We start from the raw sequence: 72,089 nt of genomic DNA, 5'->3' as shown, positions 1-72,089 counted from the left end.
CCAAGCAGCTCCGCGGCGGCAATCGTCATACCAGCGAAAGCTACAACAATCAAATTTAAGATGACCCACGCGATAACATCGACGGCAGCAGAGCACGCAGCGCTCTTTACTGCCCTTCATCACATTGATGATGAACCACCATGCAAGTGGACAATATTCTGCGATTCGAAGGCGGCACTGCAGTCTCTACTATCACCTTTACGACGCGGACCGCACGAACAACTAATTTTACATATTACAGAGACGTTACAACAAATAAGTGATGCACGCCATGAAATAACCTTTCAGTGGCTTCCAAGTCACTGCGGGGTTATCGGCAATGAACTGGCGGATCACGCTGCCCACTCAGCCCATACTGAGGAGTGCCACGTCCCAATTCCTCTTTCTAGAACTGACGCAGCACGGAAGCTCCGCCTACTTGCTCGGTAGTGCCCCGCGTCGCAATGGAATGAGCCACATTTAAGAAATACGCGACTGTACTCACTCGATCCCACACTAAGTCTTCGAGCGCCATCACAGCTTCGCCGTAGAGACGCCACGCTTTTATATCGACTTTGGTTGGGCGTTGCCTTTACCAAAGCCTATGCATTTCGCATAGGGATGACCGACAGCCCAACCTGTGACCACTGCGGCCATGAAGAATCAATTGGCCATATTCTGTGCGCCTGCCCGCAGTACAGTCCACAGAGGGCATGCCTTCGCCACGAACTTGACCAACTAGACGACCAACCGCTATCCGAAACAAGAATTCTACAACATCGAAAGGACCTACCGTCACAGAAGAAGGCCGTACAAGCGCTATTGCGCTTTTTGCGATCAACCGGCTTGTGTGAAGGACTTTAACTGGAAAGCCTTTTGTGTGTTTGTCTCCACGTATGCGTGTTTTTTTTCTTTCTTTTTTTTGCATTTTCCTCTCCTTCATTTTTCTAACCCCTATCCCCCATCCCCAGTGTAGGGTAGCAAACTGGAGACTCATATCTGGTTAACCTTCCTGCCCTTCCTCTTCATTCTCTCTTGGGTGGCCATATGTGGCTCTCGTGACATTAAACCCCATACATCAATCAAATCAATCAACCATGAAGAAACAAAATAGTTTGAAAACACCATGGTAGGGCTCAGCACGGGGCGATCCTCTCAAGGCACGTTCTTACTGATCAAAGAAGTTATAGCTAACATAGTTCGTGGAGAGGGAACACTATCGCTCACACTAGACCTCATGGGAGCATTTTATAACGTTTCTCACGAAACAAAATTGGAGGAACTTGAATTGACGGGATGCAGAGAACATTTTAACAACAGCGTGCGGGCTTTTCTCGCTAACCGCACCACCATTATGGGCATCGGCCAAATTGCTTCCCAAAAGTTCAAGATGCGTAGTAGAGGAACACCACAAGAGGCAATAATACCACCTTTGCTGTTCATTATAGCGATGTGTCGTCTGACGCAACAGCTGGATGAAATCCCTAATTTCGGTTGCACACTGTACACGGACGCATAACGCAGTGGGCAGCAAGGCGCCCTCTGGAACGCAAGGAACAAGTGCAACAGCAAGCAGCCGAGGAAGTGGACAAATTTTCGAGGAGCAGTGTCCTCAAATGTGCCCCCGAAAAATCTCAGGAAATTCGCATACACTTGAGAGGCTGTATATCCAACGGACTGCATATCCAACGGACCTGTCAACATCGTTGTGGAAGGACACACGGTGCAAGAAATTATGAGGTGCGGATACTAGGTTTCTGGCTGCAAAGTTGTGGCAAAGTGTCCCACACCAGCAAAACACTCAAAACTACCAAAAATAACATGGCACAAAGGATCCCCCTAATAATTTATCGCAAAGCGGGCATTAATGAACACAACACGCTCGCTAATGCTTGTGTAAGCACTATTGATGAGCCGAGTCACGTACCGCCAACCCTACCACTTGCCCTACCAGTCATGGGGAGCAGAAGCAGGTCAACATCATAATAGGATCAGCATACAATGTAGCCCTCAGACTACCCAAGGGGCCGTCCACAGAGTGCCTGCTAGCCTTAGGAGTACACAACACATTGGAATAGCTAAAACAAGGTGCACTAATCTCTCAGTGGGAGTGCCTGAGCTACACTCACGCATGACGGGTCCTACCCACAAGGACATGTATTTCTCGACAGCTACAATTTATCAGCTAACACGAATTACCACTACCGACCTCAACACGAGCTCTTATAGCAATGTCTTCGATACCCAAGAACATGCGCCCTGAATACAATAAGACAAGTCGAAAAGCACGCACCGAACATAGTGGAATACTGTATGAAAATAATCCCACGTACAACACAATATACACGGACACAGCCGCGTATACGAACGTACATGTGAACGCCAGCGAGGCACAAAAGAACATCATGAGGTACGCTGTGGCAATCGTCAACACGAAAGCCCAGCAACAATTTGAAGGCAGGTACTCTGGAGGCTGCCGATACTTTCACCGTGGCAATCACCCTTGCTCACGCGGAATGCTCGCAAAAGAGCGTCACCATGATAAGAAACTCACAAGAAGCATGTCGCCTGCTGCGCTTTCTCAGGGGTCACGTGACCCAAACAAGGCGCTCAATAATGCCGACGAAATTGGCCCATCATCACCGGATTGTATGGTGCCCAGGTCACACAGGCATTGTGGGGAACGAACTGGGCAATTCGCTTGCCCGACGCCTCATTAATCCGGGCTTGACTCGACTAGTACGGTCCCGCGAAGTCATTGTAATAATCCCAATCGCACGAATGCCCGAGATATTCTCGCTCATCAGTGTGCACGCAGAAATAATACCCTCCTCCTCTCCCACACCTCAGTGGAGAAGAAGCCGCTAGCTGCCGGAAAATTCAGACCGGGGTATTCCCCAACCTAAAATTATGAAATATCATGTTCCCCATTCGCTACAGGCCCGATTGCCCGTGGTGCGGAGCCATACCAACACTACAACACATTACATGGGATTGTGAATCGCACCTGTTTGATAAAACACACCACACAATTGAGCAATGCGAGGCACAGCTAACCAGCTCAGACCTGGGGGACAGCTGTACTTCATAATACTGGTCAAGCTGGCTGCAGATGCCAGTGGGGCCTTCTACTAAAAGGGCTCCGACAATTTGTACGTAAATCTGTCTAGAGAATAAAGTTTATCTTTCTCTGTCCGTGTTCACGCCGTGCTTTGAGGCGAACCATCTCTCCCGTATCATGTACGCATGCCTAGGGGCGTCCGCAAGCGTACGTGTAGTTGGGCCTCAGTAGTTAAACATTGGCGTTACGCACTCGTAACCGTCCTGGGAGTTTTTTAAACCGAAAATTCCTTGCCTCTCCCTTCGACTTTCCCACTGCTGCCGCTACTCTTGCTCTCTGGCACACCGCGTCGAGGGATGGTTCAATGCGTATGTATACATGACAGGAGCCCAGCAGAGAGGAAAGCAGACGCGAGAAACTCGCTCAGACCCTTGCGCCACGTTCAATGTGCACGATACCCTCTGTAGCTCAATGGCGTTGTCATCTTGGCCTCTTGACGGCTGTAATTATCCGTGATCCCCCGCAACAGCATTGCAGAAATTGCAGCGCTTACCTTTCTACTAATTTGCAATTCCAGAGCGAAGCGAGATAGATTGGTATACAGGAGGCGTGAGAGAAAGTAGAGAGTGGGTTGAAACTAGGGCAGTCGCGAAACGACTGAATAGCTCTCTTGGGGGAAGGGGGACGATAGGGAAAACGTAACGTGATAAGGCAAGGTAAAGCTACTACTACAAACAGGACAGTGGTTGCGACAAACGGGTTAAATTTAGGTGCCAGGCACTGTACGGTATGTTGCTGTTATTCATGTAAAATAAACACCAAGCAAATTTCCCGAGCGGACAACTTACTCAGGGCTTACAGAAGCAGAGCAGCATTAGGATGCACTGTAGGGTCTAAGCGACACGACGGAAATGGTCCCATGTCTAATCAACGCTTCTGTGCCCGCTGCGGCAGCTTTGCGTCTAGGACATTGCTTGAGGTCGCGGGTTTAATCCCGACTCACAGCCACGTTTCGACGCGGGCTAAAATACAAAACACACGTTCACTTAGATTTAGGGCCATTGTAAAGAACACAACGGCGTCTAAATTAATCAGGAGTCCACCACTACGGCGTGCCTCGTAAGCCGACTGTGGTTTTGGCACGTACAGCCCCATGATTCAATTAATGTTTGATCCGTATGCCACGGGGCAATGCGTCATGTGAGCCAAGTAATTTACTCAACCCTCTCAGCGGTAATGAAGTACGGAGCACAACAACGCATCAAGCAAACACCTCCCCCTGGGTGTTCTGTGTACTTCGCAGACAAACGCAATACAACGTTTAACGTCAACTCATCACTTTCGTGCTGGACTGAACGTTAAATAAATTAAACGCATGACGTCAACATGCCCGCTAATTATCGTCAATTAAAGCAAACAGGACGGAAATTTTCACTTACATCAATTCCCACAGTGCATGGCATCCGCCAAATCTTTTGTTTGATGCTACCAAAATGTCTGAGTTCTGAACGCTACCACCTGTTGGTTACGCGTATCGTTGGGCCCAGTATTTCAAAAGACGAATGTATTCGGCAAATAATTCTTGAAAAAATGATCACCTGCGTCTTATGTTTCACGATGATAGCACACTTATATTTAGTGTGGAAGAAAATCACATTCGAGTATAGCTCCATTCTTCGTGACGATTCGCAGCGTTTGTGATCCGTCATACAATGATCAAATTTCAAGCTTAGTACGGTATTTTTTCATCGAAACAAAAGAGTGTCAACGCAAGGAAATCCCCTCCTCAATGTTACAGTTGATTGTGTGAGAAAGGAAGAAGCCAGTCATATCATTTTTTGCCAGTCCAGAACAGGGAACGCAGCTGTTGTCAGCTCCAGTTGGCTTCCAGATTCGTGTTCTATACGGCATACGCTATGGAAAGTCCACTTATCTTTATTTATCTTAACGCTCATCTTAAAATTTACCGCAGCGTTAAATTTTAAGATGAATGTCTTAGAACACAAACGCTGTGGAATTTTAACATTTGGTGGGCAGGTCTTCTAATGCCCGCTTCGGGCCATAATGCCCGTTTCCCCGAATCTGCGTAAGAAATTCTCATGCATCGTAATTTTCGAATTTAAAATGAAACATGTTACCTTCATTGCACATCTCATGACTGCACTCGCCCCATCAAACATTTTGCCCACCGACACGTATAAACCACACCTGCAAGAGGCATCGAGGCCAAAGATAGTGCAGCTCTAATATACTTGTTGAAGCTTGGGAAAGTTGGTCTGACATTCTTTTCCAACAGTGGAAAGGACAAGGACAAGGCGTGTATCAGCGCTGGCTTGTGCGATCGTCTCGTTATTGTCCTTCGCGCTGTTTAAAAAGAACAAATAAACTTATTCATAGTTTTACTTTGAAGGCACTGTGAAGAAATCCCGACTGCTCTTTACTAGGTGTTTACTAGGTTTACTTAATACTAGGTGCTTACTTCCTCGTGGAGGATTTTTTCCGATAATGATGCAGTTGTCATTCGAGTGCAAAATATCATACTGCGACCTAGCGCCGTCAGGTAGGCTTCCACGACCTGCAAAGTTAAAGGGCTCATTTTAACGTATTGTATCAGTGAACAAGTGGCAATAAAGAGATCGTTGCCTCAAACTCCTCGATCAGAGCTGAATACCCCCTATACAATACGCTTCACCCATCCAAAATATCTCATAAATTACGGAGTGTGGGGCCTATAGAAACTCTCATTTCCGCAGGCTTTATGGGTCCTCTTGATGTTTGCACATACACTATTAGTGTATTACGGCATTAATGTTTTTACATTTTCGTTATGCACTTAATCATTGTTGGTCTTATATTGCAAAATGCTCCGTCGTCAGCAGATAATATAACCTACTACTTGAGTCACTCACTCACTTTGAATAACAAAGAATATTCCTCATGAGTTTAGCCTCCTCGTTGTATCGTACTCTTTTTCATTTGCAGATTTTAGTACGTAAGCATGTTAGGGCTACTTCGCTTGGAGATCTCTCCGTGCGTCCCTCTGTGAGTACTGCATGACATGGCGTGCTCCATAGGTACACATGTACCTATGGAGTACACATGTACCTATGGAGCCCTGTGGGCGCTATATATGGGAATCCTTTGTGGCATGCGTACGACTACTGAGATTTACCATGATGACTATATATAGATCTATAAGTGGAGGGGCAGTGAGGGGGGCTGAATGGCGGTCAGCCCAGGGAGATGGAAAGCAGCCGCAGCAGTTGACACCTGGTTAGGCCAAGTAAAGGTGGTGATCCATGCTTGTAAGAGTCAATGTATTGTATTGTATTGTATTGGGTTTTATGGCGCATAAGCAACTGAGGCTATCATGCGCCAAACACATGGTATAATTTATTTCTAAAATTGGGTATCCTCAGCGAAAGTCCTTGTCCGGACAAGGACTCTGAGGAGCCCAACAGACCAAGTGAAGACCTCAGCCTTCTTCTCAGGACTGAGAAAATGGGTGAGGTGCATCATAAGATGCGTGAAAAAACTAGGTAATAATTTTTAGAATTAGTAGTTCTGTGATATATTATATTTCGTTTAGGATCGCTGCGTCTTTCAAAAAACTAAAAAGAGATGAAGTTCCTACAAGTGGGTTATCTCCTAAAAGCAGACTGGGATGAAAGGGAATGCATTCATTGTAAAATACAGTAAAATATCTTTTCCTTAGCCGTTCGAGTTGTGTGCACGAGAATAAAATGTGATTTACAGTGAGTTCATCTCCACATTTCTCACATAAGGGTTTCTCTTGTTTTGTCAGTAGAAAGTTATGTGTTAGGTGTGTGTGTCCGATGCGCAGGCGGCATAAAATTACTTCTATAAAACGTTCCTGATGCCTGCATGATCGCCATTCTCCTAGAATAGGTTTTACTAAATGTAGTTTGTCATTTTCTTCGCTATTCCATGTACACTGCCATTTTTCTTTCAGCTTGTTTTTCACTAACTTCATGCAATCTGTATAGGGTATATTTACAGTACTGACAACCTTATAGCAGGCTTGAGCGGCGCACGCGTCAGCTCTCTCGTTGCCTCTAATTCCGTGATGGCTTGGTATCCAACAGAGCTTAATTTCGTGTCCTTGTGTTTGAGCGGTTATTATGTTATGAATTATATTTCCTATTAAAGGTTCCCTTACGTTTCTGGCTTTCAGTGCTGTTATTGCACTCAGCGAGTCCGTGTATATAACGCTGTTTTGAATGTTCATCTCGACTATTTTTGATACAGCCACCGAAATGGCATGACATTCGGCTGAGAAAATTGACGTGCACTGAGGCAACCTGACTACCTTTTCCCATTTATCTTGCACTACAGCACTTCCGACGTAATGTGATGTTTTAGAACCGTCAGTATAAAATGCTGTGTGTCCTTTGTACTTTTCGTCTAGCGCCAAAAATTCTTGTATTATATGTTCACGTGGAGTTTGCTTTTTATGAAAATGTGTCAGTGTGTAGTCACCTACACTGGAAAAGGTGTGCCAAGGTGGCAGTGGTTCGGGTCTCTGGGCAACATCAGGCAGTGTGTCTAGAATACCTAATTCCTGGCAAATTTCTTCAAATCGGAGAATAAGGGGTCTCGTCGCATTCGGTTTGTTGTTAAAAAGCTGCTTAGACGGGCACTTCGTAACTATGGAGTAGCAGAGATGTTTTGGTAGTGAACGGGTTTTTAGGACATATGTGCATGTGAGCATGGCTCTTCTATCTGCGAGGGCTGGTTCGTTACATTCGACATATAGGCTATTTATGGGTGATGTCCTGTATGCCCCACTTGCAAGGCGCAGGCCTGAGTTATGAACTGGATCTAATTGCTTCAGGTAGGACTGTCGAGCTGAGTTGTATACTATGCAACCATAATCGAGGCAAGAGCGAACTATACTGCTGTATATGTGTAAAAGGCAGGTCCTATCAGCCCCCCAGCGTTTATGTGAAAGCACCTTTAATATGTTTAATGATTGGGAGGTTTTCTTCTTCAGGTTCTTTATGTGTGGCAAGAAGGTCAGTTTTCTGTCAAAAGTTATGCCCAGAAATTTGTGTTCATTTTTTACCGGCAATTCTGCTTCGTTCAGGTGTAGTATAGGATCTGTCTGTAGGCCACGTTTTAGTGAGAAAAGGATGACCACTGTTTTCTGTGGGGAGAACCGGAAACCATTTTGGTCAGCCCACTTTGAAAGTTTATTTATTGTTAACTGCACTTGTCTTTCGCATGTTGCTATGTTTGAGGACGTGCAAGCTATCTGAAGATCGTCGACATAGATTGAATACATAATTGACCTTGGAATTATTTTACCGATTGAATTCATTTTAACAACAAAGAGGGTCGTGCTTAAAACACTCCCTTGGGGCACTCCATTTTCTTGAATGAAAATTCTCGACAGGGTTGAACCGAGGCGTACATGGAATGAACGGTTTGACAGGAAGTCTTTTAGGCAGTTCAGCATCCTGCCCCGAATACCAAGTTCAGCCAAATCGTGAAGAATTCCGTACCTCCAGGTTGTGTCATAAGCTTTCTCTAAATCGAAAAATACAGCAAGACATTGTTGTTTGTGTATAAAGGCTTCACGAATAGTATTTTCAAGACGAACCAGGTGGTCTGTTGTGGAGCATGCCTTTTTGAAACCGCACTGATGGACATCGAGAAGCTCACGGGCTTCTAGCACAAAGGTTAATCTCATATTCACGATACTTTCAAAGGATTTTGCGAGGCAGCTGGTGAGCGCTATGGGCCTGTAACTACTGGGAGAGGTTGGTGGTTTTTCGGACTTTAAAAATGGAACGATGATGGCCTTCTTCCAGGCTTTGGGTAGTTTACCCGATACCCAAACCTTATTAAAAAAACTTAAGAGTGCCTCTACGGCAGGTTCAGAGAGGTGGGACAGCATTTGATAGTGTATTCCGTCAGGGCCGGGTGCAGTCTGTTTACCAGCGGATAAGACTGTGTTGATTTCTTGAACTGCGAATAATTTATTATATGGTTCATTTGTATATCCACTTGTAGGGAGTCTTTGTTTCTCGGCTCTGTTTTTGTACGTAAGAAATGATTCTGTGTAGTTTGATGAGCTGGTAACTGCCGAAAAATATTCACCTAAAATGTCTGCCTGTTCTTCGATATTTGTCTGTGCACCAGGGGCTGTTAGAAGGGGAAGTGTGAAAGGGGAGTATTTACCATCTAGCTTACGTACCTTCTCCCACATTTCTTTTGATGTGGTTGAGCTATTTATGGAAGTCACGTAATTTTGCCACGAAGTCTTTTCGGTTCTACGGCGGATATATCGGGCTTGTGCTCTTGCCTTTTTAAAGTCTATGAGATTTTTCTGCGTGGGGTACCTTCGAAAGTTTCCCCATGCTTTGTTCTGTTTCTTTTTTGCAAACCTACATTCTTTTGTATACCAGGTTTTGTGGTTTTGTTTCACCACTCCAGAAGATTGAGGTCGGGCCAGGAGCGCGGCAGAAATAATGCAGTTTGTGACAATTTCGTTAAGTTCATCTATACCTAAATGATGTGGATCTATTTTTTCTAAGCTGGCACTTTCTCGAAACAGCACCCAGTCGGCGAAATGGAGCATCCAACGTCGTGGTTTTGTAGGAATGATTTGCGGAGATGATGTTGGGTTGATAAAAACAGGTAAATGATCGCTACCATACGGGTTGTCCAAGACATCCCATTTAAAAGCATTAAAAACAGAAGGCGATGTAAGAGACAAATCTATGCAGCTCCATTTTCCGGAGCTTGGAGAGCAGTATGTGTGTTTGCCCCTGTTGAGCAGGCATATATTATTGCAGAGAATAAAATCTTCTAAAATACGGCCTCTAGTGTCCGTTTGTTCGCTTCCCCACAAATTGGAGTGAGCATTAAAATCGCCGACTAACAGATATGGCTCTGGTAATTGTTTTAAAAGGTCTTCTAAGTCATGGAGCGTTACTATCAGGTTTGGTTGGATATATACGGAGCATACTGTAATTGTTTTAAAGTGTACTACAGATACTGCAACGGCTTCAAGTGCAGTCTGAAGCTTGACTTCACGAGTAGCCACACTACTTTGAACAACTATGGCAGTACCTCCAGAGAGCCTATTTGCTTGCTCTCGGTCGTGACGAAAGACTTTGTATTTGCTTAAAATATTTTTATGTTTTGATCCCAAGTTTGTCTCCTGGAGACACAAAACAACCGGGGAATATACAGCAAGGATATCTTTTATGTCGCCGTAGTTTTTTAATATGCCTCGACAGTTCCAGTGAATTAGGAACGCCATACCTAATAAATTTGACGAAAGTATTTCAAAAACCTATGCTACCGGTTTTGTGGGGCCCGTTATTGGAGTATTTCCTCCCTTTTTGTGATCAAGGGAGTTGCGCCGCCGCTGCTGCGGAGGCGGGCTACTGCTTATATCCATCGCCTCCAGCGAGGTGATGGGTTTCCGCGGGGAACCCGCGGGGGTACGGATTTGTGGCTTCTCCCTATGGGGGGAAGCCCTGCGGCCTACCGGCTCAGGGGCCAGCGAGCCTTTTCTCTGTGATAGTATGGCAGCCTTGGCTGCACCTGTCAGAGTTGTGGATGGCCCTGCCTGGGCAGTGGCCTGAAGTTGGAGTGGTGTGTCGCCACTCCCACTAACTTTGGTTGTGCCAGAGGCCGCCGTCAGGTGAACCTCCGGGATGTCAATGGTGTCGACACCGGAGTGCCGTTCGGGTGGGGGACGGGGCAGGCACACATCAACAATGGTGTACTGTGTGCCCACTGTCACCAGACGCCGCTCGGCCCCCCGGCGCACGGCGTCAACATATGACCTGGATGTCTCTTGACTGAACTTTTTCCTTGCCTCAGGGTAAGATATGTTTTCTCGTACTTTCAGATTGATTATTTGTTTTTCTTTTTTGAATACTTCACAGGTTCGTGAGTACGCTGCATGTGGACCGTTGCAATTTGCACACTTTGTTTCACTTGCTTGGCAGTTGTCAGTATTGTGTTCGGTTTCGGCGCATTTCGCACAGGTCTCCTTGCCTCTACATGTGTTGCTGCCATGGCCATACCTTTGGCATTTGAAACATCTCCTAGGGTTAGGGATGTATGGGCGCACTGGGCACCTGATGAATGCAACCCGGACAGACTCGGGCAAGCGAGTGCTGCCGAATGTTAGCACGATGTGAGGTGTTGTTTTTTCTTCGCCATTGCGCTTTATATTTATGCGGCGCAGGGACGTTACTCCTTGGTCTCGCAAATTCTCGAGGAGCTCATTTTCGTGTTCTGTCATTAGCAGCCGCTCAGAAATTACTCCCTGAACGCTGTTGAGGCTTCTGTGAGGTGTTACAGTAATGTTAACGTCAGCAAGCTTCTTTTGTGCGATTAACGCATCACTCTGCTTTTTGGATTTGACTTCTACAAGCAGATCTCCTGAGGACAGTTTTTTTGCTTCATATTCTTCGCCTATGTTAGCTACTAGCCACTTTTGTAGTACAAACACTGATAGAGTGGCCACTGGAACCTTTTGCTCAACAGCGTGAACTACCAGGAACTGTGGAAAATTTTCTGCACATTTCTGAGTTGGAAATTTGATTCCTTCGGTGCGGTACCGTTTCCGGTTCCGATCATTTTTTTTAGAGGGGGAAATTGAGAATCCATGCGGCATGTATGGATTAAGGGTTCCTATTGTGTCACCTGTGTTTCGCCCTTATAGACACAAGAAGGTCCCGGAGCCCCCCACCTGGTAAACAGACGGGGAGCCCGTCGGCCTGGGCTTGACCATGGACCCGACCGCCACCGTTCATGGTTTCTACCCTTCACCTTACAACCTCTCGCCACGGTGTGGATTACAGCTTCGGTATGGGGGCTAAGGGTCCGTGGTGGCGCCAAGCACCATCACCTTGAGTCTCAAGGTGCCCTTGCGGGAGGAGTCAATGTGAACTCAGGGCCATTTCTTCAGAGAGACGCGGCCAGTTGAGGCTCTCAGACACCGACACAGGTAGACAAGGATGGAGCACCACATTTACTTGCCCGTATCCATGTACCAACTGCCGCGGCTGCTTTCTAACTCCATGGGCAACCGCCGCCACATGCCCCGAAGCGGGCATCATGATGGTGATGGCCGCTGTTGATGGTAGCGCCGCACAATATATATGTTGACTAGACAGAGTCCTTACGCACTGTGTGACATATCCGACTAGGGAATTTATTTTATTTACAGTAGATTGCACGAATTATTCACTTAATATGATATATGCGGCGGTTGCAAAGATCAAGCCACAGTTTCTCTGCAACAAAGCAAAATTAGCAGCTTTGATTCGAAACACAGCCCGGATAGGGTGTTATTGCCCATGCTGCTGAGCACGTCTCTGCGCATGGATCATTTATAAAAAAAATGATACTGAAGATGCCTAAAATTGTACATTTAGTCATTGTAGATTTTAAATCTGTGAAAAAAAGCACCGTCTCTATAGACCGTAGCACCATTTCTGCAGGCAACTATCTTGTCTTCACAAAAATTTACAGTTTAAGCAGAAATGCGAACCATTGCCTGTGATAGCGAAATATTAGACAGCTATACGCTGTAAGATTACTAGTTTATTAGCCCTATAAATTACTCTAAGCATACGTTTATTAAATTACCCAGCATGGTGTCACGCGCGCACAGGCGAAAATGAGCACTTCTCCCTAGATGACCACGTACATGAACGCTGGCGTGATGAAGAGCAGCATCAGCAGCGAAGAAATTCGCCATGCGTCATGCTGCATCTCGCTTCAAGGCGAACAAGACGCGGGCAAACGCAGCCATCCCCTATCTTGGGTAGCTTAGCCTTCGAACCCAGTGCAGATTATCTCCAAGAGGCGCGCGATGGCGCATAAGGGAAGTTGGCGTGACGGGTTCAATTACGCAGTTCTCGAGAGACGCGGATTTGATGACTAAATTAAGCCTTTTGTACATGGGGAGCAGTGGTAGTGGTTACATCTTTATTGAAAATCACACTGAGGTTTAAGGGTTGCCGCTGTAGGCGGCGACTCCCTCGGCCCAAGTGACGATACACACATTCCTTAAGCACAGTCGCTTAACTGGAACTGAAGCTGACATCTGGCAGCACTCTCTTTTGTAAATTGCGAAAAAGTGATCTGGTGACCCACGCTTGCCACATGGACGCGAAAATAGGCAAGATTTTCCGGCTCATTCCTCTATAGTGAATCAAATGTGCGCCTAAACTGCCGTGACACCATCTTAAAATCGTGTGACAGCTCTCCTGAAAACAGTATAGGAGCAGCGTGCACATTACGAAATATCACTGCCAGTGTGAGGCTCAACTTTCTCACGTGTCTTCGCACCTTGGAATCCACGGCCATGCTGGTGATGGTGACCAATACTCACGTGCCTATGCTTGCATCTTCCTTTAGCCGTTGTATTTTTTGCCGTGTTAAAAGAGTTTGTGTTCCAAAGACAGTGTTGAACGAGTTCTGCAAATCCTACTTGGGTAATTTCATTAGATTGGCAGGCTGGCCATCCATAATATAACGTTACACTTTCACGCCTAGCTTACACATCTACACACCTTTGTCAATAGCAAAGATTGTAAAAAGTTATGTCATTTTTTCATTGACAGGATGCCCCTAAAATCACGCTGGAGGAATAGGCTTACGACCGCGACTCTTTATCTTCTGAATTGCTGACTGCCTATGGTGTACTCCTTCTGTGCATTTTGTGCTGATCACATCAAGGAACGCTTTGATATAACTGCGCTTAGAGCTGACAGTCTGTGAAGTGCTAAATAAATTATGCAGACTCAACATACTGTGGGAATCCATGGGCGCTATAACGTAAAACTATTCCAAACTTTTCTATTCCAATCCTGCAATCAGCACTCCACGATTGGTCAAAAACGTTTTTTAACTACCCTCACTTCACCTGTCTCTCACGCGACGTCACGAAAACCGTGCAGCTCCCCATCTGTTATGACGTGTACAAACTGATTATGCATAATTTGACCGAACAAAACCAAAATTGTTATTTCTGATTCGACGCCTTCTAGCCAGTAAACCTCGGTTAGTTTTCGGGCCGCACCCACTTCCCCTCACGCGTCATCATAAGACCGCGAAAACTCAGCGCGTCCAAGTGACGTGTGCACGTTAAAGACGCATTATTGTGCCGAACAAAACAGATTCTTTTTTTTCTGAATAGCCGCAGGCTGCCCCGTTCCGAAAGGAGTAAAAGATGGCGGCCGCCGATCGCTGAGGCACTGGCTACTCGCGCCTGCCGGAGAGCATGGATTTGTTTGTGTATAATAAACATTTTGCGTGGTCGTGTAACGTTTTCGAGAACTTTCGGCACGTTTACGACCTAATTCTGCCTACTCTTCTTTGCTGAGGATCCGTTTGAGCGTCATTCTTGAGCTTTCGTTTCATGCCACCGTGATTGTGGGCGAGCCACCGCAGGCTAAGTAAGAGAAAGCGGACCAATTGCAGACGCCGGTACCCCCGTCTTCATCTGTTTATCGATATTACGTGCTGTGGTTCGGCCTCACCGAATCCCTCTCCGCTTCAGCATGCTGCTCGCCTCTTGTTGGCCAAGTAGATAAGACAAGTCACTCAGTGCAGGCAATGTTGTTCGTTTTTCAACAAACACAAGTGACCTCCTATGAACTAAAGCCCCTCCATACACGTTTCCGCCGACCAGGGGCCCTGTAAGGTAGAACTACTCCAAAATGTTTTCATTCCAATCTCCTGACGTCAAATTTGCGTAACCGTCGACGCAAGCATCGGGCGGTCATCCGCAGGGTTGTCTGAACAGACCAATCAAACGCTCTCCTCGTTCATAGGAGGTCATTTTTGTTTGCTTGAAAAACCAATAACATTGCCCACACTGAGCTGCTTGTCTTATCTAATTGGCTGACAAAAGGCGAGGAACACGCTCAAGTGGAGAGGGATCCGAGGGGGCAGAGCCACTGCGCTGAAAATCGATAACCGGATGAAGAGGGTGATGCCGGCGTCTGCGATTGGTCCCCTTTCCTTTACTTAGCTTGAGGTGGCTGGTCGAAAATCGCGGCGGCATGCAACGGAAGGTTAAGAATTCCGCTAAAACGGATCCTCAGGAAAGAAAAGTTGACAGGGCGAGGTCGTAAACGAGGCGAAAGTGCTCGAAAACGTTACACGGCCACGCAGAAAGATTTATTGTACAAAAATAAACTCACGTTCTCCCGCAGGTGGGAGTAGCCAGTGCCTGAGTGATAGGCGGCAGCCATCTTTTGTTCCTTTTGGAACGGGGCAACCTGCGGCTATTCAGAAGAAAATTAAGTTTTGTTCGGCATATTAATGCATCTTTAACGCGTACACGTCACTTTGACGCGGTGAGTTTTCGCGGTTTTGTGACGTCGCGTGACAGGCAGGTGAAGTAGGTGCGAGCTGAAAAGCCTTGACCAATAGCCGAGGGCTAATGGCGAAAAGGCGTCGAATAAGAAATGGGTATTTTTCTTTTGTTCGGTCAAATCATGCATAATCAGCGTGTACACGTCATATCGTACGGGGAGCGATCGCGGTTTTGGTGACGTCGCGTGATAGACAGGTGAATTGCGGGTGGTCCAAAAAAGTTTTTGGCCAATCGCGGAGGGCCGACTGCAGAAATGGAATAGAAAAGTTTGGAATTGTTTTATGTTATAGCGCCCCAGGTTAAGTACCGCCAACCTGCCCTCCTCTTCCACGCTCCTCTTCCACTCACCGCCTTAGCTTTCTGCGTCAAGCGGAACTTACGTAGCTGCAGCTTCCTGTTCCGAGTGGCAGTGACGCTATGTTTTTTAGCGTTGTTTACTTTCGCGTCGATGGAGAGGCTTTAATTGCACCAGCTGCGGTTTAAACTGTGAATGCGATTCCATCCAAGAACAACCGCCTATTGTAATCAGCGACCTGCTCGTATTCGCTGCTTCGCGTCAACCTGCGACGCGTTGTGCCACGAGCGACAACGTACACTGGAATGTAGTGCCCGGGCGCTTGGAGACCAGTGCCGTTTTTCGTGCATTTGGAAAACAGCAACCGCGAACCAGTACTTCAGCGGAATACAACAGCTTGTCCCCTTTGCATTCTTCTTATGGTGACTGCCACAGCTTTGCTAAGCACGCGCGGGCGTCTCACCATCGCCTAACAGCCGTCAAAGCAGAAATTCCCGCAGCGCAACTCCCGGAAGCGGAAACGCCGGAACCGGAAATTTTTAAACCGGAAATGCCGGAACCGGAAATGCCGGGACCGCATTTGGTGTGGGGGAAAAGGCGGCGCACAACAAAGGTTGTCGCTACTTAAGAAAGCGGCGGGGGTGCGTGGATGCAGGGGTTTACTATGAACGAGGAGAGCATTTGATTGGTTTACTCAGACAGCCCTGCGATTGACCGCCTGATGTTTGCGCCGGAGGTTACGCAAATTTGACATCACAAGATTGGAATAAAAATATATTTGAATAGTTTTACGTTGTACGGCCCCATATAGTGCAAAACATCTTGCAGGTAGCTTGCTATCCAGCGCCATCACGCGTACTTAGAAGAGTTAACAAATGGATCAACATGGTTGAATAAACCAAGCAGTTGTGCGTGACGCGAGTCTGTGCATGACCGCAGATGCAACATGATGGCGACGATAGTGCGACAGCTACAGCGTGACTACAAGAACGTAACGAAACTTTTTTATTAGAAAAGAATTGGTTCAATCCGACCTCTTATGCCTTGAACCGATCCCGAAGGTAGTGCAAGTAGTTCTGCGAGTACAAGATCGACCTGGTCAAAGTTATCAGCAGTTTACCTGCACAACCGCCTTCTTCCAGATTCGAATTGTTTTCGTACATTCATTAGGACGGAAAGCTAGCTTTACGCCCCCAAAAGTGTTTTTGTTTTCTCGCTTTTTCTCACAAATAGGTGCCATTCTCATGTTTGATTGCAATACACCGCAATAATGGATAATTAAAAAGCGTTCTGCTGTATAAAACAGCGAAGTATTATTTGCGGGAACTTCTCTCAGATGTGCCCGGTTGGAAGCGCTGACAGCCTATGCGTTAAGTCCACAAAACGAGACAGTTTACCAACGTCAGTGTAGCACTAGTGCGGCGTACAGTCATGGGGCAGTATTATGAAAAATGGCCTGCTATGGTAACGTGATCAGGTTGTTTTGGGCTAGTGATTTGATAAATAATGGAGGAAATGAGCCCGAACTCAATAATACTCGGAGCGTTGTGAACTAGGAAAGTCGCGCCTGAGGGAAAACCGTATTGAGAGCACCCAAATACTGAAGTTGTGCGGAGGCGCCTCGTTGACATAAACCTGGAACAATGCGTTATGCTTTAGGAACGAGGTGAAAGTGACGAAGCGTATGTATACAAAGTTTAAGGCGCTGGGAAATCGTGTTATGTGTAAATGGATGTGCAGAACAATGAATGCAATTTTGCGTGGGCATTGCAGACTGTCTCTATACGGAAGAGCAAAACGAGAACCTAGTAAACGCGGTAGCCAACGTTTTGACAAGTGGCTTTGTTTAAACGTTGGCTCCTGCTTTCACCATGTGCACGTTTCAGTTTCAGTTTCAGTTTATTTCTTTAAGAAGTGGATACATGCTTACATAAGTATACAGAGGGAGGTCCCAGAGCATATGGCTGGAAGGGGACCTTCTGTCAGAAAATATATACATTTGCACAAATATACAGCAGAAAACAGCAATATTGTAGTCACTAAGCGGACGATTAGGCAATATATATGTAGTACAAAGTGGAAATCACTTAAAGTCAATAACTAGTCGTAGAATTAGAACAGTAGTTAAGGCATTCACAACAGAACAAACAAGATATATTTATAAACGCTACAAACGAAAGAAAAAAAAAACTAGAAAAAGGAAATCGTCTTGAATTTCAATCCTCCGTCTTCCTCATGTTTTCCCTTTATACCGGAGGGTGACTCAAGGGGTGCTTGAGCGAGTGGCGTTTGCTGCAGTCGGTGGTCCTAACTGAGAATACTAAAGAAACACATATAATTACTGGACACTTCAAATGAATTAGGTAGGACAAACACAAAAGAAAAGTCGAGGGTAACATGGAGAGACCAGAACAGAGTGTTTGTACGTTGTCGATACCGCTCGCTCAAACGTGGCCCAAACAGCCCTTCAGATTTCCCTTTTCGAAATCTTAACTCTATGCCATTACAGGGGTCAGTAGGGTAAGGAGCATGGACCACAAGTTAGTGAGATCAGAGGCCATGTTTCATTAGATAAGATTTTTGACCTTGCGGGGTTTCCGCATGCGTTTGTATAGGGTGACATGTATCGAACAAAGTATTTGAAGGATTGATACCAGATATATTTGGACGCGTCAGTTGAAATCGCCGCACCCTAGTGCACACGCTCATCTCATGGGTTCGGATCCCCATATGGCGTAGTGGTTCGACGCTCAGACACCGGGACATGGCCTAACAGTTTAATTGCGCAGCAATAAGCCGTGCATCATTAGGATAGGCCACACAATGCCACTTAGGGGAATGCGTTGCTTCGGCAACTGTATCGGAATGCGCACTTCCAATTGGGGTGTAACATGGCGGGATTCAATGAAACTCTGGCGGCCGACGCATGGTGGAGGAGGTGACACGCAAGGAGGTACGCCAAAGCATTACAAAAGGGCACAAGTGATGTTACACTGTCTATGCATCAGATGCATTCTTGAATTTTTCGACGCCACGACATCTTTCGACACCTGCGTACACACCTGCAAATAACTATATTATGCGGCTTGGTCCTGACTTATTAGAGCAAAGCTGTATATGGCAAGAGTTACATGCAATTTCGTTCTCTATGAATGATAACTATAGTTATCGATGGCTCATACCCGCGCAAGCATTCATGCTGCCGTAAGCAAGCAAAAAATTGAATGGCTCATAGCCACGTAAGGCAGAGGCTACTAGCACTCAGCAAAGTGAAGCGAACATTGCTTAAATTCTTTCTAATAACGGACACAACAAACACAACAAAATGTCAAAAACTGTCATCGTCAATGGCTCATACCCCTGTGAGCAATGACCCACAAGGAGAGTCTTGGTTCATTGATATGTGAGAGATAACAAAGACACTGAAGGGAGCGCCAAACAGCAGAACATGTCCAACGTGTATGTCGATCAAACGATTTGCGAGTTTTTATGCGTGCGCATCGATATTATTCAGCACGTGTCAGGCTATCATGTGACCCACGTGAAGCAGCAGAAGGTTGTCTCGCCCCCCTCCCCTTATAAAAACGAAAAAAAAGGGCTAGCTGAGAAATGAATCACTACGGTTGTCCAAGCGCCATATTTATGAAATTGAGCTGCTTTAGATGCCGACTTTATGAGGGAACTCTGTTAATTCCCGTCGTGTGCTGAAAAACAACACGAAATCTCGGACTATTCACTTGAGGTTTTGCAAATCTGGGACAGACATAAGGAATACTTCGATGTTATAAAGCAATCTTTACAACAAACAACTTGTCTTGCAGAAGAGAAAACATCAAGGTGCTCTAGAATAAGAAATCAAACTTGCCAAAGTAGCTATAGCACTTGCGCAGCTGCTGTCTCGCATTTATTGACACATGATAGGGCTACGCACACTCTCTCCGATCAAATGGCACATCAATACGGAAATCACAATAGTTGTTCCATATGAAATCACACTCAGAATTGGTCTTAGTAACCTTGCTTTCGGGGGCCCAGAAAAAGCACTCTGCCATTCCTGCAAAATGAATGCATAATTATTAAATCTTCATAGAGATAAACGTCAAAATGAAGAAGCAAAACTTACTCCTTGTATTTGACCGTAGCACAGAGAAGCGAAAAATTCGAGAGTGGAGTGAACAATTTGAAATCGTGTGGGTTTCATGCTATCTATAATAAAGGTATTCAAGTAAAACGATGTGAACACCAATAACTTCCTTGTGCGCATGCGAAAAGCAGAAAACGAGAGTGAAACAATTATGAACGTCGTAGACGCTACTACCCGAGCACTGGCTAGATATGAGGCATCTCTTAGGATAGGCAGCTATTGTTTGTTTACTTTTCGCCCGCCTTTCTGCCAATCAAATGCCCCTATTTCACTGGAGTCGTCTAAGCTACAATAATTCTCCACACGTACAGATCAGTGATGTGACGATAAACATGGCCAATTTCGACGCATAGGAAATCCGCATAGGAAACCAAGTGAGATGGCTAGCGCAGGGGATAGGGACGTTGGTGACTGTTCTAGCGAGCATAGTATGGCTATCTATGTCAGGAAAATGCGCTCATCAAATTTAGCAGAAGAAACGACTTGAAGCTTCACTATGAGCTTGCCCTACTTTAATTCGGAATACTCGGCATAATGCGTGACACGTAAGGCAACACCTGATTTCCGAGGAGGTATAATGGCTCTCCAACCTTTCTGGAAGCACTTTTAAGGGCAATGCCAAAAGTTTGCATCAAACGACGAGGTTGTCATGCAGTTCGGTTACGTGGAGAGCTCACTAGAACCTCACGCAGGATCTACTGGGGGCAAATGCTTTTGTCACTAATCACTTATCTCATGGCTTTATTATGCACTCGGCCCAATGTGAAGCAATACGAGTGCTCGTGCCGAAAACAGGCGTTCTCTTAGAGCCCGAGCGGTATCAAACGTGGTTTTCTAACGCCAAGAATGGGAGACGCGAAAAACATTCGCGACATGTGTTGATGACTACCAAAACTTATTAGAGGAGGCGCACTGGAAACTCGGGAGACTGAAATTCACGACGATGAGCAATACGAGAAAAACGTAAACGCAGGAGGTAATGTTCCTACAAATCGACTTGTATTTTTCAAATGGACATATGCTTTCTTTCGCACAGTATATAAAGGTAGGGTTATTCTAAAGGAGATAGGGGGTAAGCCGGGTGGGCGAGGCAACGACCGAAGGTGTGTTAGCCGCGATGGTGTAGAATTGCAAACACAGGTGGGCTATTCGACGTCGGCGGAGGAATGTGAGCTAACGCCGTGTGTCATCCCTTTGACGTGTTATTGCAGGCTCTTTTATTCGTGACAGAAGCCTGCACGACTGGGGTGGGGGGCGTATTATTTGCGCCGCTTGAGGCCAGTAAACTATCGTCTCTCGGTGAAAGAGAATAGAAGAAGCGGTACAAGATGGTGCTCGTGGAAAAAAATGGATATAAAAGTAAACAATATAGAAAGGGGCAATAGCAAGAGGAAAAGAAAGACTAAACAACCCAACGAAAGATAATTGAGTGCTGTTGCCTATAGTTTGAAATTTAGCATAGGGAATAGACTCTGAAATATCATTTGAAACGTTTATGTCTGATGGTTGCAATGCCTTGAACTTATGGGTGTAATAGGATTCTCAGTACTTTCTGTCTCGCGGAGACCGGAAATTTGACAGTAGGGTGTAGGGTTTAAGGTCATAAAAGTTATGACATGGTTGGTTGAGATGCTCGGCGACGGCTTTAGGAAGCTCCTAAGGTGTATCCGTGCGATGTCCGTTTCCCGTGACGTCCACTAAGTGTGCTGTTTCACCGACATACTCTTTCTGACAAATGGAACATTTAAGCATGCAGATTACATCGGAGCAAGTGCAAGTAAAGTGAGTTTCTACTTCGCGTGCATAGTTATTTGCGGCGTTTGTTCAATGTAATCTTAAGGTGCCTGCAGGTTTTGCACCTAGGGCAAGAACATGGTTTCATTGCGGGGGAATGACGTTGGCTCACTTTTGCCTGCACTAACACGTATGTAAAGTTTCTGTTGCAGCGACAGGTCACCGTTGGCCCCACTGGGAAGGCTTTTCTCTGAGGCTGGCTAATTGAAAAAATTGGATGGTATTGTCGTAGGATGTTTATGTTTGGGAGGGCATTAATATAGTTTGTTATAAAGGCTGGTAGTCTCTCTGATTCTGGTGTAAGGCGTTTCTGAGCTAGTTCCGACTGCCTCTCCAATCTTGACGCGACGTCATAAGCCTTCAGGACAGAAACTTGTGAATAGTTTCTTTCTGATAGCGTTGCTTTAAGGTCAATGAAGTGGTAGATAAAGTCGTCTTCGCTACAGATGTTTCTTATTCGCTTCGCTTGTCCGACAAATTTAATCCCTTGCAGTGTCGCGTGTGATGACTGGTGTATTCTAAATAAGGCATCCTCCAGCTAAATGTTCTGACCAATTCAATGCCGCAATAGCGGAATATTTATTTAAATTTGTTTGCTTACGAGCGGGCAAAGGAGCTCTTTATTGCAGTCTTATGGGGGCGCCTCGGGCGAGGGGATTGCGCACGGCTTGGTAATAACCATGAGGCGAAGGGACCTGAAGGCGGCAAAAAGCAAAGCACTCACTGTGCTGACTGAATTCTTCAACGAGTAGTCGCACACGAGAAAAAAAGGTCAACGGAAGGTGCCTGAGGAAGTAATGCGAAGGTCTCGATGTTGCTTTTACTTGGTAAGCTATACGCGTGCTTTTCAATGCCCTTATCCTCGTGAAAAAAGATGGTAACAAAGCAGATCACGGAGAAAGACCATAAGCGCTTTTTACAGCACACCTTAAACGCTCCGTTTTTAAAGCTTTTGGAAGTTAATAAGTTGCCATGAAAAAGTGATATGCCCGATCATCGCAACCAGCGCTAATATCGCATTAGTGTGCAAAAGCATTGTTCGGGCGGATATAATAGTATCCTACGGAACGAAACATTTTGTGTCAGCATGCGGGGATAAGGTGGAGGCAAAGTTTGCCTTAAAACCGGATGCGTGGCGTCGTGAAGCATCTTTCATCAAAGACCTACAGGCCATGACTTTATACTCGGCGTTCTTATCAATAAGTCGGTTATTAATGACTGGCTCATTAGGCAGAAGCATATGACCAGCTCCGCCAACGTAAAAGCTTAGAGGAGGAGACTGGCACCCGGGTGACATCAGTGCGAGCACTCGGAGGTGAGAATGAATCAATGCCCCTCCGTATGAACCTGTCCCCAAATCAGGCAAACTGCAGATGTCGCATTAGATGACCGAAAAGGAAAGTCTAGAAACATTGAATTATGCTTAAAATCAGAAGGGCGCCTATTTCAGTAGAAATAACGTAATGTAGAGTAACTGTCAGCCGCATGGCTCAATGCAAAAACAGGGATGGAAAGCGTGCCAGTGATTTAACCAAACAGCTAATACATCTAGAAACCCCTGTCGCAAACACACTTCATGGGCAACAAAATGTTGAGCTCAATACGTTGACCGAGCGACGCGGAAAGCGCATTTAATTTGCTCAAACAAAAACTTGATGAGACTCCTATCCTTGTAACACCTGATCCTACAAAGCCAGACTTTCTCTTCATGGACATTTCGACGCTCGCTGCCGGTGCCTGTCTTGCACTGGTTTCCCATAATGGCTCAGAGTTCCAGTTCCCTTTTCGAGTAATTGTCATGTACCAAATTATGCTAGGTAGGCCACAGCAAACAGGCTTAATCCGCACTGATCTATAGTATAAATAAGTTCGATAAGTGGTTCTTTGAGCCTGCGGCAAGTGTGATCACTGACCATAACCCATTTTCTTATCTCACCAGCAGCGTGGTTTAGGGCTCTCTAGGCCTTTCCAGCGGCGTGATGTGGCACTCCGCCACCACAATCAAAGCGATCCATTAATGTAGGTGCATTTTTTAGACTGTCTTATGATTCTGGGATAAAATAGCCTGCCCAGGCACAATAGCGCATGTTTAATATCATGAATTTCGAAGTTAAGTGACAGCTTGAATTAGCTTTACAATCTCAAATCAAAACACATTCTATTTGCCTTCTTTGTTCACATTGATTCATGGTGGCTTTATTTACCCTCGGGATTTGTAAGCGCGTTGCATTATGCTATATGTGAGTGCACTTGCCGTATGGCGAATTAATGCATATACGGCAAAATTTTTGTTCATGTAAATTATTTATCCTTTCTGTCCTGATGAATGTTGAAATATGGTGTAATATTTGAAGCCAACTCCATTGTCGATTCATTTTTCGTTCAGCTCTATACTGCTAAAATCCGCGTACCTCACGGAACCGCGTCTCTTACAGTATCCCTTAATGGGGTGCAGCAGTGATTGAACAATTGACCAGCCCAATGTCGAGGTTGATGCCTGAAATTAGGTACAGGAAATGATGCCACTGGCAATCTCAAGCGAAAAAATATTGTCGCTCTGGGAGTCTGCCAGATCGCAATTTCAGTTTTGTATAACTGCAGCCACTGGACTAAATTGTGGTTCTTCCCTGCCGTAAAAGGCACAAGGGAACCTCAGATGCTGTAACCGAGGACTAGCTCCAAGGCAGATGACTTCGCCATTTTTGTCATTAGGCCAATTTCACATCACCTTCTCTTGTATCGACATCTGCCCCAATGAGAGTATCTGGAAAAGCACCACCTGCTAACCCTCCTTCACATGGGATTGGTGCTGGATGTGTGCTAGAAGAAGTAACTTCGTTTAAATATCTAAAAGATCATATAAACGCTAATCTTTCCTGGCAAACTTCCTAGTATTATGTAGTCAACGACGCTGATAGAATTTTAGGTTGCTTAAGTCGCTGCTTTTAGAGAGCACCATCACGGCTCAAGCTAATACTGTAGAAAACATTTGTGCGCACTCAGTATCTCAATATTATATTTAAATCTGCGAAGCAACTTACTGCGTACTCTACTCTATTTATTACTTACGCCCTTCAAGCGCACCTAAACTTCGGTAGGCCAGCAAAATGTCTCGTTTATTGGCACTTTAAAAACATTTATTTCATATTGCATGATTAAGAGAAGAACTACTTAGGTAACCGCCATATGTTTTGTTGCGTACAGAGCTAAAACAATGCAGGTATGACTTATTGTAACATCTACTTTTTTTACTGTTGCATAGCGAAAACAGTGACTGATGAGAGCTGCCTGCCCACCTCCAATGTACACGTGGCAATGCTAGGCAGCATCGAAGATAGATGTATGATAATATTTGATGTTTTATGGCGCAAGGGCCAGGTATGGCCAAAGAGCGCCATGTCTGTGGTAGTGGGTGTGCAGTGTAACTATGATTGCTATGAAATTGGTGTGACGTGGCTGTAAAGGGGCCTTAAAATATACGCTCTAAAGTGCGTAAAATATGTGTAATAAAATTATGGCGATGACGTATGACTTGTACTATGAACATATAGATGCATATAAAAAGAATGATGCGATAGGTAAAATATATCAGATTATAAGAAATGCCAGAGCACTACTACCTCCTTAGAGCCCTTGAAGCACAAGGGCCTGGAGGCATGTGCTATTCAAAACAGTTATCGCAGTGGCATCCTCTCGAGAGAGGAGGCGCTACGAATTCATGGGACTAATAACATGTAAGACCACATCTCTAATATAATGTAGCACTGTGTCTGTATTAAAAAGCGGTTCTGGACCAAGGAGCATTGCAGGATGAAGAGGAATGTGCTGTCGGTATGCTAATGAAAAATGTCTCTTTCTCTCAGATTCGGCTTCCCGACACTCCAGGAGGACGTGGAGTACGGTCAGCCTCTGCCCGCATCTACCACAGGTTGGAGGCTCACTTCCGGTGAGTAGAAAATTATGGGTGCCAAACCTGTGTCCTATTCTGAGACGACAGAATAGGACATCTGTTCGGCGCGATTTTGTAGTAGGGGGCCAGAATCCTAACTGCGGTTTTATCAGGTGGAGCTTATTATCCGTTTCCGCGTCCCACATGCGTTGCCAGTGGTCTCGCAATCTCCTTCGCAAGAAAGGTCTCAGATCTGTGACAGGCACCGCAGCGGTAGGGTTAACAGCTTGCGATGCGATTGACGTGGCCATCTCGTCCGCCAGAACGTTACCCTCGATGCTCCTATGGCCAGGCACCCAGCATATAATGATATGCTGGTTAGATCTGTACGCTTTACACAAGACGGAATATAGTTCATTAAGTACTGGATTTTTGTGTGTATAAAGTGACATCAGGCCCTTCACGACACTTAGGGAGTCTGTGTATATCGCTGACTTTTGGAGTTTTGATTTTCTTATATGTTTCACGGCAGACAGTAATGCGTAAGCCTCGGCAGTAAATATACTTGTTTCCGGGTGTAGTACATCGGATTCTGAGAAGGATGGGCCGACAGCAGCATACGACACCCCGGCATTAGACTTCGAAGCGTCTGTGTAGAACTCTGCGCAGGAGTGCTTGTGCTGGAGTTCTAGGAAATGAGTTCGTATTTCGATCTCTGGTGCGTGTTTTGTTATTTCTAAAAAGGATATGTCACATTCTACGACCTGCCACTCCCAAGGCGGTAACACCTTGGTTGGATGCATTAGGCGAAGCTCGAGGAGTGGGACATGTATCTGATCACTAAGCTCCTTCACTCGAAGTGAGAAAGGCTTTCTTACAGAAGGACGATTATGGAATAGTGTAGAGCAGGTCATATCGTTAACAGTGTTAAAACATGGATGTTGACGATTGGAGTGTATCTTTAGGAAATATGTAAGGCTGATGTAAGTTCTCTGTAGATGGAGCGACCATTCATTTGATTCCGCGTATAAGCTTTCAATCGGGCTTGTTCTGAAAGCACCAGTGGCTAAGCGGATACCTAGATGGTGGATAGGATCTAGGATCTTTAGTGCGCTCGGAGCGGCAGAGTTGTATACGACGGCACCATAGTCCAATCGTGATCGAATTAGGCTCTTATAAACATTCATCAGACACTTCCTGTCGCTACCCCATGTTGAGTGGGATAGAATTTTAAGTAAGTTCATTGTCCTTAGACATTTTTCTTTAAGATATTTAATGTGCTGTATAAAAGTAAGCTTGCAGTCTAGTATAATACCTAAAAATTTGTGTTCTTTGTTTATGGGTATTTGATGTCCACACAGTTGAACACAAGGATCGGGAACCAGGCCTCTCTTTCTAGTAAAAAGAACACAAGAGCTTTTGTGGGGGTTGATCTTAAATCCGTTTTCGTCAGCCCACTTGGAAACCTTGTTCAGGCCCTGCTGTACCTGTCTCTCGCATACTGCGAGGTTGCAGGATTTAAAGCCTATTTGTAAATCGTCGACGTATACGGAATAAAAAATGGCCGGTGGCAGTGAAGCACGTAGTGTGTTCATCTTAACAATAAAAAGAGTGCAGCTGAGCACACCTCCCTGGGGTACACCGGTTTCCTGCGTAAAAGGACGTGACAGTGCATTACCGACTTTTACTCGGAAGGTGCGGTTGGACAAATAACTTTCTATTAGGGCGAGCATATTGCCACGGATGCCCATGCCCGACAAGTCTCTCAAGATTCCGTAGCGCCAAGTTGTGTCGTACGCCTTCTCCATATCGAGGAACACGGATAGGAAATATTGCTTATGTAGAAAGGCGTCGCGAATGTTTCCCTCAATGCGCACGAGGTGATCAATTGTGGACCGCCCTTCCCTGAAGCCACACTGAAAGGGATCAAGCATTTGGTTTAATTCCAGGAAATGTATGAGTCGCCGATTGATCATTTTCTCAAACAGCTTACAAATGCAACTTGTGAGGGCTATCGGGCGGTAACTTGACGCTAACGAAGGATCTTTACCTTGCTTCAGAATGGGAATCACAATCGCTTCTCTCCATGCAAGTGGAAGATATCCAGCAGCCCAAATAGTGTTAAAAAGTGCAAGTAAAGTCAGTTGTGTATCAGTGTGTACGTTCTTAATTATGTCGTACATAATTCTGTCAGGTCCTGGTGCAGAGCTCTTGCATGTGATCAAGGCAGCTCTTAGCTCGGCAATGCTAAAGGGACGGTTGTAAGGCTCATTCTCTCGACCTTTTCTTGTTAATGGCTTACGTTCTTCTGTTTCTTTGTATTTGAGAAAGGATTGTGTATAATTTGTTGGGCTTGACACGTTCTCAAAATGCTCCCCAAGTGAGTCTGCCTGGTCTTGTAGTGTATCACCCTGTGTGTTTACTAGAGGGAGTGAGTATGTTTGCCGCCCTCTAATCCTATTTACTCTGTTCCAGGCTTTGGCCTCATCCCTAAACGAGTTAATACTTGATAAAAACTTGTGCCAGCTTTCTCTTCTGGCCTGTCGGCGGGTTCGCCTGCCTTGTGACTTTACTTTTTTAAAGTTGATAAGATTTTCTGCAGTGGGAGAAGCACGTAGCAGCCCCCACGCCTTGTTCTGATTCCTACGCGCGATCCTACATTCGCTGTTCCACCACGGTACACGTGGTTTGCATGCCAAACCACTTACTTCGGATATGCATTTTGACGCGGCATCTATTATAAATGTTGTAAGATACTCCACCGCAGCATCAATTTCTAAACAAGAGATGTCAGCCCATGAGATGCTGGTGAGAGTTCGAAATTTCTCCCAGTCGGCTGTGTCTATGTTCCACCTAGGAGCTTGTGGAGGATATTCGTTTTCTTTAGATGTTTTTATTAGTACCGGGAAGTGGTCGCTCCCGTAAGGATTGTTTGTAACTGTCCATTCGAGTTCGGGCAGTATACACGGGGAAACTAGGCTGAGGTCAATTGATGAAAATGTTCTGTTGGCGAGAGAATAATATGTGGGTGCCTTCTTATTCAGCAGGCATGCACCAGAAGAGAAGAGGAATTGTTCAACAAGACGACCTCGCGCATCTATACGAGAGTCGCCCCACAGGCTGTTGTGCGCATTGAAATCTCCAAGTACAACGTAAGGTTCTGGCAATTCATCTATGAAGGACTGAAATTCATGTTTGCTTAGTTTGTGCTGTGGGGGTATATAAATCGAACAAATAGTGATAAGTTTGTTTAGCAAAACAATTCGAACCGCCACTGCTTCAAGGGCCGTTCGTAGCTGTAAATGTTGACATGCTATGCTCTTTTGGATTACTATTGCAACACCTCCCGATGATGCGATGGCATCATCGCGATCTTTGCGAAAAGTAACATGCTGTCGGAGAAAGTTTGTGTGTTTGGATTTTAAATGTGTTTCTTGTAAACACAGCACTTTTGGATTGTGTTGGTGGATCAGTTCTTGTACATCATCGAGGTTTCTAAGTAGACCTCTGACGTTCCATTGTATGATTTGTGTGTCCATATTTAATGTAAATTAGTGCTGTGTTTACGGAAACGGAAGGGATGCCTTAGATTACAGAGCCCTTTCGAGGCCCTGTAATAGGGGTTTTGTTCTTTCTGGAGCGTTCGAGGGAGCCTCGCCGCTCCTTAGGCGCTTGGTGCGCCTTGAGGATGGGTGTAGTGTCCATTGCCTCTTGTGAGGCGCCGGACACGTGCTCTTGCGAGCGAGCGGTTTTCAGGGGGAGTCCCGCCTTGGAGGGCAAGACCCCTGCGCCCACCAGCCCGGAGGTCGATGGGGCTCCCTGAGGGATTTGGCTGCGCTGGCCGTTGCCAGCGCTGGAGGGGGCCTCGGAGGTTGGGGCAGCCTCGGCTGCGCCCACCTTCGGGGTCGATGGCTCCACCTGCTCGGTTGGCGGAGCAGCGCTAGCTGCAACCACCGTGGGGGCAGATGGCGTGACTGCCGACTCACTGACTGTGGGTCGGACAGCCGCCGGAGGCCGTTGTGACGCTGCCCCCTGACGCGTCACATCGGCAAAGGTTTTCTTTGGCAGGTATACTACCCGCCTTCGTGCCTCTTTGAACGATATATTCTCTTTTACTTTTATAGTCACAATTTCTTTTTCCTTCTTCCAGGAGGGGCACGACCGCGAGTACGCGGCGTGGTCCCCGTCACAGTTTACACAGTGTAGAGAGTTCTTACATGCTTCAGTGGCGTGTTCAAGGGCACTGCATTTGGCGCATGTTTGGCGGCCACGGCAGCTCTGCGAGCTGTGGCCAAAACGTTGGCATTTGAAACATCTCAAGGGATTCGGCACATACGGCCTTATACGAAGCTTAATGTACCCGGCCTCGATTGACTCGGGCAGGACACTGGAGTTGAAGGTGAGTATTAGGTGTTTAGTCGCAATTTCTTTTCCGTCTCGCCTCATCTTGATTCTTCTGACATTTATGACATTCTGTTCGCTGAAGCCCTCCAAGAGCTCAGCCTCAGTCAGCTCCAATAAATCATCATCGGAGACTACGCCACGCGTGGTATTCATGGTACGATGAGGAGTTACTGTTACTTTGGCGTCACCAAATGAAACTAGATTGGGTAGATTTTCATATTGTTTCTGGTTGCGGAGCTCCAAGAGGAGATCGCCGCTTGCCATCCTGGATGCTTTATAACCTGTACCAAAAACTTGGGTAAGAGACTTGGACACGAGGAATGGAGAGATTGTTCGCACGGGTTTGCCTGGTGTTTCAGAGTGCACTACATGGAAACGAGGAAAGGTTTATTTTTGGCGGGCAAAAAATTCAAAGACATCATCGGTGCGCCCCCTCTTAAGGGAGCGATCAGGTAATGTGGGGAAAGAAGAAGCCATAAGAGATTGTAATTTCGGCAGTAACGCCAGCCACCCACCGTGGAGTCCTACAAGGGGACGCTGCAGGATCCGTAAAACACGGCCTGCAAACGCCAGCAGTACGTTACCACTATAACCAAATACGAAATAACCTAGGTTGGCTATTCACACAAGGTTAACCCTTGCTGCCTGGAAAAATTGGAAGTAAGTGGAAGCTAGGAGAAGACAGGAAAGATAAAAAGTGAGAGAAAGACGAAGATTAGAGGAAGAGAGAGACAGGAAAAGGCAACTACCGATTTCCCCCGGGTGGGTCAGTCCGGGGGTGCCGTCTACGTGAAGCCGAGGCCAAAGGGGTGTGTTGCCGCCGCCGAGGGGCCGTAAAGGTCCAAACACCCGGCATTGGCTCAACCCCCAGGATCCTCTTTTCCCCGGACACGGCTAAGCCGCGCACGGCTACACGCGGGAGGGTCCAACCCTCGTGTGCTCGGGTCCGTGGTGTCGCAACACGCCAAACGCCTGCTTGCGCAGACGCCCCTGCGGGGGAAGATAGATGTATCTTACAGACTATCATCTATACTATTTGGGTATATTGCATCTGTGTCAATATACATCGGTATATCTTTTATCTTTACACATCTGAATATATTGTATCTGTATCACTATACGTCCGGCAAGATGTGTATCCCTATCAGAACTTCCGTTACATGAAAGAATGTATCGTGTATCTTAGGATACAAAATACTGGGGCTATCGGTACATCACCCTGCGAAAGTACAAGCGTTGGCTGAACTCAACTCTTCAAGCTGATACGGCTGCCACTAAGCCACATGAATACACCTAAAGGCAGCGACATTCCTTTATCTTTCCGCCAGAGCCCTCCAGTGAGGGCAGGCGATCAGGTCGTTATGAGATAAGTGGAATATGAAAGGTCTCTGCAACTATTTGTGCTCTCTGTATGCACGATGCTTCACAACAAATGCCACCACCATCGTTGTCACTGCTGTACACCAGTCAGGTGATCTGGCATTGAGTAAATGGTAATATGCTTGCGGACAAGGTTAAACTGCACGGTGGTATTTGCGCCATCGTGGAGAAGCCCTTATGGAATTCTTCTAGTTAGATGGCGACCCGCTACCTGGTCGCCAAGCAGAACTGCGATTCTCATAAATTACAAAAGCTACAAGCAAAAACCGCTGACAGCGCAGCGCATAAAGAACTTCCATGTTAAGCAGCATAGGCAACCCAAATATGCTTCAGAATGAAATAATATACTTTCAGCAAGAAAGAAAAAAATTTTCATATACTAACAGACATTTGATTCAAAGAAACAAGCTTGGTACGAGTTGAGAAATTTTCAAGAACACATTTTTCTGCTTAGGTGCTTGCTGCTACATTACATACATCTACAATAAGACATTTTCGAATGTATCCAAGTGTCTTAAGATACAAATGGAAAGTGTCGTATCTTATGCAAGAATTGCGATAGTTCTTGTATGTGGTATCTGAAATGCTTATTACCCTGGTATCTTGAATCGTGTCATGATACACTTGCGAAGTATCTTTGCCCACCTCTTAAACGTAATTACTATTTCTGTGTTGACAGCTGCCATCGATGACGACATTGCGCTGTAACTTCCTCATGTAACTGTGTTCGTTTGACCGTTATCACCCCAGACTTCCGTAACACATTCGGCCACTGAATGTGTTAAAATTATAAATGAATAAATAGCTAACGTTTTTTATTCATTGCTTAATGTAGACAAACATAGCTTAGTATACTTGTGTAACGCGCCCTTGAACACTTTATTATAACATTGAAACGTTAGAATAGCAGCTTGGGCTTGTTGGTTTTCCATTCTGGTGTTAACAGCGCAAAACATAGACGAAACACGAGCGCTTGTGGTGTCGTCTTGTCGTCTCGTATCACGTCTATGGTTTGCGCTCTTAACACCAGGATTGAAACGCATCGTTCTACATTATCTTGTTCACTGGCACATTCTACCATGTCATGCTAATTTCCGTAGCACATTCTGTAGACAGAGAGTAAACACACTCGTAGCAAGAATTCCCCAAATTACATTTGATGTATTCATCATGTTTTACGTTTATATTGATATTTATATACAACCACCATCGAAGACGACTCTTTTTAAAGCTTAAGCCTTTTTTAGCTCGCCGCTCACTTTCGCGCCCGTTGGCCCCGTTAACCGCGAGGGAGGTACGTGATAGAAATGACAGATGTGAGAGAGACGCCAGAAGGCACTTTTGCTTTGTTGGGGAAAGTGGGCGCTTGGCTCCCAGTAACATCAATAGATGAGTCTGCCCTGTACGTGCTATGTGTACGTGCTATGTGTAGCTCAAGAGCGTCACCATAAGGTCAAGATTTTGCCTGAGCCGCAAAACCTGAGGAAAAGGTCAAGGAAGTTCGCAAACATGGCAATTGAAAGTGCAAATAAACAACCATCAGTCATCAAAAGGAAAGTGGGAGAAAGTCAGAATGTAAATTGTATGCAAAGAATGTTAACAGAAAGGGCCATGGACATTTAAAAGTGCCGCAAAGAATATATCAGGAGCGAAAATTTGCACAATACAACAAAGGGCCCTGTCTATCTGAGAGACGAGCTGGCTGCTTGAGGACGAAAAAATATCAGAGAAATTATTCGCCACATGAGCAGGCATATATTTGCTGCAGCAAAAGCCCAGAAACGAGTCATTACTATTTATTACTATGCCCACATCCCATAAAGACCGGTAGAAGCAGTCTACGTTCCAGACAGGCTGAAATTGATAGTGGGCGGAAGCTTTATCAGAACGGCAAGTTGGGCCAGTTGGCTGGGATTCATTCATTCAGCTTTAACTGGCAAGTAGTCAAGATACGTCATATGCGTTGAGAGTACCGGTGACAAAAAAGGCAAAGAAGTGACTAGTAGGAACGGAATCGTCACACGCCTACGTAACTATATAATATATAGATATAGGCTTTATTCAAAAAAGAAAACGCCAAGGAGAGATAAGCAACGTGCCAGACTGTCATCACGGTAATAGAACCTGATTACTTTTAGCAGGCTAGGTTACTTTTTGTCCCCACCCTCTTTCAAGCAGCAAACCAACAAAAATAATCACATCATCGCCATCATCATCAAGGGTGCCGAAATCCTGATGATGATGGCGTTGATCTGATAATTTTTATTGGCTGTTTATTGAGCGTTTTATTCGCAGTTATGTTGCACCGGCGGCATTTCTTGTTTTCTCTTCGTGAGTAGGTGGCGGGCGTTTGCTGCCGCGTCACGCTTGCAAGACTGTTCACATGACGGAGCCTGAAGCACCGGAAGTTGTGCCTCGCGATGTGCAACTCTCTGCCCATCAGGGCCATCGTACGCTTAGAATGCCGGCGAGTGCTGGAGAATGAAAGAAAAGTACCGTAGTTTAAGCAGGAACGCTACAGAACAATATTTACGCCTAAACAACATGGATGAAGCAAGTCCTTCAAACTCCCAGGCGATTCGACGCGCTCTAAATGGTGAGCGAAAGCGCCACCCCGCAATATGAATAAACGCCAAACTAGACGTACTCTTGCCAGCACGCCAGACCCCGATATCTGTCTGGCGCAGATATCTGTGATCGCGCCGCGCTTTGAGGCATACTATCTGTCCCCCACCATGTGCGCATGCATGTGCGCGCGGGCAAGTGTGCGTGTAGTTTGGCCTGAACCGTTAAACACTGGTGTTACACACTGGTAACACTCCTGTGAGATTTTTTTTTTGACGATTCTGAAATATTCTGCAATACTATATATATATATATATATATATAGATATATATATATATATATGTGTGTGTATATATATATATATATATATATATATATATATATATATATATATATATGATTTTTCACTGCTCACCTCCACTCGGAAAGTCTCCGCTCGTCATTAGAAAAATTGTGTCAACTTAAACGTATAAGCCACTTTTGCAAGTGGCATCAGGACCACTAATCTCGCGGCCCTAGTAAACATACCGTTACATTACATTTTAAGGTATTGCAAAGGAATCATCAGAAATGTTGAAACACTCGGTACTTACTTCCTGGTGGCGGGTATTCCCCGATAATGACGCAGTGGTCACTGCCGTGCAAAACTGGGTACTCTGACTTAACATCGGGAGGTAGGGTTTTAGGATCTGCAAAGGTAAAGTTACTTGGTATAACATATAGTCTCAGTGCAGACGTCGTAATAAAGACAGTTGCGTAAAACTCCTCCAGCAGAGCTCAATTTTGCCCCCTGTGTAATACGCTTTACCCTTGAACTACACATTATAAAAGACGGAGAGTGTGGTGTGCAGTAACTATCCTTTCAGTAAGCTTTAGGGGGCTCTTGCTTGCACATTCTCCGAGTAACACGACATTGTAATTTTAACGTTGGCGTTATGGCCCTTATAATTGTTCGCGTTAGGTTGATCTTAGTGTGCAGCTTGAGCGTTTGCATCACTTGGAATAATAGACGATGTTACTCATGAATTTACTCTCCACGTTGTGCCCCGTTCTATTTCATATGTAGAGTTTTAGTGCGTGAGCATGCTAGGCCTACATCACTCGTAAATTTGTCAGCCGTCTCTCTGTAGCGCACGTCATGGTGCGCTTCATATGTATACATGGAGTCATGGGGGGTATTTATGGCAATGCCTTCTGGCCTATGTACGACTACTGAGATTTACGATTACGGCTATATATTCACATGCACGGGCAGGGGCCATGTGAGGCGCTGTCATCAACAGCGGTTATTCCCATCTTCTTCATTCCCACTCATTTCCAATCTCACTCACTCATTCTCACTCTGGGGCGTGCGCCCGTGGATCGAGGCCGGTGCTTCTGGGAGAGCTGGAAAGCATCCGCGCCATTAGGTACCTGGGGCCCTATAACGTAAAACTATTCCAATATGTTTTTATTCCTATATTCTGACGTCAAAGTTGCGTAACCACCGACGCTAGCATCAGGCGGTCAACCGCAGGGTTGTCAGACCAATCAAACGTTCTCCTCGTAGATAGGGGGTCACGTTTTTAGCTTGAAAAACGAATAACATTGCCTACACTGAGCGGCTTTCTTATTTAATTGGCTTGCAAGAGGCGAGGAGCACGCTCAAGTGGAGAGGGATTCGACGGGGCTTAACCACTGCACTGAAAATTGATAACCGGATGAGGAGGGTGGTGCCGCCGCATGTGATTGGCCCGCTTTCCCTTACTTAGCTTATGGTGGCTCGTCGGCAATCGCGGCGGCATGCAACAGAAGCTTAAGAATGCCACTAAAACGTATCCTGAGCAAAGAATAATTGGCAGAACGACGTCGTAAACGTGCCGAAAAGCCTCGAAAACGTTACGCGGCCACACAAAAAGCTATAATACACGCAAATAAACCCATGCCATCCGACGGGTGCGAGCAGCCAGTGCTTGAGCGATCGGCGAAAGCCATATTTTATTCCTTTCGGAACGGGGCAGCCTGCGGCTGTTCAGAAGAAAATTCAGTTTTGTTCGATATAATAATGCATCTTTACAGCGTAAATGTCACGTTGATCCGGTGAGTTTTTGCGGTTTTGTGACGTCGCGTGACAGGCACGTGAAGTGGGTGCTGCCCGAAAACTTTTGACCAATAGCCGAGGGCTAATGGAGAAAGGCGTCGAATCAGAAATAACTATTTTTATTGTGTTCGGTCAAATCATGCATAATCAGTGTGTACACGTCATATCAGGTGGGGAGCTATCGTGGTTTTCGTGCCGTCGCCTGACAGACAGGTGAAGCGGGGGTGGCCGAAAAAGTTTTTCACCAGTCGTGGAGGACTGATTGCAGAATTGTAATAGAAAAGCTTGGAATAGTTTTACGTTATAGCACCCCTGGTTACGGCCGAGTAAAGGTGGTGGTCCAAGCTTGTCTGCCTATTTGAGTCTCTGAGATCCTGAACTGGTCCCACGGTGGGAGTCAATGTGGACTGAGGCCCGTGGCTGCTCAGGCACGCGGCCAGTTGAGACCCCCAGAGAGCGACTCAGGCAGACAAGCATAGAACGCCACCTTCACTTGACCGTATGCACGTGCCAACCACCGCGGCTACTTTTGAGATCTCTTGGAAAGCCCGGCCGCGTGCCACAGGTGCGTGCCGTGCAACGGGCGACATGATTCGGATGGCTTGTGTTGATGGCAGCAACCAACAATATATATATCTTTCAAATACATATATTGGACGGGGCAGAATTCTTACGCGCAGTGTGACATGTCCTACTAGGTGTTTACCTCATTTATATTAGAGTGTCAAAATTATTGGCTTCAACAATATGATAGCTGCGAAAGTTCCAAAGATTAAGACATATTTTCTCTGCAACCAAGCAAACTTTGAATCAGCAGCTCTGATTCGAAACACGGCCAATTAGGGGGCTACATCTAATGTTGCTGAGCACGTACCTGCGCATAATTTTTTCAATGTTATATCGATTGTACGGACATGCGAGGCGCGTTTCTGCCGTTTGCGTCGCCGTGTAGTTCGGTATAAGTTACACCCGCCCATAAAATATTACGGAACATTAAACCTGAGAAACAACTTAATATCTGCGAACTTCATAACGCAGCCTGATATTTGCATTTCGTGCCACGATTATAATATGCTAACAACGTTGTCGTGAACAGTTTTACTGTGTACCGCCAGAGACAGCTCGGGAATTCAACGTTTTATGAGCGCCCATGGTCCGCAAACTTTTGTCACCGGACGTGCAAGGGTAATAAAATCGTCGCCGCACAAGCCGTATGCGATATGTGCCAGTGAAAGCGTGCGAGAGGGAGCCGGCGAGCACGGCTCAATGTCAAACCCGCAGCGGACGAAAGCGCGAAGGAAGCCTTCCATCGCACGCAAGGTTGCGTGAGGAGGGTAGGGCAGGATAGCCCGTCCTACTCCGGGCGGCCCGGGCGGCCGCACGTGCCTGACCGGGCCGCTGTGTCTTGAAAGCCATCTGCGCTGTGCAGAGTCCGCGCTGTGCTGTGTTTCCGCGACTTAGTTCACGTCGATGTGTGCGGCAGCATGAAAGTTAATTCGCTCGCTGCTGCTAACGCGTTTCCCCACTGCAGAGTTTTCAAAGCGAGTTTCTGCGGTAATCGAGTGAGATATGTTCATGTTTGCTTCTGCGCGCGTGGCACGATGCTTGTTAATTTATTTAGTGTGCCGGTGTTTACAAGCTTATACGACTCATAAAACTACTATCGTTTCTTTGTATAGCTAGCTGTCCTCAAATTAGCTATCGCTATCGATGATTTGTTTTTCATGTAAAACTCTGACCGTTTATAAAATGAAAAAGTTATTATTATTGTAGTGAATTTTCCCGGAATTGTAAATTGATTCATCATAAATTCGAGAATCACTTTAGCACCAGCGCTATAGGCCACTTGTTTGTCTTCACAAAAGGTAGCAGTTTTGCCCTAAATACAAAGCATTCATTCCGGTAGGAAATTTTTACGCAGCTATACGATCTAAGATAAGTAGTTTTATTAGCCGCATTAAGTTCTCTAAGCGTTCGTATTCAAAATTAGCAAGTATGAAATAAACGGCAAAACATGAGCATGTCTGCCTCGATGACCGCGGACACAGACTTTCAGGACGCTCCCGTGACGAAAAGTGGCAGCAGCGGTGAGCGAATTGCCTTCACGCTGCCTCTCGCTTCAAGGCGTACCAGACACGGGCAAACACAGCGTACGTGAAGCCATCACGTAATTTGCGTCGGCTAACCTTCGAACTTAACACAGATTTCCTTCAATGTACGACGGAAGCGGTTGTGCTCAGCCATGCCATGCTCAAGCTGCGGTTGGAGTAAAAGCGGAGACGCTACGGTGGCTAGGTGGGTAGGTATGCCGTCCGCTTCATTCTCCGTCTCATGACAATAAACGTGGCGCGGTGGTCGAATGCGTTTTAGAAGTGGCGTGCGTCTTGTGCTGCTGCGGCCGTATTATTTTGGAACTGCGGCACATTTGCCATCGTATTTAAACTGATGACCGCCTTGACCGTGACATAGACAGTTATGAATTTCCGAATGAGCAGAGCTTGATTACATGCCAAGGTAATGTACTTGCATTTTACACCACCTGTTTCTTTCCCCGTTTGAGGTGCATAAATATAAACCTTTAACGCTGTTTAATTCGGTGAACACGTTAAACTGGAAACTATGATGAGATGCACAAGCAATGCACGATCGAAGTAGCCCTTCATAAGTTCGTCTAAAGCGACAAAGGCGAAAGTTTGCTCTGCGGAACAGTTAGTATGTAGGAGCTGTATGCGAAGAACACTTCGTGCAGGGTGTGTTCTTTTAGCATGGAATACGTAAAGGAAATGATTTGGCTTGAAGGGATGTCAAGTACAATGGTATAAATATAGATATTTGTAAAATTGTTTGGTTCAATTTCCTTCCCGCATTCGGCTGTTATAAAGAAGACACGTTTGCAATATAATTTGACAGTGTTTTCTATCAAAACAAATAAAATTAGTTTTGATGAAAAAAAAAAACAAAGCAATTTGTTACGTTGTTTGAGGATGTATGATTAGAAGAGCAGCTTGTAGCATGCGAAATAATAGTTTGGGCTCGTGATGGTCGTATATACTGTAAGACAAGGTTTAAGCAGTCAGTCTCTTCTTTATTCTTCCGAATGAGAGCCCCACCACAAGGCCCCAAAACAGTGATGATGAGTATGTACAGGTGAGAATATGAAGCGTATGAATAAGGCTAACACTAATTTCCCCCCGCGCACAAGCGGCCAGCCAGGCCGTGACTTAGCCAGGAGGGAAACGCCGAACGAATCGTTTGAGGCGCGAAACCTCAACGATTTCTGAACCACATAATGATGGTCCGAAGAAACGCCTACGGGAGTAGCGCAATAGTTCACAGGCAATGTTTGTTCGTAAATAATGTAGGGTCCAAGGAAGTGGGATTCAAACACCTCGCATAAACCTGGTGTACGAATGGGCGTTCAAAAGAGCACTTCCTCTCGAGGACGCAAGGAGATATCGCGACGAGAGATGTCGTAACGTTGCTTGCGATCTAGCTGACTGACTTCTGTGTTGAAGCGAGCACGTTGACGGCACTCCTCAAGTCTCGAGACGAATTGTTCGTGTATACTGGCCGAGGCGTTAGTTGGGCCATTAAAGAAGGCGGCGTTGATGGTGAATGTCGGTGAACGGCCGTAAACTAGGTATAAAGGTGAGTAGCCCGTAGTTCGTTGGATACCGGTATTGTGAGCAAACGTCACAAAAGGTAAAAGCTTGTCCCAGTTGTCGTGGTTTCCCCCGATATACATTGATATCATATCTGTCATTGTCGATGAAATCGCTTTGTTAAGCCATTCGTTTGAGGCTGATATACGGATGTTGTCTTACGAACTGTGTTACAAGCTCCGAGTACTTCTTTCATCATTGTTGACATGAAAGTCTTGCAGCGGTCACGTAACAGTACGCGAGGTGCACCACGACGCAGCACAATGGCTTCCAGAAAGAAGCTGGCAACGTCTGAGGCCGAACTAGAGCGTAGAGGAGCGGTCTCTGCGTAACTTGTGAGCTGGTCAACAGCTGTCACGTTCCATCCATGACCTAATGGCGTTATGGGCAGAGGGCCGACTGGGTCTATCCAAACGCTGGCAAAGGGTGTCTCGGGACATGGGATGGGCTATAAAAGCCTAGCAGGAGGCGAAATCAGTCGTTTCCGCCGTCGACACTGGACGCAAGAAGCGACGTACTTGGCCACAAAAGTAGACATGCCTGGCCAAAAGAAACGGCTCCTAAAGCGGTGGTCTGTTTTGTGGAAGCCCAAATGGCCAGTAGATGGGTCATCGTGAAGGGATTGTGAGGTCATCCTGAAGGAGTTGTAAATGCAGCGGTGCCGCACATCGTTATCAAGTTTAAAAAGTCGCAGTTGTCGACGTAATCTGGCCCTTGGTGCAGAAGTAGTTCCGCACAGGCGTTGGATAATGCTGTTGCAGTCGGGTCAGTGCGTTGACACGATGCGCCAGTAACCGCTAGAGTTAATAAAAGGAGTGGAGACTTAGTCTCATCATCAATGGCGTGCCATGGAGAGATGTACTCGAAGATAATAGTGGCTGGGGGCAGCCAAAGAGAGCGTCGGCATCTTGATGCTTTTTCGCAGACTTGTAGACAACGTCAAAATGGTACTCTTGTAAGCGGTTACCAAGCAACCAATGCGCCCAGACAAATTTTTGATTGACGACAACCAGCATAAGGCGTTGTGGTCGGTTACGACGGTGAAGTGACGTCCATAAAGATATGGTTGGAATATTTGTATCGCCCAAATTACTGCGAGACAATCGTGTTCTCTGATCAAGTATTTCTTTCCGGCAGCCGTTAAATATGGACTTTCACAAATAAACAGTCATCACGTACAACAATCATGTGTATTTACCTGTGTTCGGGCCGCGTTACACATTCGTAACACTCACTGGGGATAAGCAAGCTGCACCTGTACGTAGTGCTTCATAACGGTGGTGTTTACGTAGCGCATGAGGGTAGGAAAAGAAGGACAGAGACGAGTAAAGAGCGATATGAAGCACGACCAACTCGCCCAAGCATCTACCCTTGTACGTATTACACTAAGTGTTTGCAAGTCTTCTTGAGAACGTCGACCTAAGGGGCCAGACGTGCAATTCGCACTGCGGTTCGTCATGTCTTGCAAGCAGTCTGACCCACCAGATAACACATCTTAATGGATTACCAAGTGCACTGCAACCTTTCGACTTTATGTGTTACAGGAGTGTAACATGCTGTCGAAATTTATACAGCGAAGATGTGAAGGGGCAGTTCCCGCAGGATCGTGTCCGTGTGTTAACAAAAAACAATCGTCATCAGGAGTTACTCCAGCATCGTCGTCTTCTTCCACAGCTGGCTCGCGGCGGAAGTGAAGCAGGCGTTAAACAATCCCCATACGTGGGCCTATTTCGAAGATAGTGGAATGCCGGGCCGACCCACGGTGGAGGTGACGAAGGTGTTAAATGGCCCCTGAGGCGGTTAGGGCAAATATTGTGGACTTGTAAAGTACATCTAAAGTTAATCATCCGCACCACAATTTGTGTGAGGAGTCTCATATTAGGATGATTACGAGTTACCCACCTCCATAGCCACGCATTTTCTTCTCAACTCCTACGCTGAGTGATAAGGCTAAGCTACGCCTTCACTGGCTCTGCGTCATGATAACATACGTGATAACATAGCTACGTTATATTTTTTAACTACGTATTATTTTTTGCAATGGAGCTACGCCAACTCCTACGCCTCTTGCCTGCTTGAAACAGGCAAGAGACGCAAGGTAGCGCTCGTCTATACGGTGGCTAGATGGGTAGATGTGCCGTCCCTGAAACTGCAACAATGAAGGCATATAAAGTGTAATATTCAATGCCACAAGAACGTCTGAATCCACAAGCACATCGTGTACTGTAAGCAAATCCATGTACTTCCCATCATTCCCATGGTGGGTCATCGACTGCAGCACCACAGTTCTCTCTAGTATATTGTAGGAAACTACGTCTCCAACCTACAGCTAAAGTTAATCATTCGCACCACAATTTGTGTGAGGAGTCTCATATTAGGATGATTACTAGTTACCCACCTCCATAGCCACGCATTTTCTTCTCAACTCCTACGCCGAGTGATAGGGGCTAAGCTACGTTTTCACTGGCTCTGCGTCGTGATAACACATCATGTCGTCTATTTCCGGTTCTCTAGGAGCGAGCGCGCTGAGCCTCTCCAATCATTGAGTTTCATACCGCAACTACTTGAGGGAACTCTGGCGCTGGTGTCTATGGGAGTTGCAATGGGAGTGATTGCACAAGCATGGGAATTAGGAGGTGCACATGGATTTGCCCAAACTTCGTCATTCTGACTTCATACGGCTTTGTGACTTTGCAAACTCGTCATTTTCAACAATGTACTACGTAATAATGAATTAAATAAGCATTATTAAAATGGTCCGATGGCAGGATTCAAACACAGGACCTGTAGCACATCTATAACTAAAAATATAAAGCCACGGACGCCTGCATCTATAGGCGATGTGAAACGCCCTTATGAATTTATTGTGGCCGTGCGAGTTCCTTGAGACGCTTGGTGCGTTTGATGTGTCCATCTAGACAAGCTCAATCGTTGCAATAATGAGCGATTGTGCGTGTTCGTAGTGTCTTCTGCTCTTCGAAGGGTACAGATTTCCCTGAAATTGCAACAATGAAGGCATATAAAGTGTAATATACAATGCCACAAGAACGTCTGAATCCAGAAGCACATCCTGTACTGTAAGCAAATCCATGTACTTCCCATCATTCCCATGGTGGGTCATCGACTGCAGCACCAGAGTTCCCTCTAGTATATTGCAGGAAACTACGTCTCCAACCTCTCCGCCAGCTGCTTGGCAGTGGACCCCAAGCGAGAGCTATCGAAGCAGCGCGCGTTGCGAGCATTCTGTGACAGCACCGAACGTGTCTGGTATTCCGGTAACCACAGGCGAGCTGGGCGTTTTGACGGATGGGTGGAGGCATAAACTCAAGCTGATGATGGAACTTTAGCGTAGACGTACGTGAGCGGCCTAATCGGTCAGCACGGTACAGCCACCTGTTGGCGCACAGCTTAACCAGCCAAAGAAAGAGCTAATATTGCTCTACCCAAGTGTAACACATGTTAAACATTTACGAAAACAACGTATTAATGATTACACTCCTGCAAAGAATTTACACCAGCAGCAAAGAAGAATACGCTTCATTACTGCTACTGTGTGTCGTTGAGCTCTGTGCCACCAGGTGGCTGCACCGTGCAGACCACTCACGTTTGCGCTTCTGCTCATCCCCTCAAACGGCACGATCAAACGGCCAGGCCCTATCCCGTTGCGACTGCGTTTACCCAAATACCGCACTCGCGAAACGCTATTGTGGTAGTAATCCTCCGGTGTAAAGTGTCGGCCGCAAACGCGCAAATCCTGGCGCCGATCGTATAGCGACAGTCTGATGCGCTGCAGCCACTCCGCTTGTTTGCTACCTTGCAGAGGGACACGATATCGCACATTGACATATTGCCAGTCATTACTTTTTCACCCCACAGCGCAACAAAAGCGAATCATGGTGCTCGCGAAAAGACTGACCGACACCGACCACGGAGCTCTCGTTAAAACGGAGCACGTTGTGACAAAGCAGACGACGCTTCTTTTGTGCTGGAAGTGCTGAAGTGTAGTGAAAGATTGTTCATATGCATTCGGTTTCTCTTACTTTCTTTTTATAGAAACAAAGTAACTAACCTTCCAACTATATTGAACATCATTTGTTCACCATAAATTTGGAAAGAATTATAGATAGCGCACCCTGCGCAACGAATGGAATAGCTTGCACTACTGGTGGCATTAGGGCAATTTATGTCAAATGTTTAGGGGCAGCTTAAAATACAGTAGAGCGATGTGCTGCCATTTTTGAGATGGAGTTTAAGGTAAGCGTTGCTTAGACATGTGAAAACCTCCTTAAGACTAAGTGCGTAAGAAAGTCATGTGCTAAAATGACGACATTGTCGAGGAAACAGAGACAGATAGACCACTCGATACCACGCAGCGTATTGTCCATAAGTACTTCGAACGTTGCAGGCGCTTTACAAATTCCAAAGGGCATCACGTTGAATTCATATAGGTCCTCGGGTGTAACAAGTGCAGTTTTCTGACGATCGGCCTCTGCCATCGAGACCTGCCAATAGCCAGAACACAAATCGAAGGACCAGAATTCTGCTCTTTGGAGGCTATCGAAGGTTCTCTCGATGCGTCGTAAACGATAAACGTACTGGCTCGTAGTCTTACTGAGACGACGGTAGTCGACGCGGAAGCTAATATACCGCTTTCTTTATGAAGAAGAACAACAGTAGACGTCGAGGAACTGTGGAAAGTTAAATAACAACCGCTACAAAGCACATCGTCGACTTGGTAATTAAGGATGTGGCGCACTCCGGCGGAGACGCAGTACATTCTCTGACGCAATGACTGGTGCGAATCGGTGTCAATGTGGTGCTCTACTTGGGAAGCAAAAGAAACTCAGAGCGTCAGCCAGGGGTTAGAGTTTCGGCCATGGAACTCGAGAACAGACCACCCGACAACTGTTCGAGCGCTGAAAGGGCCTAAAGTTCGTTGATTTCATTATAGAAAAACTTGTCCGCTCGGGAAGTAAAAGCAAGAGTAAATAGCAAGAGTAAAAGAGTTTTACGTGGCTGATAAATTTTCCGACAGCTAATGTCATTGGCATAGATGGAGGGTTGTAGACAAAATATTGCTGCCACCAGCCTCAATGTCTCGCGCTACACGAGGCATTCAAACAGGTTTACAACTCATGAATACGTCAGAAGGTGTAAAGACCGTAACGTCGGTGAGGGCACCGTAGCTGACTCGCACAAGAGCAAAAGAGCAAAAGAGCATGGCAAAATAGCAGGGAAATACAATAGTTTCCTCGCTGGCATCCGGTTTAGGCGATCCACCAAGCGTCTAGAAAGCGCCATTGACGATGCCATTCATGATGCGGCAAATCTTGTCGGCCGCGGGCATGGCGTTATTTAGACGTTTACAAAGCTCGACCACGTCTTCACATAACCAATGACCGTTTCCGCGGTGTTCTGTGCTCGGGTGCGTAAGCGTTGTTATGAACACTTTTTTCACTGGTTGTTGGCTAAACCATTTTGTGAAGGACGTCTTCAAAACCGACCACCTTCCGATGTCACTTTCGTGATACTGGTATCAGAGGCTGGTCAAGTCAGTAAGATAGAAAATTACGTTGGTCAACATGATAGCGCCATTCCTCTTCAGATGAGCGCCAACCCTCTCGTAGGAGGTAAACACGGCCGCTCATTCTGTGTTCAGAAGCAGTGGCGACAAGAACCTCCTTCACACGTGATAATTTATTCCCTCACCACTGCATTGTGTGCACACATGTTGTAGAAATGAATCTTCCGTCTCTAGTACCGCCTGACTCATAATCACCTTGTGGTGTCCCAGGAAAAACCACACTCTTTTATTTTTTGTAATTTTTAACCTTGCATTGTAGGTTCGTACTGAGTTTTGTTGTTGTTCTTTTATGTCTTTACGAATAATCTGGCGCTCTCGCTGCTGCAGCCTATTACATTTTTCCGGCGTATGTAGCTTTCTCCATGGCGGGTTAAGCTTTGGAGGTGAGGGACAGGGAAGCAGGGTGCCTTATTCCCACATGCGGAAAGCTCATGCAGTGGAGTCGCATCCAAAATCATGAAGCTAATGTCAAGTGAGTTGTGAATAAAACGGAAGTGCACTAAATGGCTCCACAATGAAAACAGAAACGCACCTGGTATTGATAGAGAGATTGCGCGGAGCGGAACGATGTTTCTCACCCTGATTCGCTTGACTGTAAAAATTGATCCTCTCCTTAGTGTAACGGACACTGAAATTACTGAAGAAATTTGTACTGCTGCTTTCCGATAATTATTTCGGGTTGACCAATAGGCTTGACATGGAGAATCAGGCTTTCGCTTACTTATGAAAAAGCTTGCAAGAGTTGAAGGCGATAACTATGTTCGCGTGCTAAAGCAAACGAAGGCCGAACTAAATGAGTTAGTCCAGTGCGGACGAAGGGTGATTCGTGAAATTTGGGAAGTAGAATGGCATGCACGGAAAAAAATCATTTCTGCGAATTCTGGACTCACAGCTTGGATGTTCATCTGTTTTCAGCATCGCTACAGCGTGACAATATGAAACGTTTACATAAACCACATAGATTTAATATTCCCGCCAAATTGGAGCCACTTAATGGGCGACATGTACCAAATATGGGTGTGTAGGTTATTTATTTCCTTTAGGATAATTACTGAGCTCTCGCCTCCTTCCAATTCTTATACGGGTTAAACGGCATGTAGATGTTTCCCGACAGTATCCAGTGTGAGCTCGCCAGGCTCGGTGGTTGTAATTCGTTCGAAGTTGGAAGGATGTTGGGAACCAACGACAAATGTTTTAATTTAATTGTGTAGAACATATACAGCCTTTGCGAAAGATTAAAATTCACGGGTTCTAGAACATCATAATGCCGTTTCCGCAATGTTTCAGGGAGTTGCAAAGAAGCTCTCCAAAAGATAACATTAAAATATTTTAGAAAAAAGGGGAACTACTATGTATGCCCTCTGGTGAAATTTCACGTTCATTGCTTAACTAGGAGCTTTGCAAACGAACACTGAGCCATCTTTTCTTAATTTTCAGGTATCATAGAGGTTTGAATTTTGCTTTTCCGGTGTCCTCGTCCTTCTAAACAATTTACCTTGCTTATATTTAGTACAGGTATGGGCCATGTTATAAGTAATGCGTGGTCAAAGCTCGAAAAGTGTCTGTTAATTCACGTCTTTGCAATAAATGACGCAAGCAAGTGCTTGGCAGCCTTATGAATGTATTTTACGAAAATATACTATATATGGGATGCGACCCGGACAAAACTATCAATGGCACTAAGACCAAATATAAGAAAAATGGGAGCGCAGCTATGGGAAAATAGTGTACGATTCAAATATAGTGGATGAAATGCATCTTTGCAGCAAAAAAAAAGTTCTCTTAACCAAATGTGAGAGACCATCCCCCAGCCAATATTAGGTATACTTCCAAAAGAACTGAGAGAACGCTGCATTATAGAAACACTACGTTCAGCAGAAATTAGGGCCACATTAAGTGTAACGCATGGCGAACTAATAACGTTTCTGGTTCAACTAAGTGAGTTAAAAATTGCTGAACAATGGTTTCGTCTGTATTTCTGCGCGTTTTACGAGCTTCTTCTGAAGTTATCAGTGAAGTAAATGAAGTACTTTGTTTATGTTTCGCGAAAACAAGTGATACGCTATGGCCAACATGCAACCAAACTGCAATGCGCGTGGGCTAATCGCAGTCTTACCAATAAGTACTTATGGAAATGTTGCGCAGCATTTTGAGTGTATTTTGCGGGTGGTGAAAAGTTTTGTCTGCTGCCCGGCGTAACTACGCATGTCACCAAGATCACAGTACCATAAGCGCGGTTACGCTATGAAAAATTTGTGTTCGACCTTAAGTGTACGCGTAATAAATGCAGCCATTGTGGAAGACTTCTTGAGCGAGTAAAAATACTCTTCCATAGAGGGCGCGCGAGATTAAGCCGCGACTGTTAGTGGCCCTTGCGCCCGGTGGCCTCTATACACGTTGAAGACCGCTTTCAAGACCTAGCGGCCCGGGTGGGCAACTCCGCCCCAAGTAGAACGCGCCCCACGCCCACTCCCTACTCATGGTGGACATTGTAGCCCGTCGCAGATCCCTTTCATATACAGCGGTACGGTCGGGTGCCCGAGCGCATGGGCGGGCCCGAGGAGAAGCCCCTCCCCCCGTAGCCTTGCACGTTAGAGAAGACGGCGTGCTTCCTCTCTTTCGGGCGCGAGATTGAGCCCCGATCAGCGGCTCATCCTCGCACATACAGCATAGAGCGCGCGGCGACATTTTTTTTTTTTGTCTTGGGCTTTATACGGAAACTCACGGCGACGGCGACGACAGAAATGCGCTTGGAATGTCCATACAATGCTATCGCTATAAAAATTAGGGGTACATTGTGAGTTGTGCTGCCTGTGCAATAATTTACGTATTAAAAAGCTCCTAAGCGTGTGTAATTGTGAAAAATGTGAAGAAATATGGGCACTGTTCTGGTGAAGTGAAGCTTGTTGATGAAGTATTGCATTTGTAAACTTTCTTAATAAGGACTCGAAAGCGCTACATATGGCGAAGGTTTCAAGTCAAGCAGCGATATAAAGAAAAACACTTTAAAGTATGCAGTTTACTTACAGGCAACTGAACTTCTTATCGCAAATGCGAAAAAAAAAACAAATTTTCCACTTCATGCCGGAGAAACATAAGTGAGCAGAGCATGGTCACTCATGTCATTAAAGCATTTTAATCGATTCATTTTTAGTCGATGGATCAATAATTGGCGCAGTTTATCTTTTCAGGCGTCTCAGCTTTACAGATCCACCCAGTCATTGTGAATTCGTGCATTTGCATTTACTATGAGGTTAATTAACACGTTCGCTATCATGAGCGTCGAGTCCCCGCGGTTTTGGTGACTCACAGGCTCCTAGTTATGCAACTAATATTCAACGTCAATGTCACCCGTACCACAGAATGTCTCGGGTTGGGAGCATGAGAAAGGACAATCCTAATGTAGCCGTTAGCGTTGACGTCTCTCTTGCTGGCTCGTCCGGGATCGTAGAAACAGCGAAGCCACGAGCACCGTATAGCTATGTGCTCAGGTGAGTGGTACATCGCATCCACCGCCAAACGTAGACGGGTAATGCGCGTCCGTAAAAGAAACCCAACTGAGTAATTATGTAGTACACACAAAGGTATCAAAAAGCAAAGAACGACAGAAAGCTGAGCTAGTTGGCAAGGAGTAATAATGCAAAAAAATGGGTAAGGCGTGTCTGCACGTGGTTAACACTTTCTTGCTTAATATATCAAAAAGCAAAGCCGATCTCCACCTCGTGCTTCGCCTCTACACCACCTCATGTTTCTCGCACTAAAAGTACCGTTGTCGCGTTTGTGCGCAATCGCAGAGTTCATCGCACGAAAAGCACGCCAGAAGCAGCGTTATCAGGTTATAGAATTTGATATTTGGCTGTCTTTGTGCTTTGTGTGAGCACTTATCTAGAACCTACATTTCACTGTTTTTTGTCCAATAAAGCGCAATAAGAACAACAGTTTTACTTACTGTCGTATGGGTGTGCTTTATAAAATTCCCTTTAGCTGTGGCCAGTTCTACGTAGGGCAAACAGGGTGGTGTATCAATCAGAGGCTAATGGAACCTAAAGGGTCGTTAACCGGTGGATCGCTTTCTAATCTTTCCCTACATGGCCAGGATTGCAACTGCACGCCAGAGTTAGATGAATGCGCGACATTGTACCGGCATTATACGCGTCTTATGGTAGAGGCATGGCGTATGTATAATGGTGGAAGTCCGTGCGTGAGTCAGCCTTCGATTCGATAAGGAAGAGATCAAGTACCTTAACAGTTTTTTCTCACGTAGACTGGCACATGTACCCGACTGACACGTGGTGATACCATTCCAGAGCTTGCGCAGACGAGTTTTGTGTCTTCTTTCTCTTTTTCGCCTCAGTGCTCCCTTCAGTTGACAATCGGCGTTCGTGTTGTCCACTTTTCTACTGTTGTGTCCTGTCTGCACGCCTCACCCTCTTTTATGCGTAATTTCACTGTAACAATTTTATGGGCGTTTTATTCTGCCTCCTATATAATTTTAAGAGGCTTTTGTAGTAGTCATAAACAAAAAGCAAGGGTCTCAAAGTGAATAAGATAAATCGTTAAAAAAAATTTAGCTCTCACAGAAGGGGTGTAGCTGGACGGCACGTCTTCCATTCTCTCCATGAATCACGCTGACAGAAAGTGACCTGAAACAGAAAATGAATTGAGCAATGTCAAATTTTATGTGAGATTTCAAATGCTCTAGGCAAAATAATTTATATCCAGCAAACAGAACCGACAAGATGTGTACGAGGTATTGCCATATACAGGCCACGGTACTATAGCAAGACAGGAACCTTTTGGAGATACCTTTGGAGTAGAAAGGCGCTTGTGTCTTAAACCATAACCGTGGCTAATCGATTGCTCCTCTATTTATGAGTGCTTAAAGTGGGCACATCTTCGCATATCATGATACTTAAGAATCCCCACCTTGTTTTACAACAAATGGCAATTGTAGTGCTGTGCTCTATGTATTATTTGTTTAAACGGCGCTCGGCGTTTTATTTAATTGCCTGTATTTACCTTGCGAAGTTCGTACATGATATCCCGCGCGAGAGCAGCAGGCGTTGCCATGCACTCACTTTGGTCGGGTACATGTATCCCCCTTATCACGTACATTTCAGCGCTTAATACTTGGAGTCCTTAATATAATACTAGACTACCCCTAAAATTCATTGCTGCCACGGGAGTTTTCCGGCTTCATTTTAGCATTGACACTATATGGCTCGAAAAAACAAGTAGTAAACATCGTTATGATTATTGTTGCAGAAGCATTATAAGCCCCATTAGCGAATGATGTCACCAAATGATAGCACCAAATGTGGCCGAACACACAATGAATTAAAAATGTGTCAAAATGCCTGGTTCGACGTCGAATTTCTCGAGGAGGTCAATGTAAACAAATTTATGACATTGCAAAAAGGATATTTCCAAAATTTTATTCTGGGTGGGTATCGAACCCGGGCCTTCGGTGCGCGAGATGAGCACGCTTCCCGGAAGCCACGGTGGTTCCACTTTTTTTCTTTATTGCATGGAAAAGAAAACTGAAGGTGTATTACAAAGTGGACACCACTACACACTTTAAGCTCAGGCAAACACACTCATGCATCCAACAAGTGCATCCAGTCTGGCGGGGGTTCCTGCACAGCGTACACACTTCTTACATACGCAGCACTTTCGCGAAAGAAGGATTTTGTAGTTCGCGGGCTTTCGGCATGGCGATCACAGAGTCTACTTCTCCACAGGCTATATAAACCAAGTACAATGAACATGACATAGGGAGGACCACCTGTAACCTTAAACGGTAGAAACCTAATTGAGTATGGAGTTATGTCAATGTCCTTTTTAAGCGTCCGTTGGAGAATGTCCCAAAAAAATACGTCGTCTCTACAGTCTATGAAACAATGATCTATGGTTTCGGCACGTGGACAGAACCGACAGTTCGTTGACCACGGCACAAAGCAACCCCTCGAATTCAACCAAGTTTTAAAGGGAGTGTTTCCGAATGTAATTTAAAGAAAAATGTTTTTACTCCAGGAAGCACACACATTTTTCGGACGCGTTAAGTACATCCGGATAAGGTCGGCTTAAATAAGGTGCACGATACAAAAGATCTGGGAAAGTAGAGTCAACCAGTGCCGCAGAAATTGCTTTTCGACTCGCTGTGAACACGTACTCCAGGCTACGGGGAAGAAGAAGAAGCTCGAAGCGTGCAGACGTGCTTTGCATCGGCTCCGTGATTTCAAATTTTCCAACCGTCCAAAATCTTCTGGTACCACTGGGATCAGCGGAATATATTTCTAAACATCAAGCGGATTCTACAGAACCGAACTTTGGTGAGCCGCAGTTTTAGGACCAACGAGAGCCCTATTCGTTCGGCCACGCCGACGGTAGGGTTAGCCCTAACACCGAACGCTGGCGCGCGGGAGCTCGGAGACCCGCAAGCAGCCACCGTTTTTACGGTGAACTGGGGGGGAGACCCAACCCGGAACGCTACGATCGCGGGAAACCCAGGCACCATTGCCCACCAACCCACCGACACCGAAACCAAGGAAGTCGTATCCGAGAGTCACCCGAGACCCATGCTTGACGAGGCCTTGCCTGGGCCGTCTCCCGTCCTCTCGGAGCAGCTCCACAATCAAGAATCTCAGTGGCAAACGGTCGTTTCCCTTCATGGGAAACGCCGTCTTCAAAAACAACAATCCACTGGTGAGCAAGACCCAGTCGGGCAAACCCCACCATCGAAAGCCACACCGTTAGGGCTAGCTCTAACCCAGGCGCCAGCCGCCGCCGCGAAAGCCACGTCGCAAGCTACCTGCGAAGAGCGCGGAGCCGGAACACCTATTTCTGAAGACGCGGCTGCAAGGAGCAGGCCTCGCCGACGCGCGCCTCCACTCCCGCGCACTGACAAAATCATTATCCGCCCGACCCCGGGCCTCATAGTTCGAAAACTACAGACCCACCAGGTGGCCAAGGCGATCGTCCAAGCCACCGCAGGTGCGCCGACCTTCAAGGGGGATGATTTCATCGTCCGCCTGCGACATAGCTCGAACATCATCATCGTCAGCACCCCTCACGAGGCCACGGCGGCCTCCCTCATGAAAATTATAAGCCTCACCTTTCAGGCACGATCACACCCTGTGAAGGTGTATCTATCAACACCCGAGGGCCTGCTTAAAGGTGTCGTACACGGCATCGACGCAGGCACCGGCGAAGAAGAGCTTATGGCGAATCTTCGGGTCCGCACACATGGAGTCCGTATCGTGCGGGCCCGTATGCTGGGACAATCCCAGACAGCCCTATTCCACTTCGAGGGACCCCAGGTGCCTAGATTTGTGTATTACTACGGAGGGGAGATGCCTTGCCGAGACTACCAGCCGATAAGACAGTTCTGCTCCATCTGTAGAATCACCGGACACCGACCAGACGTCTGCCCCAACCCAACGGTTCGTGCGTGCAACGTTTGCAACCACATTATCACAGACGCCGGACACACTTGTGTTCCGAAGTGCGCCCTGTGCGGAGGGGCCCATCTCACGGCCGCAACAGAGTGCAACAACAAGCTCAAGCGCATTCCACCCAGATGGAAGTCTACCTCTACCACCACACCCAAAACCCAACGACAGCCTCGCCCGGTCACTCAGTCGACCAAGGCGGCTGACCTTCGCCCGCGATGGTTCAGCTCCGAGCGGGAAGACTCTGACTACTCGGAGTCTCCGAGCATCTACGGATCCCGGTCCGGTTCCTACCCAAGGTCCAGGTCCCGCTCCTGCTCTCGCCCCCGGTCTCACTTTCGGTCGCCCAGACGGCGATCTCGGTCAACGCCCAAACAAGGACAGCAGGCAGCACCAGCCACCGCGGCACTCAAAGACAAGAGGCCCCAGCAACACCACCGAAAGACCAAGGAAGCCTCACTCAAGAGGACTACCACCAAAGAACACGAGGTAAGCTGGGCAGCAGTAGCCTCCCCTTTGTATAAAAACCCACAGACGCCACCTACTGTTAAATTGGAACAGGAACTCGCCACCATGCGCGCACAGATACAAACACTCACACAAGAAAACAGACAACTCAAACAACAAGTGATACAGCTCACACAAATACCACAAGAGATGGCTCCGCACAAGGACATCATTGACCTACAAACCCATGTCGACGCCATCCGCACCCAGATGCAAGCCTTCATGGACGCTACACGCGCCCAGTTGGAACAAATAACACAGACTGCAATACAACGCACAGATGCAGCAATAAAACACATGGAATCCACTGTAGATAGCAAGCTTAGGAAACAGCTTCACTCCATAAAACTACGAAAGACGCTACGACAGAACCTTTACAAGGCCACACCTGTAGCAGCACCGAACCAAATCGTAACATCACCGACCACAACGTCCAACAATGCCTAGACGATACAGGCAAGTCAAAGAAAACTTAGAAATTTGGCAATGGAACTGCCGTGGGTACCGGAGGAAGAAAGGCCTGCTGACACAATTGATCGCCCATTCCTCAAAGCCACCGGGGGTCATAGCCCTACAAGGGCCCGGTACCCGACCAACACTACATGGCTACGAAGAATACCACACAAGTCAAGACGACAAGTGGAAGGTAGCCACACTAGTAGACAGAAACATCACAACCATAGAACACAAACGCATAGACGACGTGGACATACTACATGTACTTTTTGAAATAATATACAAAGGCAACCAGAAACAGAGCGCCTTCATCCTCAACATTTATTGCCCCCCCCCCCCCCCCCCCCCCCAGCCAAAGGCGGGCAAACATAGGAAAACTCTTTGGGGACACCCTCCGCCTCGCTAAAGACAGTCCCCAGGTAGTCATAGGCGACTTCAACGCTCAGAACACGCTATGGGGGTACCAGAGGCAGGATTGGAAGGGTCTCCAGCTACAAACACTAATTGAACAATGTCACCTCACACTCATCACAGACCCGAACATACCGACGAGGGAAGGGAACAGCGTAACACGCGACACCACTCCCGACCTCGCCTTCATCACTCAAACCACGCGAGCCGAATGGCTCAACACACTCGAAAACCTAGGCAGCGATCACTACATACTAAACATAACACTACAGACTAGACGCCTACGCAGGCAGATCGGCACAGCTAAACTCACTGACTGGTGAAAAATCAGGGAAGCCCAAGAACAGGATGCCGACACAATCACGAACCTGGAAGACTGGTGCGACAATCTCCGTCGACATAAACAACGCCACACAAAGAAAATCGCCAGAACGGAAGAGACCCCAGAGGTGGATCCCCACTTACTACACCTGTGGGATGCCAAAAGGGGCCTTACCCGCCGCTGGAAAAAACAGAAATATAACAGGAAACTGAAGACGCGCATGGCACGAATAACAGCGGAAGCAGAAGAATATGCCATGCAACTTGCCTCAGCAAACTGGTATAGATTCTGTGACTCCTTCGGTGGCACGCTGGACACGGCACGCTGGACACGGCACGCTGGACACGGCGCATCCTCAAAGCCATCCTGGACCCCACCAAAACCAAAGGAGAAGGACACAGGGCTCTGGAACGGTTACTACACACCTACCCAGGCAGCCAACAAGACCTCATCGATGCCATCAAGACCAAGTGCTATGGAGATCCCACTCCCACACAATCATGTAGAACACCCTACACAGGACAACCCAACCCACTAATGGACGAACCTATAACCGAAAACGAATTGAGAGCAGTCATCGCAGCCACCACCCGTAACACAGCGGCGGGCACGGACCAAATCACGAATTCGATGATCAGAAACCTGAGCGACAAGTCTATCTCCGCGCTCACGGCCTTTCTCAACCAACACTGGGAACAAGGTACGGTACCGGCGATGTGGAAACACGCACGAATAATCATGATCCCTAAACCGGGCAAGAAATTGGCAATTGAAAACCTCAGACCCATATCGCTCACGTCCTGCCTCGGCAAGGTGTACGAAAAAATTATAAACACGAGACTACAGAGACACTTGGAAGATAACAAACACCTGCCGGACACCATGTTCGGTTTCCGCGCAGGCCTGTCCACACAAGATGTGCTACTTCAAATCAAGGAAGAAGTCCTCAGTAACATTTCCCGCAGTGGCGAACACGTCATCCTAGCAATCGACATCAAAGGGACTTTCGACAACGTTAGCCACCAAGGAATCCTAGAAGGGCTGGCCAACACCAACTGCGGCGATCGAACGTACAAGTATGTTCAGAGCTTCCTGAGCCACCGCACGGCGGAGCTGAAGATGGGAGAGATCCAGACTCCAGTGTACCAACCTCCCAACAAGGGCACACCACAAGGTGCTGTCATCTCTCCCACACTGTTCAACGTCGCCATGATTGGTCTCGCAAGCAAACTGCAGGACGTAGCAGGTCTTCGGCACGCAATCTACGCAGACGATATAACGCTCTGAACCACAACAGGGTCCCTTGTTGGAAAAGAAGAACGGCTGCAAACTGCAGCAAATCTCATCCAAGATTACGTCGGCCAACGGGGTCTACAATGCTCCCCCGAGAAATCTGAGCTCCTATGAGTCTGGCGAGGCCGGGGTAACCACACAGTCCCCACAGACCCAACAGAAGACTCGAGGTACGCCTCAACGGGGGCCTCATACCAGAGAAGCCATTGCTGAGGGTGCTGGGCATGTGGCTGCAGTCCAACCAGCGGGCCACACACACCCTTACACTCCTTAAAACCAGTGTCAAGGCGGTATCACGCATGATCTCCCGCGTAACATCCAAGAACAGAGGCATGAAGGAAAGGGACACCCTCCGACTGGTCAGTAGCCTGGTGGTGAGCAGAATCACATACAGCCTGCCTTACTACCACCTCACAAAGTCCGAGACAAAGCAGACCGACACACTTTTGAGGATGGCTTTGAAAACCGCTCTCCGCCTGCCGATGAGTACATCGACTGAAAAATTATTGGCGCTAGGGTTGCACAACACCCTCCGCGAACTGACAGAAGCCCATTACGTCTCGCAACAACAGAGACTTGCGCGGACTCGCACGGGCCGGCAGGTCCTACAAACCTTCGGGTTTCCAGCAATAACAACACGAACCCAAGAAACCTGCTTGATACCTCGTCACGTCCAGGACAGGTTTCACGTTGCCCCGATACCACGCAACATGGACCCTAACCTACACTCCGGCAGGAGGAGAGCAAGGGCCCAGTACATGGAGAAAGAGTTCAGGTTCTGTACAACGGCCCGTTTTACGGACGCCGCCATGTATGGGACGAACACCAAGGGCGCAGTTGCAGTGGCATGCGACCACCGAGGCCACGTTACCTCCGTGGCATCGACCCGCCCCTGCACGATTACGGAAGCCGAAGAGCTGGCCATCGCGTTAGCCATCCGCGAGGGCCTACACGCAAACCAACCATTGACGATCCTCACGGATTCCCAGCAGGCCTGTCGCAACTTTCTACAGGGTAGAATTGGAAGACCTGCTGCACAAGTCCTAGCCGCAATACTCAAGGAGGACTCTGAGGACTTCACCACCCAAACTATCATCTGGATACCGGGCCACACTGGCATTACGGGCAACCTGCAAGCCGACAGAGCAGCTCGAGAATTCGTACATAACCGAGCACTCATCACGCCGGCTGCAGAAGACTTGGACCCTGTCGACCTGGAGTATTCAGCCATCGTGAACTACCACAGACGGCGTCGGTTGCGATATCCACCACCCCATCGAAAAGAAATGTGTCAACGACCTCCTTGAGAAAGCCCCAAGGAGTCTGTGAGACATCTTTGACATTTGATGACACTACTATGTTAGGAACATAATGAACTAAACGCAGTTGCAACATTTCACGCAAGAACGGATGGTCACTGTCTCGAAAGAAAAACAGGCGAGACATAATTTGCCGGACGAAGAGGTGTACTAATCCTAGACCACCTCGTTCAAGGGGGAGAAGCAGATTGTCGTGCCGGATCCATTCACAGCTCGAACTCCAAATGAATGTTAATACGCGATGCAGTGACTGAAGGCGAAGTCTTGAGCAATGCAGTACTTGTAGCACATACATAAGACGGGAAGCTAAGAACACGTTCCACACTTCAGCACGAATGAACATTCACAAATTCCGCCCTCACCATTAATTCACTTTAGGTTGAATTTTGTGAACTTCTCCCGACCAATGAGCGTTGCTATTTCTATACTGTGAGAGAGGCACGCCTAAATAACGCAGATCTTCTTTGCATTGAATTCCTGCGTAATGTGATGGCATTGTGGCCCACAATCCAAACCAAAAACCTGAACTTTTTTCAATGTTAACGCTTGAACGAAAAGCAGCACAAAATTCTTCTTTAATTGCAAGATCAGTGTTTGCACTCTTTTTATTGGTACAGAAAAAGGTCACGTCGTTTGCATACGCAAGAACCCGAACCTCATTAGTCAGTAATATAAACCCTTGGAAATTTTGTTCTTTCAGAATGCTGCTACAAAGTGGCTCTAAATACAAGCAGAACAGAAGCGGTGTGAAAGGGCATTCTTGTCGTACTGATGATAAAAGCCTAATCGGATCGGGAGAGAGCGATTCACTATAAGCCACGTTGAGCCATTAGCATAACATATCCTGACACCTCTAAGGAGCAGAGATCCGATATTTATATGCTCTAGTAAAGTAAACAGAAATGAATGAGTCTGCCTGTCGAACGCCTTAGCCAGATCTAGCTGTACCATTGCCACCTGTCTAATCCCTCAGTTACACACTCTAGCACCGATCTCGCAACATGAATGTTCGTCTGAATGGACCGGCCGGCCCACGATGCCACATGTTTGATGATCACTGATCACAGATCTTAGAACTTGCAAACGGTTAGCTAATACCTTAGCAAAAATTTTATAATCCACATTGCATAATGAGATAGGCCGATATCCGTCAAATTTTTGCAATTTCTTTTCATCATCGCTTTTGGCTATAAGGACGGTGTGTCCTTCGTACATCGTGGCGGTTAGGTACCCTACTTGCATGGCCTCTCGGTACACCTGAAGTAATAATGGCGATAAGAGGGAACGAAAACACTGATAAAATTCGGCAGTAAGGCTATCCGGGCCGGGCGTCTTGCCCTTCGCTAACGAATCTATGCATGAAGTCACCTCATTCATATCAATGTTTTCATTTGTATAATCGTACTCATCCTAATTTGACTGGGGCAGCAACGATACATTTTTTTCTGGCAGCATCTGTATCCAATGGCATATGGTCTCGAAATAGTTTTTGATGATGTTCAAAAAATGCTTAAGTTATTAAAGTAGGCTCGTTAGCAATGATTCCACCATTCTCTATCGCTAGTATTTGTTTAGACAGCGCGTGTCGGCGCTCATCACCAAGGGGCCCTAGTGCAAGGCTTTTCTTCCAGTAAACGCTGCTCTCGCGCCCGCACTAGTGCACCTGTGTATTTTTCTGCGTTCGAAGTTTGTACCTGTGCCTTGACCTTATGAATATAATAAATATATTGACCCGGATGTAGGCATGCAAGCTCATGCAATTCTTTCAAAAGTCTATACAATGCTTTGTAATTATTCTTTTTTTCATAGGCTAATATTGATGATTCTTCGATAGCTATCATTTTAGCTTCCTGTTTGAATAATTCCCACAAAGCAAAGAGTGGCAAGTCCTTGCGGCAAGACACATGAGCTATAAGCTCAGTAACACGATTTAAGAAACACTCACGCGAAAGTAACTGGTTATTAAACTTCCACAGCTCCCAGTACATACGCCGACTTTGGTACCGACTTAAGGAAGGGAACTGCGCTAAAAAAGACACGGACGAGTAATGAAATGGACGGGTCATTACTCAGCATCGTTTGGCAGCCGACGGCTGCCAAACGATGCTGAGGCTAGGCAATGGTCACTACAGAATATAGGGTGCACAGTGTAACCATGAATAAGAGGTAGCGCACTAAGTGAAACGATTATTCGGTCAAGCCTTGCATGCGAGGTACCCTGGAAGTGCGTATATCGACATCCCGCCTTTTCATTTTCCCCAATGTCCACAAGCTGATAATCACATATCAGGCGTTGCGACGCATCACTACTTGGATCATGACTCACCTTCAGTGAGGTATGACCTTGCGCGTTACATACACAATTGAAGTCTCGAAAGAGGACCAATGCACGATCAGTACAGAAATGATGTTCTAGAGATAAGAAGAAACACTCGCGTTCACGTAACTTGTTCCGGGCGTAAACACACACAAATCTAGATCTCGTGCCACTGATATCAATATTGCAGCAGATTAGGCGCCCTCCCCTATCTGTAAACAAGTGTACCAAATCACATTGTAAATGTTTGCTAACAAATACCATACAGCCTGCGGAAACGCCTACTGCATGGCTGACACAGACATTATAGTCAGATATGAATGGAGATAGAGCTACTTCTGTGTTTTCGTCGGATTCAGTCTTTGTTTCTTGGATAGCAGCAATATCTAATCTTCTATTGCGTAACAATTGAAGAAGCTGTACTTGCCGTTGCTTACTTCGTAAGCCACGGACATTTAAAGTGCCAAAATGGAAGGGAAGAGCGGCCGCCATGATTACATATGTAGGTGGAGCGTCTAAACGCGGCACCAGAGGCGCACCACTCCCTTCTTGATGACGTGATGCACTATGGACTTTTTGGTGCACGTTAACACAAGGGACATCAGCAGGTGCAGGTGTTCCCCGGAGCGGTTTTGTCAACTTTGACACCTTGGGAACGCAAGCCTCCTCTGCCGAGGGCGATGGATTGTCGGATGGCGCTGGACGCTTCTTGGCGGCCTCGCACATCGATCTAGCTTCCACTGACGGTGGGCGATCTTGAACTGGTGGAGATTCTGCCCAAGACACAGTTGGTTCGTCGTGAGGCACCTTAGTCTCATCATCGCTCGCAGGCTTCTGGCTAAGGCTAATGTCAGCCGATGACGGCTTAATCTGTTCTTGTCGATAAGTCTCAGGGAGTGTTTCGCGAGTTGCGTCCACAACTTCGCTCACGTCCATTAGATGATCGGTGATCGCATCATCCTTAGCTGGTCTTTTTCTATGAAGTTTGTCAGCGGACGTTCCGATGCATGCATCTGCAGGGTGACCATAGCGGTGACAGTTACTGCAGCGTGGTGTTCTACATTGTTGCCGGATATGCCCAACTCTGTTGCACCGGAGGCAAAGTGGTGGTCGGCCAGGAATCAAGGTAAGGCACTGTTCGCCGTATATGCTCCTATGCTCCTTTCAATGTGAACGCTACGTCTCGATTAGTAATTTTCCAGCCCTCCATATCATCACACAGCCACATTTCACTCGTGATGGATTGCAATGTGCCATATGGCTCTAGCGCTTCAACAATCCGTCTGTTCGAGGTGTGGGAGAAGCCAAAGAAGCTTCACCTTGATATTTTTGCATTCCGGGTCTATGACAAGGCACTTGAGGCCTTTCACCAGCAACTCGCCTTTCTCGACAAGTTTCTGTTTCGCGATGCTGTTAACACATATCACCAACCACAAATGGCTCATCTGGTATTGTCCAGCGCCAAGGATATCAGTTGCATTTAGCACTGAAAGGAGAGCATCGCGAAAGTCCGGGGCCCGATACGGCCGCCCTGCCAGGTCAGCATGCAGGAAAACTGAATTGAGAACGGTGTTGCCAGTCGGTAGACGAGGGAGAACGACTTTATAATTACCGAAATCAGTAGTTGACGGTGGGTGTGATCCTTGGCCGAGGGCCGATGCGCTGTTTCCAGCGGAGCTCATCGCAAACGCGGCCGTTCAAACAAGCCTCTTCTTCTTCTCCACGGCGGTTCCACGGTTCTGGTTGACTAAACGTGTGAATATACTCCGTTTCATACATCAAGTGTAACGCTGTGGAAGCTATGCATGCAGTACGGCGTCCAAATTTTATCACCCCACGCGTTCTGTCTATGATTCACTGTGCGCCAGCGGCGTTTCCTCGCGCGAACATGCACGTGGGCCTGTCGCAACGCGATGCAAATAAAAAACAACGAAAAGTAAATTGATATAAAACAACGTGTTAGAAGCAGAATGAGCGCATGGTTTGTCGGCTTCTAAGGGCAAATTCCTAATTTCATTCAGAACTGACTTTATATAAAAAAACATCTGCACAAGAGTCGGTCATAAGACGCCGAACTATTTCTAAGTGCGAACTCAGCCATTGTAAAAAAGTATCTCAGGCCTCCACAGCGTTGCACCTGCTGTATGGAAGTCAGTATCGTGGGTGCGTCACGGCACACGCCACGTCGCAGCCACCTGGCTGACTAGTCGCGTAGCATAGTGCATGTATCGTTCGGTTCCAGACGCCGCAGCCAAGAGGGAGAACGTGGCGTCATGCTATGAGTGTACAAAATGACCGTACAAAATAAATAAAAAAAACATTATTGTTCAATTGAGCAGTCTGTCCAGTTATGAACTCCTCGCGTGCAGGCGAATGCATTGAAAAGCTTGGCGCGTTTTGATTTGTCCTTACCGGGGCGCAGTTAGAAAGCAAGCAAGGGCATGCGCGGACAAGGAACGTACGGAAATAAACATTTCACTAAAGGTACAACAATGCTTTAGCACTCCCACACGTAAGCAGTCTTGAATGTTCCTGCGAAATTTTTAGCGCTTTCAGATTTCTGTTTTGTTGACCTCCCAGAAGTAACAATAAAATTGTGATTTTCCCGCTCCCCACACTCCGCCCTCTATATGCACAACATTTTCAAATATGCTGCCTGATCATCAATGTCAAAAGATATATTTAATCCTATTCTTGCTTCCACACCCAAAATTGTGTTAGCACCTCACTGAAGAGAGGGGAGTTGTTGAGAGTACTGAGTCTTTAGACCTGATCTTTACGCTTTCTCCCCATCATGTTAGTTGTTACATTGAAGCTTTCATAATTTCGTGCAACCTTCTGCACAGTACACTTGTTCTACTACATGACTACTGCATCCTGTACTGTCAGCACGAATTTCATGTTCCCCCGAATAGAAAGTTTTCGCTGATCCAACGCTCACGTTGAAATCAAGACGAAGAAAAGCTTAGAACGACAGAAAGCTGAGCTAGTTGGTAAGGATTCATTATGCAAAAAGAGGTGAGGCGTGCACACAGGACAAAAGAGTAGACAAGTGGACAATACGAACGTGTTCGTGTTGTCCACATCTCCGCTCTTGTGCCCTGTCTGCACGCCTCACCTCTTTTTGCATAACAAAGAAAAGGTTGAGTAAAAAGGAATTTAAAGTACTTCAAAACTGACAAGGGTCTTTGCAACATGCCATTGGATCTTGCTATTGAGTGCAGGAGTTGGCGACGTCATTTTCAGCCAATGGTCTATCCAGTGCAGGTGTCATAATTTTCACCCAATCGGCAAGCCCCTGCAAATGTAAATTTTAAGCAATGGTAGCACCTCCGCAAGTGGTGCCATGTTCGGCAAATGGGGACACTCCCTGGGCTGCATCCTCCTATCGCCACTTCCGACCGGGGTTACCTCCTCGCCTGCTCGTCGTTGAACGACCTTCCAGTGCGGCAAAGCAGCTTTTTTCTGGACTAGGGCCAACTAACTAGAACCGTGCCGGCATCCAGGTACACATTTGGGAAGCGTCACACAGGAGGAGGGAGGAGAGACAAATTATCTACGCGTCACACACACGTGCGGGATAGTGAGCCCGTATGGTGGGTCCGTTGGCATGTTCTACGCGCTCCGGCGCACCATAGTTGCAATGCGATGGCGAGTGGCTGCACTCCTGCAGTTTTCTCATGGCTATACGATATGCTGTTAAGCATATATTTTTTTCCTCTCTTCGCCTCGCTACATTTATCTTATGCAAACTCCAATAAGAATGTTATTACTGTGGCTTTCGTGACCGTGGGTGGTGAGCAACTAAACGCTTCTTCTGGATAGAATGAATTCGAATTGCTTTATGTAAGTATGCGCATGCTGCCTGTAAAACCTTGATGCATTCAAGGCGTCCGTCGTACTTGCGAGTAGTCAGCAACTCTGCTTAACAAAAGGCGAATTTTAATTTAGTGGCACCCGCGCTTCTCTGCGTGCGTGCTTTTGTTTACTTGCGTTTCGACTTTTTAAATACACTGAAGCAAAGCTTCGCAGTATATAGATTCAACTCGTTGGATCTGCTACAGTTCATTTGTGACATTCCAATTAAGAATAGCGTTCTTCGCTTTTGATCTGCTTTTTATAACAATCTAGCCAGCCAGACTATAATATTTTGGCACTGGTGAGTAATCCTATTAAATCGATAAGCTTCCATTGTCACACTTTCGTGAAGACGCAGGATTACACATTATCACAACGACGAGAAAGAAAACATTCTTTCTTGGCCGGAGAAATACGGACTAATAAAAGTTAAGCTCAATCCCGGCCACGGCGGCCGCATTTCGATGGGGACGAAATGGGAAAACACCCGTGTACTTAGGTTTAGGTGCACGTTAAAGAACCGCAGGTGGTCGAAATTTCCGGAGTCCTCCACTACGGCAAGCCTCATCATCGGAAAGTGGTTTTGGCACGTAGAACCCCATAATTAAGAAAGATAGTGACGTTCACATGCATCGATCGTCGAAGGCTGAACAAAAGGTGAGACGCGTCGGCAATTTAAACATGACTCATCGAATTTTCGAGAGTAATCACGCGTACCTTCCAGAAAGTAGGAAAGAGCGTCAAGCATGAAATCTCGTTACACAAGGTTCGGCCGGTTCGACAGACAACCTAAACAGATGCAATCAAGGATAACTTTCCAAAATGTTACTATTTAAGCAGGCCTGTCTTGCGCTAGGCTATACCTTAAGCTTGTTAGCGGGTCAAAAGTAGTCCCCGGGAATGGGATAAAGAAGTAGATTTTTTCAATATCTACAATGCGCTTCCAACCAACGAAAACAGGGCAAAGTTCACATCCTAAACGTCTATCAATCTTTAGTCACTCTAAACTCTCCCGAGCACATATATCCACCACGTACGTTATAAGGCTCCACTCTGCATGGCAAGCAAAGAATTTGACGATGAAGAATAATAAACAGAACTCTGACATCATTTTCTGCACTTTCTTCCACGCTCATTTTCATTTCCCAATAAATATCTCGCGAATAATCTCAGGACTGCGAAGCAAGATTTCACAATCGCTTCACTTCAAATTAACAAAGTTCAGTAGCGCTGTAGCACTGGCGCGTTGTTGGCCTCCTTGTCCGAAAGAGAGAGAGAGAAAAAAGCAACGATAGGAAAGGCAGGGAGGTCAACCAGAAGAGCATCCGGTTTGCTACCCTACACCGGGATGGGGGAAGGGGGAATAGAAAGAGAAAAAGGGTAGAAAGTGAGCACTGAGTGCGTGTGGGCGGGACACTATGTACAGGGACACTATGAACGGTCTCGTGAGCCGGTGGACTTCAAGTATTGCAGTAATGCATGATTCGCTTTTCGTGCCAGTGTCGGGTGTCGCCACGGTCCGAGTATCTTTGACTCGTTGAACGGTCTTATGTCCAGTCGGTGTAAAGTTTCCAGCAGAGAGAGGCGTTGTACATCGTAGCGCTGGCAGGTGCACAATAAGTGCTCGATGGTCTCCTCGCACCCACAGGAATCGCACGTCGGCCGCTAATATATATATATATATATATATATATATATATATATATATATATATATATATATATATATATATATATATATATATATATATATATATGTACAGAATCCCTAACTGTTACTAGATGGGCCTGTCCCTATCATCACCCAATCGTATGCCGCCGCGGTTAGCTGCTAAGCATACATATATATATATATATATATATATATATATATATATATATATATATATATATATCAGCGGCTTTAGTAGTTATCTAATATTTAATCCCGGCTACAGTATTATGCAATAATAACGTTTGTACATCTTATAACGGAGTCGCAATAACCAGGGGGAAACATGACATATCAATGTATTCAATTTGATTCGAAGTGTAGGAAGCGAAGTTTTATAATTCATAATATGGTAGTGATTCTGGCCTGCTGGAATGTCGAGTAGCGAAGCCGTTTGCATGGCAGAAGTAGGCTTTGCAGGTGCTTGCTATCTACACATTACAATGAAAAATCATTGATCGGATCGCGGACAATCTAGTAATATACCGTGTAGGGCGTTGTTGTTGCCGGTGTCTTGTAACACTCCTGACCTTGTTTTTGAATCGCTACTGGCTCAAATACAATAGTTCTTTGCGCTGCCAGGTAGCGTGCTTCTCCATAGGCTATTCCCGATTCAGAAACCCCCTGTCATGAAGGCTTCGTAAATGCCATATTTTCAGCAAAGACTTTTTTCTATGATACTGTTCAGTAAAAACAACTGAGCCGTACAAGACATTTTCTGAAGTAGTTGGGAACTGTGACGCAGGATGTAGTCAAGGTGATTGGCACGCCCAAAAGATAGGTATCGCTAGGGTTCTCTCTCATAAATATTTAGCAAGTAGTAAATAACTTTGTTGCACTCACCTTCTCTCCCACGTTGTGAACTGAAACGGGAAAGACGTACATATACATTAATTTCACACAGGATGCCCTTTCCGAGAATATTAGATGAGGGTACAGGAAACAAAGTGAAATTATAGTTTAGTCGGAAATAGTAATAAAAGCAGAAGCAAAGCGCATACATTTAGAACACATGTGGAGGAACTGATTAATGGAAGGAAAAACATGCCACTACTTTCAACCGAGCGACATACATGTCTACAGGTATGTATACATAACAGTATAAAGCAGACAGCTGTAGAGACATAGTATAGGGAATCTGAAGAAAATAACGTGTGATTCGGAAACCTGATCGCCCAATAACACTTGTGACAGGACTACTCAACAAACAAAAAGGGACTCACAGAAAATTATATATGAGGTTGATTGAAGGGAGAAATTGGGAAGGATACCTCCTGACTTCTTTGTCGCATTACTAAACCAGCATGGTCAAAAGCATTCCGCAAAGGTGGGAAACAAAAATATTATACCCCTGTCGCACGGGGAATCTCAAGCGCACTTTGAACGAGTGCACTTCGCCGCTAGTGTCATTCGCAGGCTGTCGCATGGGACCCGTTAGGGACGCTTACTGCAGGTCACCCTCGTCAGCGAGACTGTTCGGCGAATACATTTCACGGCGGCGAAGTGTGTACTCTCGTTAGCAATGCATGAAAAATAGGTAAATCAATACTGAAAGCACTATTAGGAGTAATCTTTAGTAAGTTTTTTTTATTGCTAACGTTACAGATTACTTAAATGCGCTAGACTGCAAAAAAAGGAAAGATAGAAACTAAATTAAATTATAGGGTTTTACATGCCAAAACCACTTTCTGATTTGAGGCACGCCGTAGTGGAAGACTCCGGAAATTTCGACCACCTGGGGATCTTTAACGTCCACCTAAATCTAAGTGCACGGGTGTTTCCGGATTTCGCCTCCATCGAAATGCGGCCGCCATGGCCGGGATTCGATCCCGCAACCTTGTGCTCGGCAGCCTAACACCACAGCCACAGAGCAACCGCGGCGGGTAAGAAAGCAACTGAAAAAATAATCCTGAAGACACTGAAAAAACCTGGATATTCACTACCTGAGCCCAAAAGGCGGCTTTGGGAGAAGTGATTTTGTCAAGACATGATTTTGTAGAAACTCCCAATAGTGAATATGAAAGCAAGCGAGTACCTTCTCCTAACCACAGATATTTGTGCATGCATCAGCAATACTTCTAAATATTCTACTGGCTTCAAAAACGGTGTTGATGTGGCACAAGTTACTGTCGATACGTCTTTGGGAGACAGCTTGAGAGTGTGTTGATGACCGCAGGATTATGACGTCGAGACGAAGACAGAATATTAAAGTTGAAGATGACAGCCTGACAACGATGGCGACATGGCCAATACGGCGTAGTGACAATGGAATAATGACAACGGGCCGATAACGACGGGATGAGATCTGAGCGAAGCTGGGGTTAGCGCGCAAAACTAAGCGGCCACCTCCACAGAAACCGCGCAGCGGACTGTGGAGACGAATGCGACCAGCAACCGTCAACGCAGATACCGTGAATGAGACATCGCAATCACGTGCTGCAACATCTAAATCTTCGGTGAACAAAAAGGTCTTGCATGTCCGCCGTTGTGTCTGAAGGTTCGGCGAAGAACGTGTACAGCAAAGTGATTAAAGAGCTTTCACGTGCAGGCCGGAAGAGAGTCGCTTCTCCCCGTCAAACCTGCACCGCTTTACAATAGGCGGATCATCCCCATGACATTAGCTTCGCTCTCAATTACTCTCACTAGCTCTGTAAACCAGAGAAGCTATTAACTTTAAAGATATGCCAGTGCTGCGAACTTATAATAATCCTTCCTGCAAAAGAACATGGAATCGCGTCGGTGCTGTCTGCTACTGTTTATTCAATACCATTCATTTATTGAACGATACCAGTGAAGGACAGCTGAATCATACTTCACACAGACTTCCCATCAATTCTGCAGATTTTCGCACAGCCGTCTTTACAGTCGTATAGCGTAATCTCGGCTTCATACCCAATCTCCTTCGTTCATTGTAATATTCGACATGCGCCCTCAAACTGCTGCACTATGGGGTCCGACTTGCTCCAAAAAAGAGCAGAAATTTTTGCTCTTAAGGCACTCTGAATATAGAATTCAATTTCATCATTACGCCATCCGCACCATTGCCTAGCTAGTATTCTTTTTATATGCGTAGACGTGACCAATACGACAGAAAACATCGTTCCTAAGCTGCGTTCGCTCAGCAATGATGAATTCTAACTTACCGTGTTTATATATAGCAATTCTGTTTCCTGCTGAAAACAGTCTCGTCAAATACTTTTGCGGAGGGTATGTTTATTTTGTAACTACGACCTCTTGAATTCAATTACAGTGATCCCTGTCTTGTTAGTTCAGTGGTACGTACGATGCTTTAGATGCACTGTCTGTCACGGTTATCACCATTACATCAAGACATCATTATTCAGCACCACGAGGCCATAATTGCTGGCTTCTGATACATGAATTCTGATTTTGTTAGTGTCGCTAAAATGCGCCACGATTCATGCAAGCCATCTCTGCTTTCAGCTACAAAAAAATCAAACATGCCCATCCACAACCCGAAATCAAGAAAGTGAAATTACTGGAAATTGATTGCCGAGCAAGCATTCTGCCCTTAACAAATGAAAAATTTTCTAAACAATACAGTTCAAATAATCGTTACGTTTTGTTCCACGCTACATCGCCTGCAGACATTGACGTTCACTGAATACATGTAGGTACGTAGTAAGAAGCGTGTTTCCGCTACACAGAGTTGGCTTCACTGCCTTAGAATGTTGCCATGCCGCAAAATTGCAGATACTGTTATGCTCACCGTTAAGGTTACATCCTGCAAGTCGCTTCTTTCCTTCACCCACTGACGCATGGACCGAGGTACCGTTTCAAACCCGGTCTGAACCAAGCTTCGAGAAGTAATGCTGCCCCCACTGGGCATCTGTGCAGGCTCTTTAGGACGGAGCTCCGGACACCAAATGCAGGGCAACATCTCGTCAGAAGTAGCGCTCGCCTTCACAGACGTATGGTTATCTTGTGCTGTCGCCACATCGGTCGGTTTGTCTCCGGGATTGTTCCCAGTCGGTTCCATAGTCGGGACAATCTGCGAAAAGAAAAGGAATGCAGCAAATTTGTACGACATTACCGAATCGCGATGGAATTTCGAACGACGCCATTCATTGGAATTTCGCATAACAAACTCAATTGACACTTATTAAATCATACAGTTTAAATCACTGCCAGTATAAGACTCAGTATTTGTAACCTTGTTCTCACATAACGCTGAGGGGATCTGGTTAAAATATTTTGCGCAAATAGTAAATTATCCCGAGACATTTTGCTTTGTAACAACATGAGTCATATTGTACTGTTGCCTACCTTCCCCCTCAGACTTGGTTTTGCTACATGTGATGTTGGCCGCGTTCATAAGTCTCCCAAGTCAGCGGTAAAATATTTGTGGTTTACCGCGAATCTGAATGAGCCTAGACAATTCGTCCGTGCGTCCATCTGTCAGTCGCCTGTACGCCGAGGACTACTCCTGCGCAACCTCATGCCCATGCACGAAAAAAAAAAAGAGCTACAGGTGCGCGGAATTAGCCGCCACCACCGAGATAGCACAAGGCCTGTTCACTTGAATCCACGAGGATATGCTACCTGGTTCAAAATTTCCATTGACAAGGCTGGCGTGATAAGAGCTGTGACGTAAAAATCTCTTGCTTACTCCGCAGCATGCCCATTAGATTCGATGGCAGTCGGGCCAGCGAACATGACGTCATGGACCGGAGTCAAAGGGCCTTGTGCTATCTAGGTGGTGTTGCATTACCGCGCGCGCAACACTTTCTCACTTACTGCGAAATGAGTAGGCCACGTGTCATGCGTACCCCTTGGGAGCAGGCAGTTTTCGATCAAACGCCACTAGCCGATGCTACAGCCCGGGAACAAGAACAGGATTGCTCAGCCGAGGGCAAGTGCCAAATGCGTACCCAGGACCCGGCAGCCTACCAAGCCGTCGTTCAATGAGCTACTGGGATTAACCCAGTGATAAATACCAGGGCCGCTCGTTTCAGCTTTGCTAGTGAAACATATGTGCGTAGAACTTGTCCGGTGATTTTATAATTTAAAAAAGCAATTTCGTAAAACCCACGTGAAACGCTGTTTCACTTGTATACGTAAGTTATATCTAATGATCTATGGCAGCGCTTAGTACACATGCATTGTACTTTGCTTACACATAAAACAAGAGGAGGTGCTTATTTTACCGGAAGATAAATAACGTGGCACATTAAGATTACCGAGTATGTTCCAGGTCTTCGTATGTAGTATGAAAATACCGGGGAAAAATTATGAAAATACACGTACAGAACCAAAGCGAACTCCATACCCAATATATTGAAAATACCGTAAATAACTGAAGTGCATTCAGATTTGCTTGCGTGCCAGCCATAACTTACCACTTATTATCACTTAATATAAAAAAATTAGAGGCTTATCAAAGTTAAGCCCAGTGGATGCGAAGCATCCACGGGGCTTAACCTTAGCGTATCCTTAGCGTTTGGAGGCATCTTGACGGCATACACGCCCGGCGCAAAGACGCTGGCGCGGCTGCGGGCACAGAGACTGACGCGACGGCGGGCGCGCGCCGCTTCATCCCTGGCGGGACGTCACATATCACGTGATGCAGCGATGGTGGCGCCGCCGCCACGTCGCGCGCGACGGCGCGAACCGAAGCGTGGAGGCCTCCGCCGGGCGACGTCCGACGGCGCGATATGAGGCCCCATCTGCAGCCGGTGTGACGTCACGTGATGACGTCACACCATGTGATCTCACTTCAGGGTCAATGGTGGCCACCGCCGGGAGGCGACCGACGGCGCGATATGATGCCCCATCTGCAGCCGGTGTGACGTCATCACGTGACGTCATGTTACGTGACCTACTTGAAGGCCACTTGAAGGTCAATGGTGGCCACCGCCGGGAGGCGACCGACGGCACGATGTGAGGCCCCATCTGCAGCCTGTGTGACGTCATCACGTGACGTCATGTCACGTGACCCCACTTCAGGGTCAATGGAGGCCACCGCCGGGCGTCGCGCGAAGGCCCGAAACCTACGTTAATATGCTTCGCATAAAGGTTGCCTCATTTAGTCATTGAGGACACCGAGAAAAGCTACGATGCGCGTCGTATCACACATTAAAATACAAAACAATTATTCAATCATTATTTGTAAAGCTCCTAAATAGGCCAGAAAGTTAAAAATTTCGCAAGTTACACTTAGGGTGTTCCTTATTTTCCCTAAGCTTAATTAATGAAGAGGTCTCTCCAGACATTGACAAAAGTATTCACTGGTCGTAGGATACTTTCTAACACTTTTTCAACTATTTCTGCAAGGAATATATTTGATTAAATCACATTGCTTAGAGAATCGCCATAGTGGTCTCCCTATTTTTTCTATGTATGATCTTTGTGAAATTCGTAGCTATGTTTGGGCAGCGTGCAAAATTTTTCGCGATTGCAAACGCCCCTTATACGCTGTGAATTGCTTCCAATACATAGTTTATTCCATAAACCGCAATTATCCCAAGCACAGTTCTACTTTGCCTACGCATAACCTATTACATTTTTCTGATTTGGCTAAATATAAACTTCCCTGAGCACATTCGGAATGGACGGCTCGTATTTCGTCAAAACAGATTTACATTTGCAAACTATTTACGAGGCGAGAGCAGCGGGTTAAACTTAGAATCTTCCGTTAGCACATTCAAAACGCATCTAACTGCTTGTACACGTAATTTATTTATAAGATCACAAACAACTAGCGCTTTTGGACGTGTACCTAAGCACAGCAATTACATTGCAAGCAATTACTAAGCCAGGGTAATTTGACTTTTATGCCGAACTTGAACGCAATGAGATGTCTCAGCAATAAATCAAGCATTACTATGGAAGATAAATTTGCTCAGTTCGACAGTATGCCCTTTTCGGTAATTTTTATTTTATCGCCTTACGTTGATCAAGGGCACAAGACAAACAACAAAAAAAAAGCAGAACGCCGTCACAAGGGTTACGAACAATTCTGTTCTGAAGGGTATTGAACTACGGTATCGATGCTCTTTCCACTTCGCACACACATCAGCCTCAACGGACACGCTACAGAGCGCGTTTAACAAAAGCGGCAAAATAACTTGCAAGTTTTTTTTTTATATGCTCCACAGCACACAAAGCCAGAGAAATCTCACTGACATACACATTACGTTTTGTTATACGAAAAATGCCCCCAACAGTTTACGCGCTATTTTGAATTTTCTTTTTACCATGATCTTTA

The 72,089-nt window shown here is 46.2% G+C and overlaps 1 protein-coding gene across 1 annotated transcript; it reads right to left on the bottom strand.

Annotated features, from left to right (window-relative positions):
• Positions 1-17,594: 17,594 nt before the first annotated feature.
• Positions 17,595-68,869, bottom strand: LOC140213520 (uncharacterized). The gene is made up of 5 exons (XM_072284774.1): positions 68,592-68,869; positions 65,705-65,724; positions 49,796-49,860; positions 34,485-34,580; positions 17,595-18,034 (listed from the first exon to the last, which is right to left on the bottom strand). The coding sequence occupies exons 1-5, from the start codon at positions 68,859-68,861 to the stop codon at positions 17,961-17,963; spliced, it is 525 nt and encodes a 174-aa protein (XP_072140875.1). The 5' UTR covers positions 68,862-68,869; the 3' UTR covers positions 17,595-17,960.
• Positions 68,870-72,089: the final 3,220 nt, after the last annotated feature.

The sequence above is a fragment of the Dermacentor andersoni genome, chromosome 10, assembly GCF_023375885.2.
Source record: "Dermacentor andersoni chromosome 10, qqDerAnde1_hic_scaffold, whole genome shotgun sequence".
NCBI classification, from domain to species: Eukaryota; Metazoa; Arthropoda; class Arachnida; order Ixodida; family Ixodidae; genus Dermacentor; species Dermacentor andersoni.
The sequence above is the reverse complement of the archived record's forward strand: the minus strand, read 5'-3'. Positions and strand labels throughout refer to the sequence as shown.

Bases quoted from the DNA above. Each gene is read 5' to 3' on its own strand.
- LOC140213520 (XM_072284774.1), bottom strand. From the start codon at position 68,861: ATGGAACCGACTGGGAACAATCCCGGAGACAAACCGACCGATGTGGCG. The intron at 65,725-68,591 runs GTGAGCATAACA...TTCCCGTTTCAG, and splicing joins TGCAGGATGTAACCTTAACG to TTCACAACGTGGGAGAGAAG. The intron at 18,035-34,484 runs GTAAGTACCGAG...GTGTTTCTTTAG, and splicing joins GGAATACCCGCCACCAGGAA to TATTCTCAGTTAGGACCACC.